This window comes from Grammomys surdaster, unplaced genomic scaffold, assembly GCF_004785775.1.
Source record: "Grammomys surdaster isolate TR1022 unplaced genomic scaffold, NIH_TR_1.0 958, whole genome shotgun sequence".
NCBI classification, from domain to species: domain Eukaryota; kingdom Metazoa; phylum Chordata; class Mammalia; order Rodentia; family Muridae; genus Grammomys; species Grammomys surdaster.
In genome coordinates this window covers 7,196,772-7,268,860 of record NW_021605377.1, presented here as the reverse complement: position 1 = coordinate 7,268,860, position 72,089 = coordinate 7,196,772, and the positions used below count along the sequence as shown (strand labels likewise).

At 41.5% G+C, this 72,089-nt stretch overlaps 1 long non-coding RNA gene and 1 pseudogene across 2 annotated transcripts; both read left to right on the top strand.

Moving 5' to 3' along the window:
• The first annotated feature begins 14,054 nt into the window (after positions 1 to 14,054).
• Positions 14,055 to 20,095, top strand: LOC114634411. 2 transcript variants are annotated; one of them, XR_003713323.1, is made up of 2 exons: positions 14,055 to 14,168; positions 19,993 to 20,095. It is a non-coding gene; the product is annotated as an uncharacterized LOC114634411 (long non-coding RNA). The 2 variants fall into 2 exon arrangements; XR_003713322.1 differs by having other exon boundaries at positions 14,069 to 14,164.
• A 17,354-nt stretch (positions 20,096 to 37,449) lies between these two features.
• Positions 37,450 to 37,760, top strand: LOC114634400 (annotated as a pseudogene).
• Positions 37,761 to 72,089: the final 34,329 nt, after the last annotated feature.

Genomic DNA, 72,089 nt, shown 5'->3' with positions numbered 1-72,089 from the left:
GTTCTCCACACTCATGGGCCTGCTGTTCTTGCCTGTGTGCAACAGTCTGTGACCTCAATTCTCTGAAGGCTCTAAGAAGAGCTGCCTGTTTAGTTTGTTCAATTTGTTGTTGTTGTTGTTGCTGTTGTTGTTGCCATCGTCTTTCTTGTTTTATTACATTGAATAGTGTGGATGACAGTCATGAGTTCAAAACTCTTTATATGTCATGGCTGAACCCAGAGCGCATTTCAGGTTTTGTGCATAATGTTTCCTTTATGTATGGAGAACAGGATCTCTTCATGGAGTCCCTGGTGGCCTCAAACTCACTGTCATCTTACCTTAGCATCCCACACGTTGGGATTATAGGAGCATGATGCCACATCCAGTCACAGGGGTTCTTTCCCTGAGTTCCACTGACCCTCGACTCTTCCCAGATGGTAGCCATGAATTAGCAGTCTGCACTAAATAGCCAGATAAGCCAGCAGGTCCCATCCTAGATTTGGGGATGATTCTCTATGTCTGAGGTGTCCTGATTCTAAGCTGAAGGCTATTCTGTCCTTTCAGAGGCCCTGTTGAGGGAGCACAAGCAATGCTGATTTTAAAAAAGAATACAGCATTATTTCAGGGTCACCACAACATACACAGGCAAGTTGCTTGCAACTAGCTCCTGGCAGAGATCACCCTGTTTTGCAGATATCTGAGTGCCCAATACCTTTGCTTCACATCCTTGAGGGTGGACATTCACAGATCAGTGGCTCTGAGTGAGACAAAGAAGAGCATGACACCCAAGCGACAGGAAGAGGATGCTGGGTTTTAGGTAAAGCAGTAAGAGGAAGCATCTTTCAAGCCCTGATAGACAACAGGGCTTCTGCAGAAGTGGTGGGGGTGGGGGTGGGGCAGAGGGCTGAGAAAAGGGCCTTTGGATCTTGCTCAGTCTTAGTTATACATCGAAAAGGACTCTAGGAAGACTGAGCCTGGCTCTTCTCAGACATTCTTGGAGACCTGGCAGAAATGCAGATTCAGTTTGAGTGCTTCTGACACTGGGGCCCAAATTCTGCATTTCTAACATTCCATGGGGAGGGGTGGTTAGCAATACCAGAACTTAGGCCATGCTGAGAGGCACAAGGGTCTAAGAGGACTCCCTCTGTGCTAACATAGACAACATAGCAGTAGCTGCTCACTTCGCTTCCTAAGCTCCTCACTGACATTCTTAGTTTGACACAGTCCCTTCTGGAAGAGTAAATGGACCCTGTGTTTCTGAGGCCGGAGCTTTCTTCTAAGCCCCTAGAAAGCCTGCCCTCCCCTAAGGCTCCTCTACCCCTGGAGGCCTCTGTGATTCATGACTCTTGTGGGCTTCTGTACCCTTTTCTTGTGCCTACCAAAGCATTCTCTTGATCTGTCTCCTGACTAGACTGTAGGTGTTAAGTACAGACCATCCATCTTATTACTCTTCACTTCACAGCGCTCAGATGGAGCTCGGGTCATTAGGAGACTGCACAGCGTATTCAAAACTACCTAGACACGAGTTTAAACCTCAGTCCCATCACTCAGCAGCTGTTAAAGTCCAGACAAAGGGCCGCTCTTTGAGTTTTAGCGGTGGTGATAGGTGCAAGGAATGTTTATACCCCCATGGGATTGTTGAGAGAAAAGGAGAAAATAAAGTTAGCCAAGTGTTACATCAAGTGTCTAACATAAAGTCAACACTCCATAAATTTAAACCCTCTCCCCTTGAGTCCATTTTTCCTTTGCCCTTATTAGGAGTTAATGGTATGTTCTCTTACTGACACCCTTTCCTTGAAAGAATACTATGTCAGATGCAACATTCTTGGAAGGTTTTCCTCTGTCTCCATAGTCCACTGTAGGCTGGAAACATTTCAAGCCTGTTCTACCAAATACCATAACTTAATAACAGTGTCTACTGCAAAACATCAATTTTACCTTTCACGATCGCATGTCTGGCTGACAGCTACAACTTGGTGCTACCTAGCATCGTGAGAGAGTATTGTACCACATACTTCTAGACTGTGAACGGATCAGAATACAAGGTATAGCTTCCCGCTTTCATATCATAGTTAAACTAAAAGAAGAATGTGGACTGATCCAGAGACTATCTGAGACCATCTGTACACAAGAAGGATTTTGCAGAAATTGGGAGAGGAGAACGTCTCATGGTGTCTCATTGTGTCAAATTTTCTGTCTGAGCCACTTAAATTCAATAGAAACGTGCAGCTAAAATGATTGTTGGGGGCTGGCTGAGTAGCTCTGTGGGAAGAATACATAATTAGCGTACATGAGGCGCTCAGCATACCCCACTCCAAAATGTCATTCTTCTTCATCTTAAAACAATACACTTCTGTCAGGACAAATTCAACTGGTTTACTCCATCACCACCGTTTCCTTATTGGTATTTTTGATGACGTACATGTACATTGTTCTCAGGAAAACCCAGTGAGTTTTCTTTAGATAAGATCTCAAATCCAATCTGCAAATCAGCTGGCCGCGGTGACACGAACCTGTAATCCCAGCACTTCTGAGAAGGCAGAACGGTGAGTTCTTTAGGAGTATACCCCCTGTAGCAGCAAAGTGTCTCACTCTCAGACACAGAGCCAGGAACTGTGATCAAATGATACGCAGGACTTGAGGCGAGAGTGAGCTCTGGAAGAGCCAAAAAGTCTTTCTTGCACGTTATCTTTCTTAAGGCCTCCAATGAGCTTCCACAAAAAGGAAAACATGGCACTTCGGAGTGAAGAGAGGAAGGGCCGGGGATTAGAGGGGATTTCACACATTGTCAAGCCCGTGGAAACACCACATGCGCGTGTGGATCAGAAAGAGTCTGGGAGACTCTTGGATGAAAGGAAAAGAGCGTGTCTAGAAGGGGTTGCTGCTGGATGGACAGGGCTGATTAAACAACCCCGGCGGCAGCCTCGCGTCACCCAGTCTCTGAAGAGCAGCAGGTGCTGGCTGGCTGACAGACAGACACCTTTCCCACACATGCTCAAGTGAGAAGTGGGGAGAGCTCTGGGCAGGACTATTTTGGGTTCCCTGGTGACCTGTGTTGCTATGACATCTGAGATTCGTGGTTAGGCCGGATGCCGGATGTCGCCCAGCAGCTGATCGAGAAACCTCTGAAAGTTCATTTCTCTTCTCGGAAATCATCTGCGCATCACAGATGAGGGAAAAGTGGTTAGGCTGCTCTGGTTTTTTTTTTGGGGGGGGGGAGGTTCCCCACCCCCCATCCCCCAGCCCAAGTGAACTGAAGGAATTAAGGGCCTTGGTCCTATAAGCAGTTTTTAAAGTCACAATGTTTAAATTCTGTGTGGTTTCTTTTCGAGCTCCTATAGGTGCTGCTAATTTACATGTCGCCCAGGAGTTTGTGTTGATCCTGTCGGCTGCTTATTAACCACCGGAGTAGCACACACTTGGTGAAGTACAAAATGTCAAGGTGAAAAGAACTGGTGAAAAGCTTACCCCAAACAGAGCGATGTGCTGGTCGTTTGAGACACTGGCAGTCTGGCAGCTAAACTAGCAGCCCATGGAGAACTAAGTACCAGCACTACATCTGAGAGTGAATGGCAATTCCTGTTCTTTAGTCAGGAATGCCTAGTGACTGCCTCTGTCATTTCGTGATGCTGGGAAAAGTTGCTTAGTTTCCTTGTGCCTAAATTTTCTTCTTTGATAATATGTAGTCAATAATACAGTATGTTATTCCAGCATGCCATTGTCCTTACTGACAAGTACCTGCCAATTTTTTTTTTCATGATCACTGCTGTTGGGGGGTAGGGGGCGAGGGAGATGAGTGTGTAAGAATCTAGGAAGTTATTATCAAAGATCAAATTTGAGAAAGGATATCAGGGAACTTGGTGGCTGCACCTAGAGCCAGTACTTCATAGTTATAAGGAAAGTGCCGGGACAGGAAGAGTTGACAGGAGAGAAGAGCCATTAAGATAGGACATCGTTGTTGATTTGAAAAGAGGATGCTTCAAAAATAAGAAGAGTCCCACATCCTAGGCTGGAGTGCTGATGCTTTTAGAGCTGTACCTCCATTCATTTGTAAGAAAAATTATGAGGTTTGTTGCTAAGCAACAAGCTTACTGGGTCCTATCAAGGTAGTGGGCTCAGCTTCCTTACTGGATTCTCTGAGAGAGAAGTTGCTTCCAGGTTCATGTAACTCACAGGCCTGGTCCAAAGTCAGCTCTGGGAGCTATGTAACTGAGGCTCCTGATGTCTTGCAAGCTACAAGTTAAGAGCCTTTCTCAGCAAAACTGGCTTACATTCCCCCCCCCCCCAAGTCTAACATGTGGTTCACCCCAACATCAACTGTGTTGGTCTCCTTTTATAATATGCCTCTCTGACTGTCCCAGAGCAAAAAGCTTCATTGCTGGGACTCCAGTCAGAGTCTCCCTCCCATGATGTGTATGTGCAAGCACATGTATGCACATGCGTGTGGAGGCCCAAAGTCAACCTCAGGTGTCCTTGAGACAAAGTCTCTCATTGGCCTCGAATTCATGAATAAGGCTGGGCTGGCTAGTCATAGAATCTCAGGGATTTACCTGTGTCTGCCTCCCCAGTCTCAGGGTTAAGCAAGGCCCACCATGATGCCCCAACCCTTAACACAGTTTCTAGAATATACTTGTATTTTCATGGCAATAACTGAGCTATCTCCCAGACTCTGACCTTTGCTTTAAAAGAGCTTGTATGATTGTGTCTCATCTGCCAGCACATTCAGAACACTACATCTTAAAGTTCATAACCCTAATTACACCTGCAATGTCTTTTGCCAGCTCATATAATATCTTCACAGGCTCCAGGGATTAGGATCTGGGGTCATTGTGAAGCATTCACCGGACTTGCCATAGTCACCCTGTGACTGACAGTCAGTACTAAAAGAAGAGCGAGCAGAGGTGCCGCAAGATGAAAGCAACGCCTCTCTCCTGAATCTTCACACTTTGCAACAAGAACTGACATCCAGAGCCAAGCAAGGTTTTGACAGACAAGTACTGGAGTAGCCAGGCTCAAGACCAGCAAATTTAAAAATATGAACAGATGAAAGAGGGGAGAAAAAGTATGGCTTCAAATCTCCCCAAGTCAATGGGTGTGGAAACTTGTGTCCCCTTCCAATCACTGACCGTCCAGGTAGCCACACCACCAAAGTAAGGTTCCGTAAAAGCCCATGCTCTGTATTTAACGAGATCACAATGTAGTATGTTAGCAGTGTAGAAGGTATCTGGGAGCTTGTGAATTCTCAGATCCGTTGGTATACCTTGAGTGTGATGTGCCCTTCCAAAGGTCATGAAGGTGATGGTGTTGGGAGGAAGGGGGTGTTGGGAGGAAGGGCCTACGGTGTGTGTGTGTGTGTGTGTGTGTGTGTGACTAGGTTATGAAGTTCCTCTTGATGGAAGGCTGAGAGCTTGATTAAAAGGATTGTGTGAAGATGTAGGTTTCTCTCCTCTAGCAGATGCAGCCTTAAGGCACCATCACCTGGGAGGTGAGAAGCAGACCTCATAAAAATAATTGAACTTATCAGCGCTCTCAGGTTAAAGAGACGGCTCAGCAGTTAAGAGAAAGTACTGCCCTTACAGGGGACACAAGTTTGGTTCCCAGTACCCATGTCGGACAGATTATTAACTCCTGGAACTCTATCCTCAAGGAATTTGACACCCCAAGGAATTTGAATCGGGCCTTTTCAGGCACTGCATGCAAGCACAGCGAGCGCACCCTCTGCCCCTCCCCCCCACACACACACACTTCAAAATACAAAACAAGATGTTAGACTTTGCAACCTCTAGGACTGTGAGCGCTAAATGTTTACTCTTTATAAATGATTCAGGCTCCGGTATTTTGTTATAGCAGCACAGAACAGTAAGACCTCTACCTCCACTATCTCAGATACACTAACTCAGGTCTGGGGGGAAGGTCCATAAATCAACTTCACTATAATGGCTGTGTCATAGCACACATGCAGTCAGTACTTTTGAAGAATGAGTGACAGCATTTACTAAACATGCCCAGTGGATCTAATCCAGAAACTCTGAGCACCACCCCCTGGGGAAAATGGCAGCCATCTGTCTGAAAACTGAGTTAGTTAGTAGGGACTCACTAGATAAGAGGCTTTGGTATTATGCTTCAAAGTATTCTAGGATAGAACTCAACACTCCTCTTTTATGTGCGTGCTATCTGTTTCTTCCTAAATAAACTGGCTGCAGCCTAAAGGTGAGAAAAGGAAGGCAGCTGGAACCAGAAAGGAAATAAGAGACATATCCAGGAATTTTAATCAGAATGAGGTCATAGTACAAAGCTGTTGTTTTTCTGCATTTTTTCTCTCTCTCTCTCTTTTAAGCAGAAAAAGTCAAAGCAGAGCAGTTGATCTTGGAGCTGTGCTTCTGTGTCTGATAGTTATGTGGGTCAAAGTGGGGGGAGCAGTCACCTGGGAAAAGACACCTGCCTGTCTCCTGGACACTCAGCACCTTCTTCCTGCCAGACATTCTCACCCCGGTACCAACTGGGAACTGATTACACACCATGCGGCAGCATTCCAGACAGGAGAAATTACTGAGGACCATCCAACCACACAGCCATCCCTTTCTTTTCACATCCATCGTCTCCCAGGTCCAGACCTGTCAAATGCCTTCCTCGACATTCATGCAAGAGTTCTGCCTTCAAAGAAGTGAAGAAACGGTATTGGGCTCACGTACCTTCAGTTCAAGTCTTACCAGTAGTTTCATAGGCTTGTGTTTAAGGACCAATTTTTTAATTTTCCTGTGCCTTGGCGTATCCATATGTGAACTGAAGATGCTAGCAATTCCTACTTTTTGGAGTTCCTGGGTGTGTTCAGTGAGATAATACATATCAAGAAGAGTTCTAGGAACCCATAGCTATAAATCAAGTAAACTAGCTAGTAGTCCTTGTGTCTGGCATATGTACTGCTCTGAGGTGTTTTGTTTTTTTTTTTTAATTTTTTAAATAAGGGCATGCTGTAGACAGAAGTTCTGGCTTGAAAACGTTTCTGTATCACACTCCTTAATATGGTTCAGTATTCCAATCTCCCACATGTGATCATGCATGACTATGATGGCCCCTCAGCCTTCTTCAACATGGACCTACATTATACTAGACATCTACAACACATGGCTATAATTCAAATAGGTATTAATACACAAGTTCGTTCTTACCCCCTGACCATTATGTCTCTGAGTCTCATGTTGCAAATTTCAATGATGTTTGTCCCTTGATGTCCAGGTTGGTCCTATACTCTGTGGTATTGAGAAATGGAAGGTATGAACGAAATGACTCAAAGGCATTTGTGTGGACAGAAGAGATGGCCTAGCTGTTAAGAGTATTGGCTCCACAGGTCGGAGAACCAGAGTCAGATCTCATTTCCATCACAAAGCCAGTCACAGACCCATGAAAGCCTTTGGGAGGCAGAACAGGAGAAACTCTGGGATTTGCTGCTGCCTGTCATTCTAGCCAAAGAATGGGATTTCCCCAGGTTCTGCACAGAGGCCTTGACTGACAGGCATAAGGCAGACAGTGTTAGAAGAAGCATCTAATGCTCTCCTCTGGCCTCTTTATGAGCACACAGGTACATGGACGTGCATGCAGGTGTGCTCATGCAGTACCACCCTCCACACACTTGCAATGTTTCTCTTCTAAACATCTGTAGCGTTCGAAATCTGATTTCAAAGCACATTATATGCAGATGGAGAATTTAATGATCAGATGCATTAGGTATCCTCTCCAAGTTCTCACGGCCAGCAAGGACTGGAATGGGGTTTAATTAAAGGCTTCGTCCTGCAGAGCTAATGCTGTTTTCAGTACATTGAGGCGCGAGAATCTGAACAAACATGCATTCCCATGCTTCAAATCTCTATAAAAAATGTTCTCTATTAAAAATCTTGAGCGCAGTAAGATCTCTGAAAGTCACCAAATTTCAGTCCATGTCTCACTGTTAAAGTTTCTTTGCTTTTAAAATCTAATATTTGGCTCTAAATATCAAAATCTTACAAATCACAGTCAATAGCACAGTCAGTGTCTAGCTGTTTCAAGTCTTTATTTCAAGAATAACTCACATTCAAATTAACTAGGCCAGGCTTGAGTAGTTCCTATTTTTAAAAAGTTATTCTTTTATTTTGTGTGTGTGTCAGTTTGCAGGTATGTCTATGCACCACATATGTGCCTAGTGCCTTTGGAGAACAGAAGCGAATCTCAGATCCCCTAGAACTGGAGTTCTGGTTCTGAGACACCATGGCTGCTGTGAATTGAAACCAGTTCTCTACAAGAACAACAAGCTCGCTGTCACTGCACCATCTCTCCTGGCTGGGTCTTCCTTGGTCTGTATAGTACTTGGAATTGAACCCAGATCCTTGTTCATTCTGGATCAGCCTGCTGCCCCTGAGCTACATCTGCAGTCCTGTGGAAAATACTTTTAGGAATCGAAGTTATATCTCCACATCTGCATTTCAAATTGCCACTTCCTATATTTGAAATGTATCTTGTCTATCTGAAATCTTCTATAGTTCGGGGATAGAGTTAGTACTTATCTGTTTTCTTCCAATTTGTCATTTTTTTTGTGAAAATAGAATTGTCTCTTTCTTAATAAACTATGAGTAATTTTCCAGACTAGAATCAGTTTACTAGTTAATTTTTTTTTCTCATTAGTAGAGTTAAGTTCACAATTTGCTTTCCATAAATGAGTAGGTTGACTGTGACGGCTACCTCTATTTTTCTCATTCACTCATTGAAAGAAATTACTGATAAAGTTTAGCATTGGCTGGGCAAGAACAATGAAAAAAATACATGTGTCTAAGAAAGTAGAAAAGTTAGTTTAATTCAAAATGCCATATATGTATTGAACACCAGTTATTTCTGCCAGGAATTAGAAAGTAGCATATGCCCTCTTCCTGGGTCTCAAATGTTTAGGATCTAGCTACGTGAGCTAATGTCTATGTAAAATGCAATCTGAGAACGTTGAGCTAGAATCTTTATGAGCCAACAGGTAACCCAAGGGGTCAGGAAAAAAGAAATTACTGTATGCTGCAGAGGGCTGCACCGTGAGATAGGGATTGACTTGTAACTAGAGAAAGCACGAAAGCTGCAGATGGAGAGAGAGATGGAGAGAGATGGAGAGAGAGAGAGAGACAGAGAGAGAGAGAAAGAGAGAGAGAGAGAGAGAGGAAGAGACACAGAGAGATAGAGGGAGGAGAGAGAGAAAGAGAGGGAGAGAGAGAGAGAGAGAGAGAGAGAGAGAGAGAGAGAGAGAGAGAGGTGTCAGTTGGCAGAAGCAAGAAAGGACAAATAGAGAGAAGCAGGAGATACTGTTCTTAGGAAGGCATAGTAATAAGAGCAGGCTGTTCTCACTAAACATACATTTTTAGGGGGCGGGAAGCAATAAATATTTCTATCACTATTTTGTCAAACCCTGTTTTTACAATGCCTGTTCCACTTCCGTCAGATAAAAGGGGGAATCTCTCACTCTGCCAAAACTTTACGACCTTCTCCTCAGCTGGTTTTCTTACCTCCTCTACACTGGAGCAACCTTTAGCAACAAATGCATCTCATTTTAAAATAAACTTCTTAGCAGCCAGGCCAGGGTGGGGGTGGGGTGGGGGTGGGTGGGGTGGTGGTGGTGGTGGTGGTGGTGGTGGTGATGTGTGCCTATAGTTCATGGCACTGAGCCGCCAGGGCCAGGAGGATTGTTTGAGTCCAGGAGTTCCAGGCTATCGAAGGCAGTGAGGTAGGAGCTCCTCTTCTTTCAGGAAAAGGAAAAAAAATAACAAAACACAAAAACAAAAAAAGGGGATGAGTGGATGCTGGAGGGAAGGAAAAAGAAGGGGGAGAAAAGAATCCCGAGGGTAAGATTCTAACAGATATATTCAGGCAACTTCATAATAATGGGCATTTTTTTAGGAACCTACAAACTGCAGTGGCCCCTCCCCACTCCCACAGGGTCCCAGATGCAGCCACCGTAGGTATGTAAGTGTGTAAAGGCCATAAAACTTTTGTTTCCTCAGGGGATCACTAGCAACGCCTTTGCACTGGCAATGGAAGGCTGACCTTGTGTCCTAGACAAATCTAAATGTTTATTTTTCTTAAGGTAAAGGTCTTCAGGGTTCAAAGACCATTGACACCACAGCAAACCAGTGAGCCTAGTCTGGCTGAAAAAAAAAAAAATGAGACCAGGGTCCTGCCAAATTCTGAAATGTTACCAAGACAGTCGTGGCAACGTCAGCGACGGCAAATGGCAGTGCATCCTTTAATTATTAGCAGGTGGTGTGTGTGAGTGCAAGTGTGCACAGGCAAACATTGGTACGCATGTGCCAGCTGCCCCTAGGCCACCTGATTTGAAAATCTGGAAGTGAGGATGCTGTAGGTGCACCTCGGCAGCATACCTGCTGGTAATTAAATAATCTGTGACATCTAAAGACTTTTTCATCCGAATCAGTAATTCTTAGTGGCTGACACCGCTACCACCTTAATATTTGAATTATAAGATGGGCAACTAAGAACCGTGGATGAGAGTGAGCTATTTTAACATGTCTGAATGGCTAGTACTAGAAGTTATTAATATATATTTTTTTAAATTTTTATTTAGATGTCTCTGATCTAGTTTTAACTTTTCTTTTTACTAATTCCTCATTTCTGGGTCGGGGCCATCCGATACTGAATTTGTTTTTAACCCTAGATACATTTTTAATGAATCACATTTGCCCTGCATCCCATCAACCTCTGTGGAACTAGAGACCAACTAGTTTACAAGAACGTGAGTTTCTAATCAAACTCTCACTTCTGTTGTCCTGTTGTTTTCCCTCCTAGGGATATTAAAAGATGACTGCTATGGAACAGATAAGTTATTACGGAATAAATTTTATTACAATCATTAGTGGGTAATAGAATGTGTTCAATTTCACCTGGTTGCCCTTTTTAGTGCATTATTTAATTTGGCCTTAAAACTTTTAAACCCCATTCTCCAGGTTTGGATCTTATAAATGATTCTATAGCACTGCCACAGCTTCCTCACAATTATTTATGATGTGTAACATAGCTATGACTTAATGTTTTTCTATGAACTATAATTCAAGCAAAGACTGCCTTAGGACAAAGGCAAACACACATCGAACAAGTGCTGTGTTAATTGCACTATGTCTCACCGTATCCTATCCCTAAGAGAAAGGTGCTCATTTTTCAGGACCAAGGGCCCAACAGTTTCCAAGTCAACACACTTCACACGTTTTCTTCCCACCTGGAAGTAGGTGGCGATTGTTAAATTTTCGTGAGCACGAAACATCTATGATCTGTCAGCTTCACGGCCCCATCAGAGACTTAAGAGTCTTCTCACACTGTACCCAATGGTAGCTCCAGGAACAATGTTCCTACAGTGATTTAGTTTCTAAAATAAAACTGAATTACAGGGAGCAGGAGGAAGCATTCCTCCAAGAATGGCTACCTAAATACAGAAGACAGCAGCACATCCTCTCATGAGCATGCTCCAGAAACTTGAAGAGGCACAGAAAATATCTGAGATTGAGCCACATCATGGTGCTTAATTTTCTGTGATGGGTCTAAGAGACTTTTAGAAAGCCAGAGCTGAAAAAAGCCAAGTTCCCTCACCAGTTGCAGACAACTGGTCAGGAAACATTTGCTCTCCATAATAATGAGTCAGTTTCCATAATACACCTCTCTGTCTATGGATGCTGGTGGTTCTCTTCCTCTGGAAAAGCTCAACTCTATACACACCAATGCACCTAGTCCACAATCCATAGGAATGATGGATTTGTGTAAATTGGGGGGGGTGGGTGTAAAATGTTGGTATTCCCGAAATTTCTAATGTGAGATAGGGTGACTAGCTACCCCAGTGTACCCAGGACTGAGGAGCTCCCAGTCTCCATACCAAGACTAGTTTAGGAAAATCTAGACGAGCTGCTTACCAGCAATGAGTCAGCCTCCTTGTATGGTTAATAAAAGCTTTCCCAGGCTCCCAGTAGTTGCTCCCCTGCCCACTGGAATGTCTTAGTCATATTGAAAAGAGCTAAATCAGAGCAAGGATGAGCTCACTGCAATCTTCAGCTCCCCTCTTTGACATCTGCTCTATCTTGTTGGGAACACTACTTGACCAAAGGATGCATAGGATTTCTCCTCCCTGGAAGTGTGCAAGGTAACTTAATGGTTCACACTAACCACTTCTCTTATGTTAAAGAGTACCCTGCGACCAGGGCTCAGGGTCCTTCTCTTGCAGCCGGAGGCAGGGTCAGCTGTTGCTTCTGTGCGTACTTCTGGACAAGACACACCTGCTCTAAGCTAACAAAGTACTACGTGAAATAAAGGAAATTTGAGGGTCATTCTAGGGAATAAATTTCTAGAGTAGAACAGACACAGCAGGAGCAAGGCGTTTGAGAACATGGGACTTTTGACCAAGCCAGAACAGTTTTCTATGCATTGTCTGCATACCTTATAGAAGGTGGCATCGTCAGCGGTATGCAGGGACACATATATAAATAAATGCCAAACTTCACAAAGATAAAGTACACTGTGTTTTTGTGCATATGCACACATGTGCGTGTGCATGTGCCTATGTGTGTGATCAAATTCAGGTTGTTAGGTTCGGCAACAAGCATCTTTACTGCCTGAACCAACTCACTGTCTCTGAATAATTTGTTTGTTTGTTTTAATTGTTTTTGGTTGGTTGGTTGGTTTTGGTTTTATTTTAAGCATTTGCTTAAATTCTTGTGAGAGCTTAGCTTTCTTCTCTTTCAAATAGGTTTCCATTATAAAAGAATCTTAAGAACAAAATTGGCAAGAAAGCCTGTACCCATGAATATTTAAAGGTCTCTGATGAAATCCACCTCACTGTTATGCATCCCGTTGCATGGCCCTTCATCTGTCAATTGCTTACCCATCAATGGTTCACTAAAGGTGCATGCTTCAGTGCAGTCATGTATGGAAGAGACCCACCACAATCAGCATGACACTATTTGCAGCTGTTTTATTCTTTGAGTAGCAAGTATTTTGTTATCTCCCTTCATAGGAAAGAGTGGTTGGAAAACACACATATATATACACACATACACACACTCAAACACACATACATCAACACATGAATACACATAGATATATGCACATACACACACACATAAACCCTTACACACACCATAGGAATACAAATGAGTGTGTGGCTCCTGGATAGGAGAGAATAGGGGAGCAGATAAAAGGAATAAAAATCACCCACCAGCAAATCAAAATCTATGAAAGATCAAAAATTTCCTTAAATACTAAAATCATACCCATTTAAAGAAAAACAACCAAATAATCAGATTCCTCTATTCTTGGCAGCTAAACATTCACCACCATGGCCCAACCACCTTAGATGGTGAACAGCAGAGACCACTAGAAAAGCACCTGAAATTTAAAACAAAAACCAATTTACATTTTATTTAAGCAAAGCAAACAGATGGGCCTGTTAATAGCATCCAAGTCAGTGTTACACAGGGAAAACAAATCTGGAACCCAAGTCAAATAAGTTGGAAATCAAAAGCAAACCAATTAAAAGAAGCAAACACGGGCAGCTGTGGCCAATGCCTTCCCTGCCCCGTGTACCTATGGAACTTTCTTCTCACACCAGGACAGTGGCTGAACCAGCACATCAGAGACTGTTGTTACCATCTAGGGGTCATCTTGGGATTTGCTATCTCTGCCTATTAAAGAATGAAGGGGCAGAAAAAGGTCCAGCAGGAAGCAGCAGAGAAATCTTGAACACAGCAAACAGAAAAGGAATCAGCAGTTGAAAAAAAAAACTTTATTGGGCAGGAAAAACATACATGCTGTAGACACACAGCAGAAAAAGAGCCCTCCCCAAAGCAGAGAGAGGACTGTCCAAAATTCTCATCTCCTCTCATTGGCTGGAAAGAGCAGAGAGGGGACTCTCCAGAAATCCCATCTCCTTTCATGGGTTGGGAAGAGTCTTCCTCCCTTTATTTACAATTGGTCAGTTCAAAAAAAGGCAGAATGGCTAGTTGGCCTTTAACTGCTATGTAAACAAGTCCTGACCTAGAACTTTGTGATCCGGTCCATCAGCAGGAGCCTGATGGCAGGAGAGAAAGTTCAAAAAGTCTTTGTTTCAAACAGACAGCCTTCTGTTTCAGGTCAGAAGAGCGAGGAAGAAGCTGCCATCTTGGAAATGTACCATCTTTATTATGTAGGTATGGCTCTTCTCCCCACTTACCTGTCTGCTAGAGAGTCTGTCTACAGGGTTACATCCCAGGTGGCACCAATTGGTGAACCTCACATTCCAGGATGCAGGTTCTTAGCCAGGCTCAAAGTTCCATTCAGGTGTACCACAGGAATCACAAAGAAAACAAGATCTCGACTTGCTTCTATTTTCTTGCATTTGGTTTAAATCATGGGAAACTGGAGGAGAGACAGGTAAAGCTGAGTGCATATGGATGAATTCAAATAATTGAGGCTTATGGGTTGGGATTATGATGTTAGACCTCAAACATGTGGAGATAAACACAAACGCAAGCATCCTGTTTGGTGAGTGAAACAAAGACAGATGGTCATCAACCCCACTGACATTCATATTTGTTTTGATGTCCCAAGCAGTCATTGCATTCTGAACTATCACATAAGACAGCTGCTGTGGCTCCCTTTTGCTTATGGTATTTTTCATTTGTAATCTAATATGCACATAAGGTGTATGTGTGTGATCATGTTCATATATATGTGTTGGGGCGTGTGGGTGGGTGGGTAGGAGAGTGAGGGCCTGTGAGGGCCACAGTTAGTGTAGAGGTCAGATGACAACCTTGGGTGTTGGTCTTGATCTCTCCCTTGTTTGAGATCAGTGACTTGTTCACCACTGATTATACAGATACATTATTGCACCTGGCCTGTGCATGAGTTCTGGGGATCTGAACTCTAATCCTTTTGCCTACCTAGCAAACATTTAATACACTGAGCCATGTCTTCAGGCACTGAATGTCTTCTATTTATGGCCTTTTGATATAATTTATTCATAGGATATAGTTGCAAAGTGAGGATTGTTATTATGAGTATTAGTCTCCCATACACTGCATCTTTGTCTTCACGTCTCCTGACAAGCTTTTGCTATATTTTCTTTCATTTCACTCTTCCCATAAAGCCTGCCCAAGTATCTTTGTTCTTCTCCATGGCACTGTTCTGATATATACAAATATTACTATAATGTTGTCTTTCTCCTGTTATAGTTTGGGAGTCTGAGAAAAACTGTCTCCATCCAAGACAAATGTTACTCTCTCTCTCGTCTGAGACAAAAATGTCTACTCTCTGGAACTAAGGCCCAAGGAACTCATTACCTCAGCATATTGGTTAAAGTTCAAATTCAAGCTAAAAGTGAACAAACAAATTCCCAATTGCTTATTTTGAGACAGGGACTCACTACTATATACCCTGGCTGACTTTGAACTCACTGTGTAGACCAGGTGGACCCTGAATTTTCAACAATCGATATTCCTGACTCTTCCTCCAAATGCTGGGATTACAAGTACATGCCACCATGCCTGACTCAAAACAGAACCTTTGAATGCTGACTGAAACAATTGGGAAGCTGTAAACCAAATGGATGAGCTGTCTATAAGTCTCTATTGTCAATCAGGGAACAATTCATTCGCTGATTGGTTAGTCTGTGTGTGAGTTGGTTAGTTATATATACCATATTGATTTGAGATTCCCAGAAATCTTGTAAAATATAAAGAAATTGGAGGTGGGTGTTGGAAGAAAACAACACCTGACTTGGTAAACTGATAAAAACTACAACAACAACAACAAGAAACCACCTGCTTCCATCCAGTGTGTGAGGGCAGGATTCAGTCTATTGAGAACCCTACTAGAATAGAAAGACAAAGAAAGGGCAAACTGGAACTAGAACATACAACTTCTGTGCGAAGAATGTGGTGTGTTCAGGGAACAGGGGAAATTTGATCAAAACACATTACACAGGTGTAAAATTTCAAACATGAAATTTCTAAAAAAAAGCAAAAGATGGCAGAGTCAAAGCTGACCCAGGAAGACCTGCCTATGTGTCCAGATCTGCAGGGAATAGTCCTTGATTAGCCTGACAAGCTCACTGCAATTATGAACACGCCTCCCTTATTCTCAGAAGTGTCTTAGTTTGGATAATAAATGGCAGGGCAACTTTAATCAAGAGACTCTGGAATCAAATGAAGTTCTCAGGTCAATGGAAGTTATTATGGACCTGCATGCTGACAGCTTGGGACTAACTTGAAAGACTGAGCAGCTGCTGCTAGTGGTGTAGGGGTGGACCTGTTCCCCAGTTGGTTCTTGATCCATCAATAAAGATGCTGGCGGCAAATGAGCTGGGTGAAATAGGCAGGACTTCTGCCCCACCCCCTTCCACCCCCCCAAGCAAGCTAGCAGCCACAGGAGAACTGGGGAAGAAGGAGGTAGTAGCTGCAGGAGATAAAGCCAACAAGCCATGTGAGTTTTCCATTACAGTGGCCAATGGCCACTCTATCTGATTATGCCAGGGGTGGCAGGGGAAGTTTAGGAGTACCCAGTCATTGAGTTAACAAAAACATTTTAAGATTAACTGGCCATGTGTGTACGTGTGTATGTGCGTGTGTGTGTCTCTGTTTGTGTGTGTGTTATTTTTTTATTCTTGGATTCAAGGGAATCTGGGTCGGGGCGGGTATCAAGGCCCATTCCCAGAGCTTAAAATGGGGTAGCAAATACAACACGCTACACTGTGGTATGTGTCTGAGTGAGCACCACAGGGCACTTGCTTTAGCAAGCAAGCAGTAAAAGGCCAGGAAACTGGCCACAGAACACAAAGGAACTGTGGGATATGTCGCAGGAGATATTTAATACAGCAGCATCCATTCTGGCTTGTAGTTACAGACTATAAGCTGCCATGTTCCCGACTAGCCTAGGCCTGAGGTCACAAGCAGTGGCATGTTCTCGCTACTGCTGTGGCTCAGGCTGCTGGCTCAGTCCACCGGCCCTGCCACTCACTAGATGCCAGTATGCGAAATGGCTCTGCCAATCTTCCACACTGTCTTCACAAGGCTGGGCTGAGCCCAAACCATCCTGCCATCCATGCAGGCCTGGTAGGAATGAAACTCTAATGCTCAAAGATTAACCAAAGGCTTTATATGTTTGGTAATGCTCAATTAACAAGATGCCCACACAGTCAGAGGTGTAACCCAATACCCAACCTAGATATATCAACTACCTTTGACTGTTAGACACACATGAACATCCGCAGCCATGTCCCCCTCGCTCTCATCCTCTATTCCCTAGCTCCTCCTCTTCCTCCTCTTCCTCTCCTTACACCTCCCCTTCCTCTCCTTACTCCTCCTACCTTAGCTCCTCCCAACTGGCCAGGAAGATATCAGCTACAGGGTATGTGCCAGCCTCTCAAGCTAGTCAGGCTGCTACACATCCCCACAGGGACATCTGTCCTCCATCATGGTATGCATAGTTGACATTGTTCATAGCAATATGCTAAAATCTTCTTGTCAGTTTCCTTAAAAAACCAAAACTATTTTTGTAAATAATCTAAGCGTCCATTGTATGACTGAAAGCTTCCTGAAGGCTGAGTTAAAATTTCTTGTCACCCTGAGTTATTCACTGAAGCAGTCTGGGTACATTACTGTGATGCTGTCTTTCCCAACTTTGACTATGGCTAAATCAGAGGTGCGGCTGCTCTCCAGCTAAAAGGCCAAAGACATAAAAAAAGAGATAAAGGGAAAAACTGTGCAATGTGACACTGTAGAATTGAAATGATTTTGTAACTAGATGAGAGAGAGAGATTAGAGGAAGGAAACAAAAAGAGATTCTAAGTCTTCTTTCAATATTCATGTTCCGTAGATGTTAAAAAAATTACATTTATTTTTTAATCCTAATTTAATTTGAACCTAATTAAAAATGACACATAAGGCCATAATAAAACAACCAAAAAAAATCACACATTAACCTGCTGTGACTTCTTCAGGTAAAGCGAAATGACGAAAATAGCAAAGAATAAAACTATTAGAAAAATATAGAATTGAGACAGGCTGTAGCATTCTAGGCCCTACTCCAGCCTTACTGAGTCAGATCTAATTTGAGAAGTCTTTGGGGACTTTTATTCATTCTAAAGTTCGAGAAGCCATGTTTTAGCATGTGAGTGCTTTCTGTGCCTAGTGTGCCCAGGTTCTCTTTAAGGAGAAAATTCAGAGTTTAGCTTTAGGTAGACCTGTATTTCAATGTCACTGTTAACTGGTTATATAACTAAGAATAAAAGACTCCATCTTTGTGAGTCCCCATGTTCTCACCTTTAGAACTGTGGATTTAAGGACCGTCTTCCAGGCTTGTTTGGGAATGTAGAATAATATACAATAAAGCTCACATTGTTCACTTATTAACAAATACCCCAATTCAGACAGTTCTGCTATCAAACTTGGTGGCTTTGTCTATTTTCTAAACTTAGTAAAGTATGTAATTGAATATTATCTGGAGATGACACTCTAAAATATATTTTCTCATGTTAACAAGGCAATTTAGAAAATTGCCTTATCAGCTGTTCTTTTACATTTCTGTGTTTTCTCACACTGAGTTGGTAGGTGAGAAAAGTGCCACCCACACAAAGGCAGATCCTTTGAGCATCAGTAAACGACAGCTCCTGCTTGAATCTAACTAACATAAACGGCTAGGCTGCTAGTGGCCTGCAGTATGATATAGCAGAAATATAACATTATTACAATCTACAACCAATAATAGCTACCTTATAGAACTGTTATGAGGATGAATGATAGACATTCTCTCTACATCACCAAGAGGGAAAAGAAGTTCAGAAAGAGTAAGATGCTTTGTCAATAGTTCCATGTAGTACAGAAGCACAAATCTTTCAGTCTTTTCATTTGATAACATTGCCCTTAAAAGGTGGCCTCGGAGAATTGCTTCCTGATATTTCTATTTGTCTCATCTCCCTCTAGGCAGGATTAGGTTATGTGGCCCTCGGTGGATTCTCTCTCAAGCTACATGGTGACCTCGGAGTCACTATGCAAAAAGTCAAAAGCCTACAGAGCAAGTTGGCCTTACCCCTAGGATCCGGCTTAGGTTGGCATCTTTTCCTCCTTGTAACGTTGTCCCAACCCATACAGTCTTGGGAATCTCAAGCCTTTGGCTGCTTTCACCTTTCTCACCATGCTTTTCTGCTTAGACTCACTTCCTGCCTAACAGTCCTGTGGTCCTCTCTTTCTGTTTAATCAGAACTTACTGAGCTGTAAGCAATATAAGCTCAGACCAAATAACAAAGAATTGTGGGTTCAGAGAATTGAGAAGGCTATGGCCAAAACCGTCATCAAACCAACTGGATCCACAGACCCAGTACCATGACATTACAGACCCAGTACCATTACAGAACTAGCAGTCCCTTGAACATGCCTTCCATGCCACTGGATTTAGACACAAATCACATATTGATATTCTAGGAATGAGATAGTCTAGGTTCTCTCCTAGTTGTATCAAAGTGCTAGCTCTGTATCTCACAAGACTGACTAGGGCCAGAGGGCCATCCTGAGGCAAAAGAATGAAAAGGTCCAGATTGACCAGCTCTGAATATTCAGTCACCCCAGGCATCCAAGGAAGGATCCAGGACCAACTCCATCTAGAAGGTTGCCGAGAAGGGATGGTTCTTCCAGGGAAGATCAAGACACCATCAACAAGACTAGAATAGCATCTAGACAGACACATAAAGGGCTGATTTACAGTTAGAGATGTGGTACCCTGATTTCCACCTTAGCATCAGACTTCTAGCCTGTTAGAATTGAAACGCCTTAACAGTGAAGTTTGCCCTTAACCTATGGGAGTCTTGGAGGCAGCTCTATAGGCATCTATTGTGATGCTGTCACTGTAGGGCACACATGAAGGACTTTGAAAGACAGAGCTGGGCAGGAACTCTGTAATCATTGAAGTTTGAAAGAAATTGAAAATGTTCTATGGAATCTATAAAATATTATACTGTGGCTTTGTAATTTTTTCCAACAGGGCTTGCAAGAAGAGTGTTGAACTTCTCCGAGTAAAGAATTGCTATCAAAAGAACAGGCTATCACACAGGACTAAAGATAGAGAAATAAAGGATACACTTTGAGACTGGGAGTCTATTTTCTGTTGCTGGAACAAAGTCCCAGAGACCAGGTAATTTATAGAATAGAGATTCATTTAGCTCACAGTTTCAAAAGCCAGGAAGTGTGGTACTGGCATTCATTCATCACATGGAAACAATTCTGTAATGCCACCAATGGTAGGACAGAGCCAGTATGCCAATGAACTCTGCGTTGTTTTGTTGTTTAATAAACCCATTTCCATAGTAACCCCTTAATCCATGAATTATGCAGACATTTTATTCCAGCAACATGGTTACTTTGGCTGGAATACAGATATGTCTTTAATCCTTAGAGATAGGCTAGCAGATCTCTTAGTGCAAGGCCAGCATGGTACAAAGCAAATTTTCAGGTACAAAAAGCCTTAGGTTCAGGAGTGGTTGTATACACCTTAAATCCCAGCACTCAAGAATTAGTTAAGAGGGAGTGCAAGGGAATTGAGTTTCTGGCAGTTCAATTGGTACCAGTTCAGTTCGTGAAGTTCAGAGGCAGTTTTTACAGGAGCAGTTTTACAGATACAGGTTGCAGAGAGAATAAGCTAGATACAGGTGAAGACAGAATGAGCCAGAGAATAAGAAGGAGCCAGAAGATTAAAACAGATCGATAGAGATAGTTTGAGGCTAAGCAGAACAATTCAGTGAGAAGCTGAGAGAAGCCAGATTTAATCAGTCAGCTTGAAGAGGAGTTTGAGCCAGAACAGCTAAATTAAACCAGCCAGCCAGAATTCAGAAAGAACTAGAAAAGATGAGGCTATTTGGCAGTAAGCCTCTGAGATGACAATTACACCAGGCAAATAAAAGTTGCAATTACAATGAATCAATCCATTCATAATAACCCAGCCCTTAAAATCGAAGCACCCATTTAAAGGACTCATGCCCAAATTTCATCAGCATATGAATTTAGGAACTGAGATTCCAATATGAAATTTGAAGAATATATTTCAACCATGGGAGGGGCCTCCTTGTCTACGTTTATAAATGACCAGTTTTAAATTGAATCCATATATATATAAATATATATATATATATATATATATATATATTTCATTTATATTGGACAGTAAAATGTTTGTCTAAGTATCCTATGAGTGAAAGCCATAGAGGGGGTGGGAGTGAGAGAAAGCCTCTCAAATCTCACCAGAGAGTATTTTACCAAATGCTTGGAAAAGTAAAAATATCAGATATTGTGTCAGCACACAGGAATTCTAGCAATAGCTATGAAATAAAAATAACTCATCCATATATAGTTGTAGCTTTTCCCCCTGGATGTGAAAATTATTATTTACATTTCAATTCTTCACTATATCAATTTCTCTAGTCAATAAATCAATTTATATCAAGAACAAAGCTTTGAAAGAATATTAGGGGAAGAAGAGTCAATAGTGTGGCCAAAGTGATTTTAAAAGTGACACATCTGGGGTTTTAGGGCTAAGAGAAAACAAACATTTTTTTGAGATAGTATTTCTCTGTATAGCTTGGGCTGTCCTGGAACTCTCTCTCTGTAAACAAGGCTGGCTTTGAACTCACAGAGTTCTGCCTCCTGGGTGTTGGGATTAACGATGTGTGATACTGCCACCCTGCTAGGATTAAAAATTTTAAACACATTCCAAAAGGCCTCCCTGGTACATCCTGTTTATCAGTGTCCTATAGTCCTGAGTATTGTCAGGGCACAGGCTTTCTTTATAAGTCAGCCTGATATAGATCTTATTGTGACCCTAACTGCCTTTAAATGTACCATGCTCCTGAGTTCTGAGATCCATGTGTACCAACAGGCCTGACTGCACTCTCTTTCTTTCTTCCTTCCTTCCTTCCTTCCTTCCTTCCTTCCTTCCTTCCTTTCTTCCTTTCTTTCTCTCTTTCTTTCTCTCTCTTTCTCTCTCCCTTCCCTCCCTCCCTCTCTCTCTTCCTTCCTTCCTTCCCTCCCTCCCTCCCTCTTTCCTTCCTTCCTTCCTTCCTTCCTTCCTTTCATTTTTTTTTAATTTTTAAGGGTAGATTTTTTTAAAAAAGACCAATAGAAATTCCTGTAAGTTTCTCTACATTCAAAGTTCTGACATCATCGCTTCCTGTGACCCTAAACACAAACAGTGTCCTTGTGTAGAAACCACTAGTGACTCCTCCTTTAGTGGCTAGCTCACTGTTGGTCTATTCTTTATATACACTTATTTTTAATTTAATTTTTAAAGATTTTTCTTTTTTTATTTTATGTATATGAATGTTTTTCTTGAGTGTGTGTAGGTATACATACATGCATGCCTGGTGTCCACAGAGGTCAGAAATGAATAGTTGATGGCCGTGAGGTCCCCTTTAGAATGCAGTATTAGATGCTGTGTCATAGAGCATAAAGGTTAATGAAGTAGACTTTGTGGGTTTCAGTGCTGAATTAACCAAAAGCTGGGCAAATTATCTTTTGAAATTCTGATTTTTCATCTGAAAAAAAAATGAAAAACATGACATTAAGTACCTCGCCGGGTTTCTAAGATGCAAAGCAAGACTAACCACCACCACCAACAGCAAAAGCTGTCCATGAATCTGTTAAAATTGGGCCCAACACAGAATAAGAACTTGATAAATATTCATCAACATTGTGTCAGCATTTATTCTAGGTTTTAAGGCAATAGTTGAAAATTGCAACTTTCTGTTGTTGGCAACCTAATATACATTCAATACTTTTCCTGCTTAAACATTCCAAATGCCCGTACTTAAACATATCCCTTGCATGAGTTAAGTTACAGGAAAATCAAATTGATGTGAGACATTTTAGACTAGCAGAAATTAAAACAATATTCCCCATAAAAAGACAGAATCTTTCATACCAATTTGGGGTGTGTATGTGTGTGTGTGTGTGTATGTGTGTTGTGTTTGTATACAACACATTCCGGTTGGCAACTGCAATGATTAATAAGACTAAGTTTTCTAAAGAAAATGACATCATTACAAAGCTCCTCTTTCTGTTTAACTTTTATGAGAGACAAAAAGGAAGAATGAGAGAAGACACCATGGACCGATGAGACCGAGGGATGAAATTCATTCATGATGATTGATTCCAAGAGCAGTGCCTCCTGGGTAATTCTCAACCTGTTACTGTGGCTCTCCAGAGCGATAGCTAATGGAAATGAGGCAACAAGGCTGCTAAAAGTGGATTATCATGAGCCAAACACACTCACTCAATAATGCCTGAGAAATCCATCCAAAATGTTTCTGAAAAATTGAATAAGAAGAGATGGCCTTTTGTTTTCTTTTCCTTATCCCAGTTAACAACCTAAGAAACACTTCTTCCTTGACTCCCAGTCAGCAAACTCATAACAATATTCATCCAGGAAAGAGAAATGATTACACTCCTGTGGCTGAAGTAGGAACCCACCTGAGCTGTTGGGACTCAGAGTCTGAAAAAATTCTTTGAATGGTCTTGGCAAATATCTCTGAAATTATGTGGGAAAGATTTTTTTTTTATCTTGGAAAAAAAGCTAGATAATGTTTCCTGGGTGAGTGCACAGGGAGCTAAAATGTATTCATTTCTGAAATCTTTCTAGTGGATATCTATGACATTCTAAGGCTTTGTTAGAAAAATCAAAACAGTGTCGTGTACTGTGAAAAAGACTTTAAGAGGCCATCTTTCATAACTCTGTACAAATAGCTCTTAGAATGCTCACCATACATGGCTGCTATTTGTTGTGTTGGGAATCAAACTCAGGGCCTTGTGCATGCTGCCGAGGCCTCTACCACTGTACTACATGACCAGAGCCACTAGGGCTGTTAGTCTTTGCTTTCTGTATGACCACATCATGACTACTATAAAAACACTGGTTTACAAAGAATTAGCTCTGCCATTCCACCTGGAAATGGTCACATGGGCCATTGATGTATTAGTGATTACCTCGATGCTGTGACAAAACAGCCTGACAGAAGCAATTTAAAGAAGAAAGGGTTTATTCTGGCTCCTGGTTTGCAGGTGCAGCCCATGGCTCTGAGGAAGTCATGCTAGCAGTCACACGAAGCTCCTGATCATGTGTATCCTCAGTCAGAGAGAGGGAGAGGGGGAGGGGAAGGGGAGGGGGAGAGGGAGAGGGAGAGGGAGAGGGAGAGGGAGAGGGAGAGGGAGAGGGAGAGGGAGAGGGAGAGGGAGAGGGAAAGAGGGAGAGGGAGAGGGAAAGAGGGAGAGGTAGAATACTTTGCCTAGTGTTCCAGTCCATAAAATGGTTCTGTGCACCATGGCCAGGCTTCCTACCTCAGTTAATCTACCCCAGAAGATTACGCATAGGGATGTTCAGAAGCTTGACTCCTAGGTGACTCTAGATACTGTTCAGTTGGCAACTGATGCTAAACATCACAACTGATTTATAGGTTTAGCTAATGGTGCTGTGAACAGGACTGAAGGAGGAGCAGAAGGAGAAAGGGAAGCCACGTGTTTTCTTTAGAAGTATGTCCAGGTACTGCCATGCAGGAAGAGCGGAGCACAAGACTTTGCGTGAGCAGAAGTCAGACTATTCTGTGCTGGCAGAATCACTGAGAGAAGTCAAAGAAAGTGACCCAAAGGAACTGTTCCTGTTTTCTGCTCAAGCAGAAGGAGGGAGAAGCAGCTGAGGAAATGGAAGTCCCCTTGGATGTCACTAATAGGGTCAAGGGGAAAGGAAGCAGAACAGATTCATGGCTTTTAAAGCAGAAGAGAAGACGTGACTAATAATCTACAAATCGTTGAGTCACCGGGGCTTGCTGTTAGGAGGCATTTGGAGGCATATTCCATTTGAAGTGAGAAGGCTCCTAATTCAGTGAAGTGTTTTACAAAACATTCAGTCTGAGTTGACTCAAAAACTTGAGAAATTTGTTCCTCTACTCAACCTCCATCTTTCTCACTTCTTACTTCATAAAGGAATGTAATAAATGATGTTGGTTTTAGTCCCAAGGCAAGAAACCTGCTGAGGACCAGCTGTTTCACCTGCCCACGCTGTGTTGTGGGACTGTGTATTTGGTAGAGCCACTACAGAAGGCAACTTTTACAATCATCTGTATGAGTGTCTCTTTATCCTAGATTCCCCTCTTGCTCTGTTTCCATTGTTGGTGGTGTGACCACAGCCTCTCCTTCCAAAAGCTGCTTCCATGGAAACTTTTGAAAACACCTACTCTTCAGTTGATTGTCTTCCTACTCCAGAGCAGAGGGTCCTGCTGGGAAGCAACTGTGTCCTCAAAACTTCTGACCTCAAGAGAGCCAGAAACTTAGGAAAGGATAGTCAGAGCTACCACGTGATGGTCACAGAGGATGTAACAGGTACATCCCTTTTTATCTCAGACTCAAGATTGGTGATACCAGTAGGGTCTGTCCCTCTTGCAGAGGAGCCGGCCATGTGACTAAAATGATGAAGGTGTCATTGGTTGGTGGCCAGTAAATTAGTGTAGACAGCAAAAGCCTCAAGGAGCAACCTGCAATGCTGCTAAACAGTTTTGGATAAAGAATAACACAAGGAAAATCAGAAACATATCAATGTACACTAGACAAACACTGCCACTGAAGCCCAGTGGACAAGAGCGTAGGCTCCAGGTCTGGGCTGTGGAGTTCAAACCCCTGCTTACTGCTGCCCTGCAATACAGCCTTCAGTGGTTCTCTAAACTCTCTGTGCTTCACCATTCTCATCTGTAGAAGACTGATAGTGATAGTTGAGTCTACCTCGTAGGTTATTCAGAATGTGGATGTTATGTTTCCTAAGTCTTTGAAATTCTACCCCAAAACTTTGGGGCTAGAGACAGAACATATCAGTTAAGAGGATTTGCTGCTCTCTCAGAGGACTAGAGTTCTAATGGCTTCTTTTGGCTTTCTTGGACTTGGACACACGCACCCGCACACACACACACACAGACACACACGAGAGAGAGAGAGAGAGAGAGAGAGAGAGAGAGAGAGAGAGAGAGAGAGAGAGAACTAAAACTATAATAAATCTTTTTTAAAATCTTAATGATCTTTTTCCTAACCAAATTTTCTGTTTGTGTTCACTAGAAACATCCAAGCCCTAGAATATTAACTGGCCTCCACAAAAACAAAACAAAAAACTTTTTTTTCTTTTGCTGATCTGTGTCTAGATCAATACCTTATATAGAGTATACCCCCGAAACCCTCTTGAGAAGAAAGTAACTACTGTTTTGCTTCTTACACAAACAGAGATCCTGACACAAATGCCTCCAAAGACTTACTTTTCTTTAGAAAGCTGGGAATTGGAATGGTGCAATGCCAGAAGAAATGTCCTTACAATCTAAGTAGACTGTCTGTCTGTCTGCCTCTTTCTCTTTTTGTCTCTGTCTCTCTGTCTCTATCACTTTGTGAAGTTTGTATATGAGCGTGTGTGTGTGAGTGTATGTGTTTGAATGAGTGTGTGTCACTGTGTGTATATGAGTGTTTTGTGTGTTTGTGTGTGAGTGTATGTGTGTGAGTGAGTATGTGTGTGTGAATGAGTGTGTGTGAGTGTGTGTGTGTGTGTGTCTATTAAATGACTGTCCTTTTCCAATTGAAAGCCATAGTGGGAATGTCAAATTCAGCATTGTAGGGCTGCGTCTGCTCATTATCTTCAACAGTTTTATATCTCCCAGACCTTCAGTTAGGTCAGGATGGCATTTTACTGCCCTTTATGTGTGTGACAAGTAAATCAGAGAAAGGAAAGGAAACTCAAATGAAGGAATCATAGTGTACGCAGCAGTCTGAGAGTGGTGTTCAGCTATGCCAAGCCTTCTGCCTCACCAGGATGCTGCCAGCCTTGCCTTTGCTCATCCTGAGCCCATGTGTGAGTGACAGGCCTGAGATTCTGTTCTCTGAGTTGAGCCTCCTCCATATTTCCGGTCGTCCCTCACACTTAGCCAGATATGAATCGATTCCTTCAAAGCTGATGTACATCAACTGGGGCCCAGTGGAGAATGGATGCTCCCCAAATCTCCCTCTGAGAACTCAGTTTTCCATTAACTACCAGGAACCCAGGAAGTAACTGTTGAGCTCTCCAAAGAGCTGAAAACAGTCAGTCATTCACCAACTTAAATAAGCTTAAAAAAAAAAAAACCTCAAAGTCCCACATACTAAATCTCTTGTGAGGGTCTGATAGAATGACTAATTTGCTGACAGTTGCTTGTAATATCTGCAGACTTGGAAAAAAAAATACTTCTAATGAGATCGGATCGCTCGACCTCTGGGATTCTAAATTTACTCCTACTCTCAAAGAAAAATATGCAGTTATAGTAGGGGAAATAGGATTAGTTCTTTAGCTCAATAAGCAACCAGAAGTTCTTTCTTTAAATCTTGACATTTAATCGATCAGAATTTGGTTTGAGGGAAATGCCTTCCTCTGAAGACATGCCTTGCCTATACGGTTGGTTTTCAAAAACCTGGGCTGTAGAAGGAAATTCACAACTTGGGTTTTTAATCCAACACTTCTTCATGATAAAAATCCTGAAGAATCTAGGGATACAGGAACATATTTCAACATAATAAAGGCAATCTATATATGATAAGCCGACAGACAATATCATGCTAAGTGGAGAAAAACCCAAAGCAATTCCACCAACATCAGAGAAATGACAAGAATGTCCACTCTCTCCATTTTTGTTCAATACAGTCCTTGAAATCTTTGTTAGAGCAAAAAGAAACTGAGGGAGATCAAGACTATAAAAATAGGAAAGGGAGAACTCAAAGCATTTTTATTTTCAGAAGACATGATTCTATACATAAAAGTCACTAAAGACTCACCCAGGAAACTTCTATAGCTGATCAACACTTTTAGCGGGTGTCACAAGATACAAAGTCAACACATACCAATCACTGTTCTTTCTGCTTTACCAACAACAAACATACTGAGAATAAATGAAGGGAAATAATCATAATCAAAATAGCCTAAAAGAAACAAATCTTGAAATAAATTTAACCAAGTAAAAGATTTGCATAATAAAAACTTTAACCCATTGAAAAGAGAAATTGAAAAAGATACCAGAAAATGCAAAGATTTCCCATGCTCAGGGATTGGTAGGATTCATGTTGCAGAATGACCATCATACCAAATTCCAACTACAGATTCAATACAGTAGTCATCAGTAACTTAAATTTCATATGGAAACAGATTGGCCAGACTTTTACATGGCTAACTCCCACCTGTGTCTTCTACCAACTACATGGTTTTACCATATTCTCTTTATATTACTTAACAATGAAAAATGTTTTATAAAATTATAAGAAACTAATTTCACCACTGCTTATACATGCATACATACATGAATAAACATGTATATATACGTATACATGCACACATATGTACAGAATACACATATGTGCAAACCATACACATGCAAACAGATACATATATAGGTATATGCACACACATTCATACATATACACACCATTACATATACATATATACATAATATACATAATATACATATACCATGTACACACATGCACAAGAGAATATACACAAGACAACATACTTGTGTCCCACATACACACATTTAAGTAAGCAAATACACATGTGCATTTTATGCACATAGTATGTTCATTCATCAGTCTACATGAATATGCATACACATGAAAACATGCACACCCCAAACATGTCTACTTGTACAGATGTGTACAAATATACACACATATACACAAACACATGCATCCAAATACACACATGTGAGTGCACACTCATACACATACACAGATATATAGAGAGACATGGCTACACATATACATGTATGCAAACATATACATACATATGCAATTACACAAATACATACCTGTGTATATTTATGAACAAGCCCTCATATCCATGCACATACAGATAAACACATACAGATCGACACATTTACTTACATATACATATAGCAAACATTCATACACACAAGCACGCACACACATTCACACAAATACAGTCATACCTGCTCTTTTACACATTCAAATACAAGCACACAAATATCCACACATACATCTACTCATAACCACAAACATGCAAACCATATATACAAAGCTACACACACTAAATAAACACCCATACACACAAGAATACATAAAGTTACACATGTACATATATAGACATACACACAAACACACAAGCACATAGACCTAAAGTACATATACTCACACAAGTACACATAGATGCACACATACATATATCCACTCAGGCATATGTATCTCACCCTCCTTCCTCTTCTTTTTCTCCCCCTTTCTCTACACTTCTCTTTCTTTGTCCTCTTCTGCCTCTATTTTCTGTTTTTGCTTCTTTGTTTTGGAAGATCTAGGCTGTTTGAGGTACATAAACCATGATTAGGCATAGATTGATATTTGAAAAGCAGTGTTTGCCAGAACATTCCACCTTTAAGCAAGTTTCCTTTTTCTTGGTGTACAGAGCTGGGTTATAATTCCCTGTGACCAAGGATATGCCTTCATATCTGCACATCCCTGTGTCCATCCCAGCCCTTGGAACTTGGTGGCTGCTTTTTGGATGCTCGTTAAGAGAACAAACAAACTGATGCATCCTGATCTTTCATGCACCAGAGCTCTCAGACCCTTCCTTCTCGATACATCTTCATCTTCAAACACCCACTGGTCACCTCACTGTCTAAGAGTTCTTTTATTTCCTGGTTCTATTGTGTTCCTGGAAATCTTTTCTGACTCACCTCTATTCCCAAAAATGACTTCAGATTTCTTGTAGCAAACTGAATTTGAAACGGACGCTGTCTAGTAGGAATGTGTCCTTGCAAAAACCAAACGGGATTGGGCTGATTGAGGAGTTAAGTTGTGACATAATAAAAACATGAGCAAACGACGGCAAGGAGGAGTGAGAACTGACTGTTAGACCAAACTTTCTGCCTGTTCCTATTCTTTCTCAGTTCATTCATCAGGCTGACCTGGAAGGCTTTGGCTGAGCAAGCCAGATGTCTACACTAAGGCCACCTTGAGGTGACTGACAATGGAAAGGTTCATGTACATCACATACCTACAGTTGGGTGGCATGACTCTCAAAGGGAATCTGGGCAGTTCTTCACATGCACCACACTGAACATTTCTGCTCACATGCCTTGCTCCTTGGGGGCTCAGTTCTCGACAGCAACATGATCGCGGGTATGGATTTAGCCAATCTTGATCTTAACTCACAGCCCAAAGGTAGGCCAGGGATGAAGATTATTTTTACTGAAAAGTTTCTCAGACTAGCCAGTTACAAAGTCAATATTTATGAACATGTATGAATATTCTAGGACACTAAGAATAACAGTTATAGGCTTATGAAATCAAAATTGGCTGGACCCATGTAGCCCAAAGTTTACCCCAATGACCCTATTAATACACCCAACATCTCTGTCCTAAGGTCTATAAACTGGTCTTCAGTAGTCTTATGAAAAATAGGGAAGGGTTCTTTTTCACTGCATTCTTATTGGTTTTTTTACATGCCAGCTTCCCCCAAATGGATGGAGCCATTTGTATGAGAAAACTCCAAATGTGCTGAAGTACTATCACACATACCACACATACCACAGACAATTCATCACTATTCAAACATACCTATTCCTAGCTTTCTGTTCCTAACCGTGCCAACTCCTCTGCATCCAAAAGATGCCTTTTTCCTATACTTTGATGTCACGTCACCCTCGTTAAGAAGCTTCTCTTCTAAGGCATAGCTCTTTCTCATGGCCTTTCCCATGCCTTCTCCACTAGACTGAACTAATGTCTGCCACTGTTCCTGGCATGGTAAGATTTTGCTGTCAATGACTGCATCATAAGTTTCTGGCTCTTAGCATTTAGTATAGACTGTGTGCATTGCCCTCTGCCCTGTCTTTGCTTTGACAGGCTCCTCCATCCAAAGGATGTGCTTTAAATGGCCTGTTTTGTAGGTGATTGATTTACACTTGAAAGTTTAATGATTTTTTTTAAAGATTATCTTCTAAAATGCTTATATTATGCATTATGACTAACTTGGGAGTTGGGGAATAATATGTCCAAGTTAGTGCAAGGTTTGGTGTCGTTGTTTGAATACACTTGGCCCAGAGAATGGCACTATTAGGAGGTGAGGGGTGAGCTTTGAGAAGTCAGTCTTCTGTTTGCCTTCAGAACAAGATGTAGAACTCTCTGCTTGGCCAATGTCATGCCTGTCTGGATGCTACCATGCTTCCTGCCATGATGATAATGGACTGAACTTCAGAACCAGTAAGCCAACTCCAATTAAATGTTGTTGGAGTAGGTGTGCCCTTGTTGGAGGAAGTATGTCACTATGGGGATGAGCTTTGAGAAACTTCTCCTAGGTACCTGGAATGCAGTCTTCTCCTGTGTGCCTTCAGTTCCATGCATCTGGAACACTGCCATGCTCCTGCCTTGATGATTATGGACTAAACTTCTGAACCAGTAAGACAGCCCCAATCAAATGCTGTCCTTTATAAGGGTTGCCTTGGACATGGTGTCTTTTTATAGCATTGGAAACCCTGACTAAGACATTTGGCAATTTTCAGAAACTTAAATGAGTACCAGTGACCAAATAGGAATAGGTTGTGTCATGGGAGGCTTTGATGGTCAGTTTGAGGGAGTTTAGAATTGCTAAGAGAACATGCCTCTAGAGATGTCTTTGAGGGCATTTCCAAAGAAAATTAAGTGAGGAAGGAAGAACTGCCAGCAAAGTAGGCACCTTCTAATAGGTAGCCCAAATATAAAGATGCCACAGGGACAGCTTCAGCATAGAAAGACATATAAAGAGCCAGTGAGCACCTGACTCCCTTTTTCTCCTCTCTCAACAAGCACATCTATTGCTGTTGCCATACCCACTGACATCAGACTCCAGGTCCTTCAGCATTCCAGTGTTAACTGCACACCAGCAACTCTCTAGCTTTCACCATTGGACTGGGGCAGCTGTGGTACCCAGCTTCATGGACTCAGCAGCTTCAAGATGCTATGCTTCTCTGGTGAGCAGATGGCCATTGTTCAGTTACCCAAATCCTATCATATAAACCAACTTAATAAATTAATTCTACACACACACACACACACACACACACACACACACACACACTTTATAGATTCCTTTCCTCTAAGGAACCTGCCTAATTCATGCTAGCAAACACTTAAAGCTACTTTGTCTTCTTTATCTCAGGCTTCTTCCATACTAAGTTACCACAAATGCTGAAGCTAAAACAACCTACAGTTATTTCTCTCAGTTTTGGAGCTAGGCTTTCATGTCCAGCCACTGTCTTTCTGTAGCCTTATGTGGGGGAAGGGGCATAGAAAAAGGAAGAGGAGGACCTGGTCACTCTCTGCCTCTAAGGATAATAATCTTACCATAAAAGTCTTATTCTCATAACCTCATGTAAACTTAATTATCTCCAAACTGCAAGCGCCATCACTCTGAGGACTGTGGCTTCAATATAATCTTGAAAAGACACAAACTTGGTCCATTCTATAGGACTCCAGGGAGTGTTTTGGCTGCCCTTCATCCCACACAGCTGCAACATGAGTGGGCAGGGCTCTTGCCAACTCTGATTCATTTCCCATCTCTGACCCTATCTCTCAAGTGCACTGATATCAAGTCATTATCCAATTTAAACTTGCTAGGTTCCCAGAAAAAGATCTGCTTTCATTAAGCATTGGAAGCCATTACTTAAAATATATATATATATATATATATATCTCAAACCATTGGTGGCAAACAGACATGGACTAGGCAGGCTTGCTTGAACCCTGTGGTAAAACCCAAGGTCAGTATTTACATATATTCCCTTAATGATGATGTGCTTGGTTTGGCTTTCCTCATCCTTCAATCAGCTGAGACCAAATCACTGTTGGCACTCCTTTATCTTCTCATCAATCCAGCTTGGTGGATTTTATATTCCTTATTATTTGGAATCTATTAAACTGAACAATAAGTGATATTTCAAGGAAATGTCACTAGGGAAGGGATTTGTCAGGAGGGTGCTTCTTATCCCGTTTCTGAGATCTGCTCAGCTCCCTTCATGGATTACTGAGAACATTTCACTGTCAAAATGACCTCATTTGCAGGGGGGACTTTCCCTCGGCCTCCTTGTCTTTAGTTTCTGTTTTTAGTGGCTCTGAGTTCAGAGGGAACAGTGTCTTTCATTCTGTATTCACAGTACTGGTTCCCATGGGTTCTTCAAGATGCTATGTTCAAATCCTGACCCAATGGGAAGAGAAGATGAGTGTTCCAGAGTATTATTCTGTCCTGTAGTACAAATACATTGTCTCGCTATGTGTTTCATTCACATATACCAAGACTCCCATCTCCCCAGTACATGCAACTTAGCTAGTCACACCCCTTAAAGATCTGTTCACATTCGTACATAAGCAAGTGGTATTCATCTTGCAGGGGACACTTGTCTAGGTAAATGAGATAATATTTATGTATTGTGTAGTATGTTTCAGACTAAGACTGATAGTTCAGTCAGTGATATCCACTGTTACTGCATCTTAAATCATGTCTGACTTCTACATTTCTGGTTGGAAAGTGGACTCAAAGCCTTCTTGACATAGGGATAGGAAGCATTTCACTATTTCCAAAGGCATTAGGGGGATAGCTCCTTGAGGCTTTCAAGAGTAGAGTATCCCATTTGGACAAACTTGCCATTAACGGGCTCTCTAGTTCCTAGAAGAACTTTTTCTTCAACCACTAGAGATATAATAAAGAATTCCTAGAAATCTGGAAGGCAAGTCCCTATTGCTGAAGACACCACGTACTTCAAGCACATGGTGCAGAAGCCATGAGTTGGATCTGACCTAAAAGCTTCCATCCTGAGAAGAAATCACTGCCACAAAGCCCCTATGTCAAGAAGGGTTTGAGTCCATTTTCCAACCAGAAATGTAGAAGTCAGACATGATTTGAGATGTAGTAACAGTAAATGTCACCAACACAACTATTAGTCTTAGTTTCATGGTACCGAAGGACCCCATGCAAGCTATGGTAGCAACCAACAGTCCTTCCAATCTATGACAACTGTGAACCACAATTATTAGCATGACACAATAAAATGGTGTGTGTACCTTCAAGGTTACCAACAGATCTCTAATTGGACTTAAGGCCTGCTCAACAAACGGTAAATCGTGCCTGGCTCTGGAAACTTAGTCAACTCCCCAGGGCTAGTGAACTCATGGGTCTTGGAGGAGAACTTACAGCTACCACTTTACTAAACAAGCATATTCCCTAACTAAATTCTAAATCTTTGTGCTTATGCCCACAGAGAGGGTAGACCTCACTCCTTATCAAGGGAACTTCTCTTTGCAACAGACAAAGAACATTAAAGAAAACCACAACAGATTAAAATACAGAATTGTGGGACCCTAGCCCAATGACACATCCACGACACAAGTCCTACACGGAAGGCTTAGGGATCATTTCAGAAGCGGGAGTGGGAAAGATTCAAAAGCCAGAGGAACAGGAAGTTTGCAGAGTAGTTTTTGTCTCTTGGAGATAGCAGAAGCCACACCCATAAAAATGTCACCTACATGGCAGGCTGAACATGAGCTGAAAAACGATGACACCAATAGACCTGTGACATGAAAAGAGCTCAAAAGGCCCCCACCTTGGACAGAGAACTACAGGAAACTACGAAATGCAAAGAGTAAGAAAAATAGTCTTCCCCAGGGGAAAAAAGATATTAATTCATTATCCAGTACTAAATAGTCAGTCCTAAAACATATACATATGAGTGACATGATATAAATGTAAAATAACGTTATATTTACGTATTTAGGAATATATATCCCCATGTATATACAGATATATATGTAACAATAAGAAAAAGAGGTCATGAATTTGAACAAGAGCAAGTTGGGGGTACATGGGGAGGTTTGAAGGGAAGAAAAAAGAGGGAGCAATGATATAAACATAAAAAGAAAAAGATTTTAAAAAGGATTCTTGTAAGTCCATCTTCACAATAGTAGTTCTGTGACCAGACATTGGGTTATTTACTAACACCTCTAAACCTCAATTTTCTTAGTTATGAAAAAGGCACATGACCTACATTGAACAGTGGTGGTAAATGCTAAAAAAGATAAAATGAGATGACTGATTATGATTAGTTTAACACAGGGGAATATAGAAGACTGTACTAAGCATTCGATTTTTTCACTGTTATTAACTCTATGTGTTCCCTTCAAATTCATGTGTCAAAGCCTTCAAATCCAAATGTAATAGCAGTTGAAGGTAGAATATGTTGGAAATATTTAGGTTTAAATGAGGTTAGTAGGGAAGGGAGTCAATGGGACTAATAGTAATGCCCATATTCTGCAAACGAAGGAAGCACCTCCCCTCCACCTGTTCCTCTCCCCTCCTTCTCTGTCCGCTTCTCCCTCATCTTTCACTCTGTACCTATGAAGAAAAGGTGAGCACAAAACTAGACAGAGAGCTCCCACCAAGAAACCAGCCATGCTAGCACGTTGCTCTAGAACTATAATATACAGGGATTTGTGATTTAAACCACCCAGTCCAAGGCATTTTTGTTATAGTAATCTGAACCAATAAGCAGTCCTCCCCTTACCAAGTTCTCAGGGTACACGTTCTTTGTTTGGGTGTGGGGAGCAGGGTACGGGGGGGTTCATGCAATACTAATAGGCAATTCCTCTCCAAGAAAAGACCACAAGATAATAATGAACTGATGTCATCTACAGGAAGCCTTTGGACTAGAAAAGAAAATAGCATCCAACAGTCCAAGAGGAAGATGACACTCTTTCTTAACAGTCGTTAGCAAAGATCTGATTCCCATAGGTAAGATGAGTAAGGGTTAGGGGGAAACTAGATCAGGTGCACTTATATAGTGAGCTATTTTATGGGAGGAAATGGGTGAAGAAAAGAAGTCATTGTAGTAATCTCATATCATAGATATAAAGGAGAGAGAGACAGAAAGAGTGTGAAACCTGACTGACTCTCTCTCTGTATGTGTATGCATATGCGCATGCATATGTGTATGTGTATATGTATAATGTGTGTGTTATAAGTGACTAGATCATAAGTGACACCATTGATGGCTTGATGCTTGATGGACTTATAACCTGAACGCACCACTTTGAGATGGAGACTCAAGATGTGGGGTGTACCTGGAGGAGGTGGGTCTGTGGGATAAGGCATTGAAAGACACATCTTGTCTCTGGTCCCTTTCATCTCTCTGCCTTCTGTCAACATGAAGAGAGTAGCTTTACTTCCATACATGTTCTTTCTCACCATGACCCATGAACGGTGGAGCCAAGCGACTTTGGACTAAAACATCCTAGACTGTGAGCCCCAAATAAAACTGTTTTAACCTGTGTATCACACATAGTTCGTCCTAGTGATACACATTAGCAATGTAGAGAGTGCCTATACTATGCCATGTACATAGAGCTGTCCCTTCCAGGCTATTCATTAGAACCAGATGGAGACTTTTCATAGTGCAGGTGTCCATGGCCAGAAGAAGATTTGCCTTGACAATAATGTCACTCAGGCTTTAGGGTCTTATTTGAATGGGTTTCTTGCAGTGCAAAGAGATATAACCATTATGTAGTGTTTTGTCTTAGTCAGTGTTCCATTGCTGGAAGAGACACCATGACCATGGCACCTCTGATAAATTCAAGCAAGCCAACTTGCTTGCTTATACACTGGTTAGGACTAGACAGAGTTACTTATGACAAGGTCTGACTGTAGATGTGACATACCTCTTGCTCACTTTCATAGACCAATCTGGATAACCAAATGTACCAAGGTCAGGCTCAGCTGACTGCTCTCACCTCCTCTAGTGCCCTTCTTATGAGACATGAAAATGAGGTGAGGGTTGCATAACCAAATTCTTGAATCACATCAGTTATAAACATCACAGTCACCTTCTCTTGTGTGAGTCAAAAAATGCTAGTCTGGACTTGCTATCGGAAGACAGACTGAGAGAGAAGAGTTGTACATTTTTTCCCACCCATCAAAAATCCAGAAATGATAGAACATCTACAGAAGGTTGGATAGTTACGTCTCCACGTGGCACAGGCTGTTCATGAGCTGCTTTTGAAGTTCTGGCTTCTTGATAAAGGGCTAAAGACATAGGAAAGTAAAATTCCTTATAGTATGCATAGGAAAGTAAAATTCCTTATAGTATGCTTTTTGCATAGGTATGTTAAGCTCAACATACAAGAGACCAGATCATAGAGACAGTCTAAAAAGGTTCTACTGGTTTTCCCAATCATGGGTAAGGAAGACAAATAATTAGTGGTGTACACTCCTTGACCCTAGAAGTGTTCCTTTGCCAAACAAGAGTCAAGATTTGAACTCAGGCTTTTCAGTCTTCGTGTGCTGGGTAGCAAGGTCGTGAAGAAAGGGGAGTGAGGTAGTACGGCCATTTCTTCCGCCTTCCGTCTCTGCGTCCTTCGCAGAACTTCCAGCAGCGGCATGTTGGGCCAGAGTATCCGGAGGTTCACCACCTCCGTGTTCCGTCGCAGCCATTACGAGGAGGGTCCGGGGAAGAATTTGCCATTTTCGGTGGAAAACAAATGGCGATTACGGGTTATGATGACCGTGTACTTTGGATCTGGATTTGCTGCTCCTTTCTTTATAGTAAGGCACCAGCTACTTAAAAAATAAGGATATTTAATTCATCCCTTTAACAGAATGAAGAAAGTTTAAGAGATATGATCTGAAAATTGGATTAAACTCTTGAACTCTTATATTAGAAAAAATTGTAAATAAACTAATGATATAAATAATAATAATAAAAAAAGATTTGAACTCAGATCAGACTGAACCCTGAGTTCAAGGAACTCAAGAAATGTCTCATTTGCCTACTTACTCCTGGCATGCCATATATTCAGCAGGGATGACTGTAGTCGCCACAGACAGAAACTATGTACAGGGATAGAGAACGGCCACCAGGATAGACGTGTTTGGCATCAAGGCTCCTGGCACAGCCACCACAAGCTGACCAGTCACAGCAGAGTAACAGTATGGGAACCTTTGTTCGAGTGAACTACCATCTACAAGTATCAATACAGCTGATTCGAAGCACACGTTCAACTCCCTTGGAAGCGGAAACTGGGAAGAAGGAATTCCACTTCACCAGGCTACCAAGTAGGAAAGATTCAGAAATCACTCAGTGTGTATCATGATCACCAAAGCAAAGATTCAGAGCAGATAGAGCCCAGTTGTGCAACAAGATACCCAGGCTGGATGCCCATGCAGCCCACTCTCCTGCGGGCTAGTTGACCTTCAGGCTCTGACTACAGATCTTACGGGGATTCTAGGTGTCCTCTGGGCTCTGGTACCTTTCATATCCCCTTTGAGCCAATGTCCCACATTTAGGGCCATTTCTTTCTCCCTACCTCCAGTTGTAGAATATGTTAGAATTTGTCCTTCTTTCAAAGTTCCTACTGGAGTAAATTTCATACATCTATTCCTCCCACCCCACCCTAGGACATCCTCTTAATTAATTCAAAATTTCTCAACTTTTTCTTATAGGCCATAATTTATTCGGTTTCATAGACATTTCTTTTGGACTCTATCTTTTCTCTCCAAACACCAGAGAGCTACACTGATTCTGATATTTTTCCATAATTTCTAACCCCGAACGACTCTGTGACTACAAAGGAGCTTTTAAACATCGTTGAGTTGAGTGGGGAGTGAGGATGTATAGGTGTTATTCACTCAGTCATTCATTCATTATTCATAAGCTACTTACTGAATGCCTTCTACTGCTTGGTTATTTTAAATCTACACAAAGTAATTCCAGTTCCAAAGAAACTCAATCTCAGGGAAAAGAAACATAAAGCTTTTGGAACTCCATGCTGTCGGGTTTACAGTAGGCAGTGGCTCTCAGCATTAGCTGCACAGTAGAGCCTGACAAGCACTCTAAGCAGAGACACCCACCCTAACTAAGAATACAGGGAATAAAAATCTCTGAGCAGGGCCTGTGTCCTGCATGGGTAGTTTTGTTAAACTGGTATCTACAAGGTTTAAGGGTCCCGTGGATAGAGGGACTTTCTCGGGTCCTAAAGAAGAAGTTCCTATCCTGATTAATAAGGTCTTGGGGTTTCCATTGCTGTAATGAACACCAAGACCAAAAAGCAATTGGATGGGGGAGGATGATATTCAGCTTATATTTCTAGATCATATAGTCCATCACTAGAGGGAGTCAGGACAGGAACTCAAGCAGGGTCCAGAACCTGGAGTCAGGAGCTGATGCAGAGGTCATGGACGGGTGCTGCTTACTGGCTTACTCCCCATGGCTTGCTCAGCTTGCTTTCTTATAGAACCCAAGACCACCAGCCCAGGTATGGCACCACCCACAATAGGCCTTTCCCCATTGATCACTAACTGAGAAAATGTCTTACAGCTAGATCTCATGGAGGCATTTCCTCAACTGAGGCTCCTACCTCTTCGATGACTCTAACTCGTGTCAGGCTGACACATAAAACCAGCCAGTACAGTATCTAAGGATCCCAAAGAAAGATGATCTATGAGCCAAATCTTAACAGACGGTTTTCTCAGTGAAGGGGTGGGAAACATATCCCAAGCAGGAAGGCCTGAGGTGAGTTCATAGACCATCGTGAGGTTCTGGGTCAGGTTTCGAGCTTTAGAGCATGTGGACTTCATGTACCTAGTGGACAGCAGTCATAGAGGAATTGGTACCCAGGAAATTACATGATTTATCTTATGCACATCTAAAGAACTAAGACATTATTTAGGGGGCGGATTTGACTTCCATCACAGCCTGCCTTTGTAAGAACTGTCTCCTTTTTTACTAAAATCTTTAAAATTGCCAGCACTCCCTTGGTTTCAGACATTACAAAGAGGAAACTGTGCCCATGAGTGATTTTCTTCCTCAGCCTTGCCTGAGCCACAGAGTACGTTTTCTCACTCAGGTAAAGAGGGGCCTATTGTTATTCTCAATGACGGTAAAGAAGGGGCTTAGCTCTACACAGCTTGCTGATGGTGTTAAGTCAAATACTGGGATGTTTTCATTGTTGGAAGTATTTTTTTTCCTTGTACCATGTTGTCATCCTTGCAAGGGAAAACACAGGAGTCAGAATTGCTGCAGATAAAATAGAATTTATTCATGAGAAGGAGCTTGAGCACTGAAGAAGTTAAGAAGGGAGGTACTTAAATATTCCTACCCCCAGCCCCAGCCCTGCCTTTCCAAACACCAAGCAACTCTGGAGTTGCTTTGGTTTATGTGACTGCTGCCACTATTGGTTGGGTCTTGTGTTTCTCTTGGTTCAGATATGAACTTTTCTTTGAAAGTACACTTCCAATAGAATCACAGTTCTACAGGGGAAAATCCAACCAGGAGGACAGAGGGAAATTAAAAAACGAACCCACTAACTTTAATGCACATTGTTAACTCTGAAGGTCTGGATTCAGAATATGAGATCTATGTTTCCCCTCCCCTGTCAGAAAAACATTCTTTAGAATTATAAAAGTTCCTCGGGAAGGACATAAAAGATATTAGGACTTGTACAAGTAATAACAACTAAAGTGATGTTTTCAGGCTGAAACACTGTGGCCCTGATAGACTGAGAAACTCCCCACGTCTCCCTCCAAAGACTTACTTGGTAGAGAAGCAAAGGCCAGATTCTTCATCTCCCAGCCTCGGGTTTGATTTACTTTCCATGACATTAGGTTATAGCAACTGAAATTTGAGGAAAAAAAAAAGCCATTCATCATTTCTATTTATAGTTATGGCTGGGGAAGCTATTGAAGGACATGTAAAAATCTGTAAAATATATATGTATGCATGTACACATGGACACATCCAGGGAAATGATTACACACATACACACACACACACACACACACACATGCGCTCACACACAGCATATCTTTCATGGTTTAAGAAAGAAAGCACAAGTTCCTGGCGATCCCATTTTCGACATGGTCTTTTGTTCGTTTCTTGAACAGCTGCTGCAGTGTGAGTCGGTGACACACACAGATCAAATTGCATTTAGGTGTGTCTAAATGACTGGGTGTTCTTGTTCTGGGTTCCCAAGGCTAATTATTATCTTTAACACCGTTTGATATGCTAAGTGAGGCTGCAGTAAGAGTCCTCACGTGTTTATTAGTCATTGCCATCACCACCCCTGGGTACTTTTACATCTTTTTTTGCTGCTTCCAAAGTGTCAGTAAATGATTCTATCTAAGCATCTGAAGATTGTCACAAGCAGCTTCCTACGTGGTTTTTCCTAGGAAATAAACCCCTAACTGGAACAATGATGGCAAAACCGTAACATCAGTACATACAATGCCCTGTCCTTCCTTCCTGTCACGTGCCCGGTGTGTAACCATAAGTGAATTACCCAATTTCCCTGTGCCTCAGTTGCCCTATCTGTAATATGGAGCAATTAGGATTGAGATCTCACATGGGCACTTTTGGATTATAAAGCAGGCTTCTCCAAGAAAGGGGGGGAAGGAAGAAGAGAAGGAAGGAGGTCTTGTGATGTGTTTCAACGTGGCTACCTGCAGTCGTTTTTCCATTCCTACGTAGTTTATTGATTGCCTAAAACTAAACCGATTATCTGTGTCGAGAATCTTTTGAAGCAATTCATGAAATGAGCAACTCGTTTCAATTTCATAATGACTCTAGGTCTTACCTGATGTCGCCATGCCTGTCTTACAGACTAACAAACAGACACAGAGATACAAAGCCATTCGATTCGAGTCTGGCAACTGTGAGATGGAGAGCCAGGGCTCACATACGACAACTAGTGCTGGGTTCTAGAATCCACTCTGCTATGTCCTGCAGAGGGGCCATGAGCCTGACAGAAGCAAAGGCAGCCAGAATCCTAAGGCTCTGTTCTCCAAGAGCACACTGACGATCCCTGAATGACTAGCAAGCCTTCTACCTGGGCTAACATGGAACAGAGAGGTCTGAACAATTTGTAGGAACATCAGGAAGTGCAAACCACCCCCCCTCCAACCTTCTGTGAGAATTCCTATCACACCCCACTAAGGTGGAGGTGGGGCTGGAGGCAAGGAAGAGAAATCCTCAGACCACACATGTCTGTCTGCTCCTGATACAGTTCTCCAGAAACAGTCCAAAGGAACACCCTGGGCATGTTCAAGACTTGATTTATTTAGTAGCAAACAGTGTAACTGCCAACTACAACCTTCAAACTAGCTTGACACAGTGCTCCACCCATCATTCAGAACTTGCCATTCCCACAAGCAGTGTGACCATGTACGATCATGTGTAGATTTCTCTGCTTGCTAAAACCTGCAGGCTTTCCTTTGTTCTCTGGACATGCAAGCAGCCATCTTTATATCCGTGTTCTGGACTGTAATTCTGCCGTCTGCTCCCAAATAAAATTCCCTTATTGATTGGTTTTTGACAATTCCTGCAGTTTTTTTGTCGTTCCTCCTCCTCCTCAACCCCCATTTCCTTCCCTTAAGGCAGCTCTAGGCAATAAACAGGAACTGCCTGGTCTTGATCACGAGGTTCTCTTGCCTCAGCCTCCAAGTTCAGGATGACTACAGTGCCTAGGGGCATCTCCACAGTTTCAAGCTGCCCTCTATAGGCCACAGGAATACCCTAAAAGGAGAACGATCAGCGACCATGTTTCTGGTTCTCCCCCATGGCACTTGCAAGACAAACACAGTGATCCCAAGCCCGTGGCCACCTTAGAATACTATTCTGTCACTTGCATAAATGTCTTTTTGGTGTGTTGTCAGGCAAATACCTGACACTTGGCACTCTGGAAATTCCTAAAACACCACACATTGCAGAGTCAATGATTTGACCATCTGTGAGCCTGCTTCCAACCAAAACCTGCAGGACTAGAAGCAAATCACCCTCTTTCACTCCACAGAGCCATCTTTCCCAAGGGTGGGACCTTGTGTTCCTTGTGTCCAGTCCAGTCTCTCATCTGTGTATTGTGACTTCTGCTTTTGCAAAACAGGACGTTGCTTAACTGGGTCCTTACAAGAGGAAACACAGCCCAGCAAGCAGAACAATGATTTGAAAGTCCTGGGTTCTATTTTCAGCTCCGCTGTTGTTGACTGGCTGTGCAGTCAGCCCTACAAAGGTCAAAAGCAAGATGGCCTTGTGCTGTAGGCTTTTTCTGTATGCACAGCTCTGGATGGAAAACAAATCAGGGAGCTGGCATTCAGCCTTAAGGAACTAGAGTCTTAGAAGAATAGATGTATAGTCAGGCTTTGCCTTCATTTTTAAATAAAAAGAACAGAATAAACCCTCTAGGAGGTGGAAGGGAGTGACGGGCTGGTAGAGAACAGGAAGAGGAACCTGATAACCTTTTCAATAAGAGAGAGGTGAAAGGATGGGTTGAATCCTTCAGATCAAATAAAGGCTCCTTGGCACATGCTGGATTCTCCTGTGAGGGATAAGGAAGAGACAAAGGAATCTGAGCTTTGACAGACTTCTGTGAACTGAGAGACAAAAACAGGTACCTGAGTGCCACCTGGTAGGGAACAGGCTGAGGACTGGAGGGGCTTAAGGGAAACCGGAAAGCTTATGGCCCCTTCTAAAGAAATCTGCACCAGCTCCTTGTTCCTCAGCTAAGCCAGCGACAGGGTCCTGAAGTGTTACTGTTTCAAGAGACGCTGACCATTGCCCTTTTTATCAGGACCTCCCTTGTCTTTGAATGAAGATCTCACTTTTAAAGTGATAGCGGACAGTCAAAAATTGGTGTATAACTTGAGCAGCGTCCTTTCCATGTCTCTTTAACTTGTTTATGGATGGGATTTCCTAAGAGTTATTGTTTTGTAATAATGGAGCTACTGCTTCTAAACCAAAGGGTATGAGCAGTCTAGAATGCCTGAGAGCTTAAAACGCACCAGCGCACAGGGCTGGGGAGATGGCTTAGCTGGTGAAGTGCTTGTTACACAGGCAACAAGGACTTAAGTTTGGATGCCCAGCACCCATGTGAGAAGTAACAAGACAGTTGTCTTAGAGTTACTATTGCTGTCGTGCAACACCACCACCGAAAGCACCTTGGGGAGGAAAGGGTTCATTTGCCTTACATATCCTGAATCAGACTCCATTGAAGCCAAAGCAGAAACTTCAACTGGGCAGGAACCTGGAGGCAGGAGTTGATTCAGAGGCTACAGAGGGGTGCTGCTTACTGCCTTGCTTCCAATGGCTTGCTCAGTCTTCTTTCTTGTAGAACCCAGAACCACCAGCCCAGGGTGATAATCAACCACAACTGGGCCCTTCCACATTCAATCACTAATTAAGAAAATGCTCTACAAGCCTACCTGATCTTAAAGGTGGCATTCTCTCAGATGACTCTAGCTTATATAAAGATTACATAAAACTAGGCAGGACAGCAATCCAGAAGGATATCCTAGCACAGGGGAGACACAGACAGGAGATTCCCTGATACTTGTTGGATAGCCACTCTTGGTGAATCCTGAAGCTGTGGGTTCATTGAGAGACCCTGTTTCAAAATCAGTGTGTCAATGTGACTTAGGACACGAGACGTTGAAATGCATGGGTAGTACATTCCCAAGCATGCCTTCCTACACATATGTGCATACACACACACACACGAATGGATACACACAAGACTTACATGTGAGTCTAAACACAATGATTCTGATTGAATTAGAGAAGCCTGTAGCCAGAGCACTGAGGAAGTGAAACAAACACTTCTTGGTTTTTCTAACACACAATCATGATCCACAGATGCTTCATTAACCATCTCTAGAACGTTTTAAGAACTTTTGGCGTTCTAATTTTTAAGTTGATAAAATGTACAGCCGATGTATGACAATGAATCAGAGAACAAACATTTGATATGGGCTGTTTTCTTTTTTTCCTCAACTGAGACTCAGTTGTTCAGCATCTTGCTTGCTGGGGACCTCCATGCCTTTCAGGTTCATTAAGAGCCAAGCTGACGGCAGACACTCACTAGGCAAAATGGGTATTGTTACAAATGTCAAACACAACAAAAAACCGAAGAAATGTGAACTTAAGCACATTTAAATATTTATGGGGAGAATTAATTTGTTGTCTGGTGGTCATACACTGGACCACCGAGCAAAGTACTCCTTTTATACATGAAACTCAATCTCTGTCCACATTCTAAAGGCCATAAAACTCACCACACGAAACTAGTAAATGAAGCATAAAAGTCATACTTGCAGAGATTTTGTTCTCTTTTGTTTTGTAGGCTGTGTGCATCATAAGTAACCCAATAAGTATCAGTGTTAGGTCCTCTTCTGGTTCTTATTAATCACTGGTTCCTCTTGCCATCTGTTCTATCTCTCATAATAAAATTCTAGTGTGGAGTCAGAATATTAAATCGTGGACAAAAAAAATGTTGCAATGGGGACATTTCTTAGGTCTAGATGCATTGGAAGAGCCCCCATTAAAGCTGGTGCCAAGGACTCCATCGTTGTATTTTCAAGGTTTATTTTAATTTTGTGTGCATTGATGTTTTTTGCCTGCATATATGTCTGTGTTGGACCTCCTGGAACTGAAGTTACAGGCAAGTATGAGCTGCCATGTGGGTGCTCGGAACTGAACCTGAGTACTCTGGAATAGTAGCTAGTGCTCTTAACTGCTGAGCAATCTCTCCATCCCTGAGTCCCTCATTCTAAAGCAAACTGATAGCTCACCAGTAGACGGACCTACTAGGATGGTGGTTCTCAATCTGTGAGTAGAGACCCCTGGAGGAAGCACATATCAGACATTTATATTACTATTCATAACAGTAGTAAAATTACAGTCATGAAGTAGCAACAAAAATAATTTTATGGCTGGAGGTCACTACAACACGAGGAACTGGATTAAAGGGTCACAGCTTTGGGAAGGTTGAGAACCACTATGCTAGAAGAACATGAGAATGATTCAACCAATGTTATCATATTGGCAACTTCCACCTAGCAATAGTGACTTTGAAGCTGGAACGAGCTGTTCTTTGGAATGCATTATAAATTCACTGAATGTTCTTGAGTGTCCTCCTCCTCAAGCCCCACCCAAACAGGTACCTTTCTTTTTTAACATAACTATTGAAAACACGTTCGGAAAAATAAAACCTCCTGGAGAGCTCGGTATGTGTTTTCTGTACTGTAAGTGCTGTGGCTCCTAATGTTGATTCATATCAAAGACACAGAATCAATGAGTAGAGGCTCTCTTCTCATGTCAGGGACAGGGCTATGTTGTCAGTAAGCAATACTTCCAAAATTTGGTGGAGAAAAAATGAGGACTTTTCTCAGGAAAGGTAGATGGGGTCATTTTGGAAGCTATTTCCTGTAAGGGTACCATAATACCTTACAGAAGCAGTTCTCACCTGTGGGTTGAGACCTCTTTGACAAACCTCTATCTCCAAAAATATTTACGTTACGATCCATAACAGTAGAAGGTTATAGTTATGAAGTAGCAACAAAAATAATAATTTACGGTTGGAGATCACCACAACACAAGAAACTGTATTAAAGGGTCACAGCATTAGGAAGGTTGAGAACCACTTCTTTAGGGAATAAACCACCAGAAACCAAGAGTATAACAAAGCCCAAAGCACCTACCCCGAAAAGGCATAGCTGGAGTAAAAGAAAAAGTTACCCAAGGATGACTTGTGATGTGGGGAAAGAGAGAGATTGTTTAGAATAAACAACCATAGCAAAACTCAAAATACCCATGAAAGGAAAAGCGTGTGTGTGTGTGTGTGTGTGTGTGTGTGTGTGTGTGAGAGAGAGAGAGAGAGAGAGAGAGAGAGAGAGAGAGACAGAGAGACAGAGAGACAGAGAGACAGAGAGACAGAGAGACAGAAACAGAGAGACTCAGGAGATGCCGCATCTAATCAGATTGAAAGTTTTTATTGTACCTCCCTGCCTTCCTCTGGTGCCCCACGAACTTCAAAGAGGTCAGAAATCACAGCTGGGAAAGGAAGAGCTAGAGAGGAGAAAGGAAAGAAAGTAGTTTGGTCCTTGGCAAGGTTTTCACTCCTGGGTGGTTATGGAATTCTAACAATAGCTGGCCGAAGGTCACATGGCTCAGCCCTCACACTAGGGAGCTCTCAACCTTGGAAACAGGTGTTCTTCGGTTTTTTTGTTTTTATTATTATCTGTTAGTATTCAGAAATGGCACTAGAGACCAAAAGTTTGGGGTTGTTCTGTTTTGGTTTGTTTGTTTGTGTGTGTTTGTTTGTTGTATTAGTGGGTCCTAGGAGTTCAGTTTAAGTTTGGTGGTGAGAAACGTCACCCAAGAGCTCATGTGTTTAAATATGTGGTCTCCAGTTGGCATTGCTATTTTAGGAAGTTATAGAACTTGTAGGACAGGAGCCCTATTAGAGGAAGTCCATCAATGGGGTTGGGCTTTGAGAGTTCATAGCCTTACCTCACTTCCAGTTCACACTCTTTGCTTCCTGTAAATGGTTGAGCTGTGATCTTTAAGCTTCCTGTTCTAGCCACCATGTCTATTCCTATGCAAACATAAGCTATAATAAGCTCTTCTTTTAGTAAGTTGCTTCGGGTTATATTTTGTCACAGCAAAAGAAAACTAATGAATGGTAAATAGCTCAAATAGCAAATCTGTAGGGACAAAAGCAAGCTGCTTTCTAGTTGTAACCTACACAGACTAACTTAGACAGCAAATCAATTTTTCTTGACTAGTGTGCTGGCTACTCTGTCAACTTGACACAAGTTAGAGTTATCTGAAAGGAGTGAACCTCAATGGAGAAAATGGCTCCATAGGATCCAAATTTTCTCAATTAGTGATTGATGGGGGAACAGCCTAGCCCATGGTGGGTGGTGCTATCCATGGTCTGGTGGTCCTGGGTTCTTTAAGAAAACAGTCTGAGCAAGCAACAGGGAGCAAGCCAGTAAGCAGTGAGAGGCAAAACCTTTTAAGTTCAGACTCCATTTTAGAGAACCTAACCTAAGTTTAAACTCAGGTAAACTAGCAGACTGGTATATAGCATTAGTTTCCAAGTTGCCTCCCAACAAAACTCAAGCCTATCTTGAGTCTCTAGGCTAATCCCCAACAAGATTAGTGTCTCCAGGTTACACCCTCAACAAGACCAGCATTTCCAGGTTATTCCTCCAACAGATCTGCACCCACAGGCTACAAGCCCACCCCCTGCCTAACGACCACCAATGCAGAGGGGAACAAAAATTAAGTTTTTGATATGATTCCTAACACCAGCCAATTATGTTAAAAGCCACAGTAGCTTTCCAATTAAATGCTTGCACACTTACTCCCTGCTTTGCCCTATAGATACTTGGGGCATCCCCACCACCAAAACAGTACTGCATGATGGTGGTGTGTTGGAGGGGCCAGAGATAGCTCAAATAGAATAAAGACCCTGTTATGAGTTGCATCAGATTGACTCCTGTCTGGTTTTTGGGGGGGGTCACTAACATTTTCTTGGCAGTACAGCAGTACCCACTCATAACCTCTGCATCATCTCTTGCCTCAAGGTTCCAGTCCTGTTTGAGTTTCTGTTCTGATTTCCATGATGATAAACAGTAATAATGGAAGCATAAGCTGAATAAACCCTTTCTTCCCCAACTTGCTTTTTTGTCATGGTGTTTCATCACATTAGAAACTCTAAGATAGACAACATGATTCTGTAGTGTGGGCACAATTTTACAAGAGTGCACTGTGGCATCATGGTCGTCTTTTAAAATCCTGGTCACTGGAATGTGTTCTGGGTGCTCACAGATATCATGGGTTATGTCAGTGTAATGCAGGACAGAAAATACTCCCTATAAAACAGCTTCATGGGCTAAGATAGTGTAGAAGAAATGTATTTAATAAAAAAAAATTTTTTTCTGTAGGCCTTCTCAAAGCCTTCAATAAAATAATCTAGATTGTGAATCCATAAGAGGTGGTATCTGGCATATTTTCAAACTAATTTGTCCACAGAATATTATTTTCCCTCAAAACTGTAGGTTTTCACTGAACTCACAACTGCTAACATCTACCATGTACAGGCATGGAAGGTATATATTAGATATTAATTGCAACTATTGAATTAGCTCTTTCCTGGAAAGAACCTGTAGGCTCACGAGTTGCTTATTGCGGTCCTGTGTTTTTAGTTTGGAATTTTCTTCAGAGATATTTATTCTATGCCATTTCCCAAACCATTTGTCTCACAGACAAACAGGAAAAAAAAATGGTCTGAGGAAGATGTTGACTTTATTTAATAGAGATGTGTATGGGTTTGTTTGGTTGGTTTGGTTTGTTTACATTCCTAACTATTGTATTTAAAAAATACTCCTGTCGCTTGTTCTCTTTATTCTTCATCCATTGTAAATGAGTGTGGAGCCCATGATAAAGGTCTGAAGTTACTCGTCTCTGTTCTCCTGTCCCTTGGATCTGATACCTCTTCCTACACCAGACATCAAATCACTACACTTTTTTCTCTCTTCCCACTCAGAGAAGATCTGGTATCAGCTGAGTGAATTTGTTTAGAGTTCCTGGCAAATATTTTAACAAAGATCTTTCTATGTTGTTGCTTAATGATGAGAAGCTTTAGAACATTTATCCTCTTCATGAGTCTAACATACATGCACTCTAACATACACACATGTGTGCACACTCCCTCCTTCAAAACAGGACAAGAGAGTGTCTCTTTCTTGAGAGTGAAGGAAGAGAGCTATGATATTTGATAGGAATTCCTCAACCTCAAGGAATACAACTTCGAGGCTATTCTCATCTGAGAGTCCTGTATGTAGTCACTTTCCTCTAGATCCAATAAGCAGATCCATATTCAATCATCCTGAGGTAAGCAGTAAAACATGCCCGAACCCACAGAACGCTGGTTAAAACAGTGATGTGCCATAATAAAGTCTGGCTTCCTACATCATGAAGATGAGCAAGAATTTTTGAGCATGATTGAGTAGTCATGAAAATATCAGATGTCAAAAGAAGCCTGAACATAGGTACATAAACATTATCCGCTCCTATGCTGGTCACCATAGGGTCAGTAAGGACCTTCCATTTCATCGGGACACTGAAGTTGTCCATTTTTTTGTGACCCGCAATGTAGTCCCTTACTCTGCTCCCTCTGTAAACAGTTGACTTAATTATTCCAAGTTTCCCTCCAGTTACTTGATTTTTCTATCCCATTGGTGTGGGTCTTAGGCATGCCCATGTACAAAGCCTAAAAACATAAGCTTGATTATGACAAAGCAGTTAAGTTCTTAACTATTGAATTATTAAAATTGACCTAAGAGAGTGGTGGCACATGTCTTCAACGCCAGCACTTGGGAGGCAGAGGCAGAGGGATGTCTGTGAATTTAAGGCCATTCTGGGCTATACTGCAAATGCCAGGCCAGCCAGAGGACATAGCGAGATCCTCAAAAAAAGGAGTTGATCTATAAAAAGCACTTGAATAAGATGTTAGTCAGCCTTTCCTCACTCTAACCAAAGTCTGAGGTCGTTGGCTTCTGAAAGAGTGGCTTTATTCCATTTTGGAGATTCAAGTTCATGACCAATTTTCTGTGTTGCTCTGGGGCCTGAGGTGAGACAGCCAGTCACAGTGGACATGTGACAGGAAAACCACTAACCCCAGTGTTGCCAGCAGCTGTTGCTACCCTGCCTATGCCCCAGGAATGGGCTGCACTACCAGCTCCCTCCCAGCTTCCCTTGAATCCATGGATAAAAGACACACACACACTGGTTGCTCATTTTCAACTTGCCTTTGGACACAATTGTTGGTCGCTACTATCTCCCACCTGGAAAAGCAGGTCTTTATCAATATTCTTATCTCTGCCCCTCCCTTCTGCCCTAAACTTAGTTACTCAGTTACATCTTTGACGTCAGCCTGTGGGAAGGGCCCAGGAGGCCTCTCCTTTTTGAGATCTCACATTTGAGAAATGGTCAACATTTCTCCTTCAGTAGCCTGAAGAACTCGCCTCTCCTCCCTTCCATCTGTCTCTCTTCTTCCAGGGACCCGGAAGTCCCATCTATTTCTTCCGCTTGCAATTGGCCCATGGCTTCTTTACTGACAGATCAAGAACCAATTGGGGAACAGGACAGCATCAGAAGCACCCCCTCATCCCCAGTGCACGAAATCAAAAGGGAGAAGAGAATAAGACTGATTTCCCTTCTTCTCTCTGCAGCCACATCCACACTGACTACCCACGGCCTAACGCATCTCTTTTTCTCTAATTTTTGATCTTCAGCCCAGGCTGGCTTAGAACTTATGGTAGAGACCTCAACCCTGAAATCATCCTTCCTCAGCCTCCCAAGGGCTATGATTCTAGGCATGTACCATCATCCCAGATTGCGGACCTAGTTCTTAAATGTTCCATTACTTTCCAACACCAGCCTGAGAGTAATCAAGACCCTTAATCGTTGGATTCTGAGAACATTTACGGTACAAGGTATTAGAAGCAGCCTCAGATCCTTGACTCAGTCAATGTATTTTTCAAATATTTTGCGCTCATATGAGACAGGATATTTAGGCCACCACCATCTAAGGGAATAGTAATAGTATTTCATTATACTTTTACTCTTGTCTTATACAATTTATATTCCACATAAAATAAATAACTTTTAAAAATCAGGGTACTTATTTTTTGGGCAAAATGTAGTAATGCCCCTAATGTCATAATTAGAAAAATGAAAGAAAAATAAACACGTGCACACATGTACACAAATGCATGCACACGTTGCACACACACACATATAAAATTTCACATTTTGAACCAAACAGAGTACAGTCCTGTGATTCCCTACAATAAAGGAAAATCATGGGGTGACACAAAGGATGTGACCATCCTAGCTATCCCGTTTTGCCTGGCACTTAGAGGGGTCCTAGAACACAAGTCTTTCAGTGCTAAGTACTGGATACATTCTTCACCTCAAAGCCTTGTGCTTATGACAGTAGGCTGCTTGGGGGAAGCTGATAGGGAATCATACAAGGTTTGCCTATCCAAGTGAGTTGAAGAAATGGTGACAGATTTTTAGAGAAGCCAGGAAACTAGTATTGTAGAAGTGAGTACCAGAATATAAAGAAAGCTGAAGAAAGAAAGAAAAGAGCTCTTCAGATACACAAAAGGGTCCCCTTAAGGCCCAGGTTGAGGTCTGAAGTGGACGTTCATAACAGGCAGCTTTCTGAGCTCGACGAGTGAGAGGATAAAAAAGATGAGTTACAAAACCCTTGGGGTACACACAGAGCTGGTGTTCATTTATGATCCCAAGGCCAAGAAGGGAAATATTTCATAGCTCAATAGACATGAGGTCAAATCCTCAAAGGGCCACTATTTTAGTAATGGGAGTAAGATATCTCTAGATTAATAACTTCTGATACGATCCAGCTGCCTCCAAGCAACCCAGCTGTGTGCCCAAACTGAACAACACCATGATTGCTAAGGTTACTTCAAGAAATACAACAAGGTCAAGAACGTAGGAAGAAGTCAATTAACAGAAAAGAGAAAAGGCCAAGATGTTCAAGGTAGCAGACATGGACTCTAAAACACTTATTGTATATATTACTTGTATGTTCAGATACGGTATGCAAAAATTAGGCATGATAAAGAGGAAGCATAAAAATACAAGAATACTAAAAAATGTCTGTAGGCCAAAAATATGCTGAATATAAAATGCTCCTCAGAGGTGTGTACCTGACTAGACACCATAAAGAACACATCAGCTAACTTGAATATAAAGCTTGAGATTCCAAAAAGACCAAAGATATAAGCATCTCTGAGATATGGGACAGTAACACTGATGATAACACTAACATCCATGTAACAGGAGTTTCTGGAGGAGTTAGGAACAACAAAAAACTTGAAAGAGTGAAGGCCAAAACTTTATAAAAATTGATGAAAACTAGAAAGCCAAATGTGCTTGGTTGGGTTTTAATTAACTTGACATGAACCAAGATGTCACTAAGAAGAATGAATCATAATTGAGAAACGGCCTCCCTAAGATTGGTCTGTAGGCAAATCTATGGCTGCATTTTCTTGACTGTTGATTGATTTGGGAGGGTTCAGTGGGGATGGTGCCACCATCCCTTGATGGGTGGCTTTAGATCCTGTAAGAAAGCAGGCTAAGCAAACCATGGAAGCAAGCCAGTAAGAAGCATGCCTCCTTGGTGTCTGCCTCAGTTCATGGTTCCAGATCCCTGCCCTCTTGACTTCCTGCCCTGACTTCCGTCAGTGATGGACTGTTACTTGGACATATAAAATCCTTTCCTCCCCAAGTTGCTTTTGGTCATGGTGTTTCATCCCAGCAAGAGAAACCCTAAGACACTGAAGAACCAAAAAAATTCAAAGAATCTAAGAATAGTAAACCTCAGCAGAGAAGCCAAGAAAAATGGTAAAGTTGGGGATAAGATAGCAATGGAGAGAAAATCTTATAAACAACCGTAGGGGTTGTGTGGATATCACAGATGGAAACAAAAATAAGAGCCTGCCTGTCTTTCTTATAAAAAAGAAATAACTATTCAATCCAAATGACAATAGAAAGATATGTTTAAATTATTAAAAATTAAAAAAAACCCAAAAACTTCAATGGAGATTTCTTTATATGGTGAAAGTATCTTATTAGAAACAAGTTAAAGGAAGATTTCGTACAGACAAAAGGAGAGATGACTCATTATCCAAAAATGGGAACTTGAACAAATATTGAAAAAAAAATATTTGTGTCCAGAAAATGTGTTTTCATCATAGTGGCAATGTCACGGTGGTGGGAAGCCTCCATCCATGGCTACATGAATATGGGGCAGAGGTTCTTTCTTTGCCATAGAAGAGTACGAAGATGTGTGTGTGGGCAGGAACCAGGCCTGCTTCCTGTGGCTTATGGTCCAAGTCAGGCTTCATTTCCTAGATCCTCCACACCCTTCAGAATATACTACAGCTATCCAAATACAAATTTGGGGGGGGGGATGGCATTTCAGGTTTAAACTAACTACTAGTGTATATATGAAAGACATTAATGTATTTCGTCACAGGTAGAAAATTGTCTATTGTCTAAAACATACCACTTTATAGATTTCTAAAATTAGTAACACAAATATTTCAATAGTCATACCACATCAGCCCTGATCAGAGGAAGGCTGACAGATGAGGGAGATGAGAGAGGTTAATGGAGAGAAGCATTGACTAAACCTAACTTTATATTGTTAAACAATAAATATGTTCGTTTTTTAAAAAAATAAAACAAAGCTGAGCCCATTGCATTAATACATGACATTTTATAGTTCTACCACTTATAGTAGGGAAGGTAGGTACCCCATTTTTGTAATTGATCGTGAAAGGAGAGAATCAGCAAGTCTGTAGAGGATTTGAATGATGTTATCAACCACTTTTACCTACAGCCAACAATGGGTGATCATCCTTGGCAAGGGCACAGAGTGATTCAACAGGACAGATAATATTTTGTGTAAGTTGACACACCAAGTATGGTCTCTAAATATTAGAGAAGTAAACTCAAATTAAGCAGCAGACATGTATAGTTAAAACAGCAATCCCCTGTAAATACCTGGAAATTACCCTATAGGGAAAAAAGGAAGTCTCAAAGACTCTGAGGAGGTATGAGTATAATGGGAATAAGCACACAACATATCAAAAATAACAGACTGTCACTGGAGCAGGGCTCAGAAGGCTAGTGACTTTAAACAAGTGTTTCCATTACAAAGGAGAGAAAATCTCAAGTCGATTGTTCTCAGTTTCACTAGGAAATCAGAAGAAGAAGAAAGAGTAGACCCAAAGTAAGTGGAAGAAATAAACAATAATACATATATGTTAATAAAAGCTACCTTCATTGAGCATTTATTGAGGTCTGGGCATTGTCTGAACTACTTTATGCCCACTTTTTAAATGACCACAATTGGATGCTAGTTAAAATTATTCTGATTACTTTCCTTATTTCTGATAAGAAACTGGATCTGATTGAATTTCAGTGATATCTCCAACTTCATACTCAGCTAAGAGCTGTAACTGTAATTTTGAACTCAGACCTCTACACAAACATATTCAGTAAACTATAGGTCTGTAGATTTTTATACAGCAAATTTATATTATTAAATATTTTTATTATCTGCCTATCTTATACATATACACACATTATATATACAATATATAATATATGCAATGTGCATATACATGTATATGTATATGCAATATAATATATTATATATATTATAATATATATTATGTTATAATATATATATATAATATATATATGCAATGTGCATATTACATGTATAAATTCACATACACTTCCAGTTCTTTTTTTAACCAGGAGGCTATCCTGCTAATTTTCTGGAGACTGGTTTAGAGGTCAGTCCTTCATACTATCATCTTTGAAAATTGTCCTTCCAGTGAAATGATCTGCCATGAAGGACACCCGTGGAAGCAGATGTGACTAGAGCCATGAAAAATTTCCATTTGTTCCTAGGAGTCTTTCCAGCTATGTGTCCTTGGGTCATGGAATCATGGATGAGCAGCTGAGTCTCACTGTGTGTTCCATGGCCATTAGAATTCATTAATGTTAATACTTCTTCAAAGGGAGAAATCCAGCTTTCCTAAAATATCAGGACATCAAACCTACGTTTTTAACACAATAAATCAAAAGCACCCCCTCTCCTAGCACAAAGTCAGAAAGATCCTGTGTCTGTGACTGCTCTACAATTATTGTGTCACATCAGACAAGTTACCTTTCCAGGTCTGCAAACTCTCAGCTGAAAATGGGAGTGGGAAAGCTGTCCCAGTGTTCTCTTCTTCAGTCTGCTCTGCCCTTTCTCTCCTACACTGTTGACAGTTGTGACTGCTTTAACAAGATGAGCCTACTATATTCAAGTCCCAGGGTGTATAAAGGTTAAAGTGAAACCATATTAGTGACCTGCTCCAAACATTTCAATGGCTTCCCATTTGTCCAAATTAAAACTTTTTTCCTGTCAGCAGCCATGCAAAATTAATCCCCCCTGTTCTTTTTTTCTCAAACTAGCATTCCTCTAACTTGAACTTTTTTCTTTGGTTCTGTCAGTTTGCTAAAGATGCCTCACAAAGTAGCATAGACTTGGTGGCTTGAACATATGCATTCCTTTCTCTGTCTACGCAATACTTTTGTGTTGTGACATTTTCAAACATAGCAATCACGGAGCCTATAAATTCTTCTCCTCACTGTCTAATCTTGCAGTTCTAGAAGGCTAAGATCAATGTGTCATCAGGCTCAGTTTCTACCGAGACCTCTCTCTATGGCTTCTAGGTGGCCACCTTCCTGCAGGATTATCATGTGATCTGTCCTTTATACATGCACCTCCAAGGTGACTCCCTCTGTCTCCAAAACTACTGCTGCTGCTGCTGCTGCTGCTACTACTACTACTACTACACTTCCTTCTCTTCTTCCTCCTCCACCTCCTCTTCCTTCTCTTCTTCCTACTTCTCTTCTTCCTCCTCCTGGTCCTTTTTCTTCTGCCTGTACATTGTAAGAACATTATTCAGACTGGATTAAAGCCATATTAATGTCTTTGCTATGTGCACTCAAAAGAATAAACATCCTACTGTTGAACATAACTTTTTTTAAACCACTACTCTAAAGATCCTATCTCCAAGTGTATTATAGTGTGCTAGATCACATGGCTTCAAACCTGGGGTGGATGACACAATTCAGTCCACAACGCCTTCTACACTCTGCCCCAGCCAAACCAGCTTTCTGTATATTCTTGGTCTTGTCTCATGCCCTTTGCCCTGGATATCCTTCTTTCTTGAAACACTGCAAAGTACAATAGCATCTACTGTATGCTAGTAACTTTAAGGCCATTCCCATGCTTCTTTTTCAACATGTTTTCTTAGTTTTCTGGGTCTTTAATCAGAGACCACGTTTACTGTTCAGCTTCCCTTGTTTTCCCAACCTAGTTCTTGTCTTTACTTCTCAAGAGACTCCTACTGGCAGTGCTGGTTCATCCATCCCAGAAAAATGCACTGGATGCCAGGTAACCTACCAAATTCTCTTCAAATCTAGAGATGTGCAAGAAACCATCAAGATCAGGATCCTTTAGATTTAATAAGTATCATTGTGGTGCACACCAAGTCGGCCCACAGCAGGCTAGAGAAAGGACATTTGGGAGGCAGAGTTCAAGACAGGGTTTTTCCTATATAGCCCTAGCTGCCTTGAAACTCACTCTGTAGACCAGGCTAGCCTCAAACACACAGAGATCTGTCTGGTCTCTGCCATCTTAGTGCTGGGATTAAAGGTGTGCACTACCACCACCTACAAGGAAGGACAGTGTAATGACTATATACCAGGAAGGTTTCTAGAAAGAGTTGGTAGTAGAGCAACGGTTTAGAGGATGAAAATGGACACCCTTATAGTTAAGAAAATGAATTTTTCTAGACTGCGTTAATATCATGCATGAAAATATCAAAGCACAAAGCAATATGACATGGACAGAAAATAGACAACCAATATGAAATAATGGGGCTTTGTGGGTATAAGGCTAGGACATTTAAAACTGTATATCAATATATCATATTTTGAAAATCCTAGAAAGTGTGTCCAACCAAAGACCCAGGTTATATCCATCCTGAGGTAGTGAGGAAGACAGCCCAATACAAAATTGTAAACTTACTTAAAACATGGGATTTTTTTCTTGATTTTTTTTTTTAAAAAATCTCTATCTGTGCTGTTCTCGAGCATAAACGTTTTAGATGGCAACATTATATCACAGTGTCAAAATATTGGACTCATCTGGAATCTAGAAAGCAATGCAAAGTTCTTAACAAAGGGATAAATTGATGATATTTCTAATTTAAAAAGTCCTTATTGAAGAGGACAAGTTCTAAGACAGCTCTTGACAGAAGAGATGAGTTAGGATATCACAGTAATTCTGTTAGGAAGAAACATGGCGGCCCAGAATCAAGACAGAGGCAACACAATAAGAATGTAAGCTATAGCTAGATGGTATACAAAAGAAAATCTACAGAGTTGGTGTCTGGTTCAGAGCAGGGAGATGAACAAGAAAAATCTAAATCTAAAATAACTTCCACGTTTCAGAGGTTGTCACTAAAAAAGATGACATTCTCATTAATTATGAGGAAAAGAAATGTTTGTAGATATATTGAGTATAGACACACATAAGATATATTTTTAAAAATCTACTAAGCAGTGTGTTAATCTCTGTAAACATCAAATAAGGATTCGCACTTGAGGACAAGAAAAGTCTCAGGTGGTTGACACCTGCTATTACCTTTTCCTCCGTGACAGAGTTCAAGCTACACATTGTAATCTCAATCAATGCAAAGGATACTTTTATATGAGATTGCTTTCATGTGATATTAGGTATTACTAAAGAGAAATAAACATCAATGACCCCCAACCCTTTTTCAACATTTCCTAAAGAAGAGATGTATTTTGGATTCTCCAAATGTGGGTGGATGACTCAGTGGAACATGGGATAAACATTGACCATGCTACAGTAACAGCATAAAAATTTCGTGATCCCATATTGTAAAAGCACATATACATGCTTAAGGCCAATGTAAAATGCTTTCCAGATACCCATGTGTGTTCATCCAACTACACAAACCAGACAAAGGATATATTTTCTTTTTCTGTTTACAGATGAGGACACTGACTGTCAAAGAGATTAAGTGATATATGCATGGTCATACTTGGCCTTTAGTATTCGAGGCAAAGCCTACTGGTTTGTAATCCTGCTTTTCCAATACATCAAAAAGGTGATCCCAGAAAACCATGCTAATGATGGATATGTGATCTGTTCCCTACAATGATTTGACAGCGACAGAAATTTAATCATTTAACCATTTTGGGCTTTTCCACTTACCAATGAAAGTGCAAGTAGAAACTATTGAACTTGATACTTTCACATTTCTCTATTGGTACTGTTTAATGGTTATGGACATTAGAGACATATGTGTCAATCATACAATACTTCAAAATGTAGCCCTTTAAAGTAGAGTAACTCACAAAAGGGCCCCAGTTATCTTCTTGGCTCTAAAGGGTTATTAAACCTGGACCTCTATTTTCTACCTGACTTATTAAGAAAAACCGAATTTTGTATGAATCGTGATCATTAATATTTCATCAATTCTGTTGGGAATTCTCTAAATGTCAATTTCCTGAGCAGAGATTTTGAGATAACATGCAGATCATGTCACTAAGAAGTAGAGGCACTAGTGGCACAGGAAATTGTAGGGAGTGGTTCTGATGTTAAGGTCCTGTTCCCCAATTGGTTCTTGATTGATCAATAAAGATGCCAGGAGCCAATTTCTGGGTAGAAGGAAAGATGCAGGACTTCTGGGTCCCTACAGGCAGGCTAAGAGATCCAAGAATAGGAAGGGAAATTTTGCCATGCTTCAGAAGGAGTAAAGATGACCAGCCATGTGAGATCTCAGGTAGAGCAGCCATAGGCCTCTTCACCAGGCAGGAGATTAGAAACACAGTGAAGCAGAGGGCAGTTTTGTGTTGTTGAACAAGGAGAAGGAAACTGGGACACTAAGCTAAGGGCAGATTAAGAGGTGCTGAGCTAAGAGTATTGAGAAGAGCATGCTAGCTGCGGGAGATTAGAAGCACCCAGCAATTGAGCCAATAAGGCAGATTGAAATTGAGCTACATGTGTGTCTGTGTTTTTCATCCAGGGATCCAATATTCTCTGAGCAGGGGCTGGAACTTAAAGAGGGTAACAAAAACTACATGCTACATGGGGCCATCTGCAAAATGCTACATTTTAAAAGCTGGAATTGTCATGTTATTTAAGTCAGTTTACAGTATTAAAAATTGCCATCCCATGTAGATCTTTAGAAGTCTTTATTATATGTGCATGTTTCTATATTATATTTTTTTATTCTTGTGGTGTCTCAGGAATGTAGTATGAAGGGTTCGTAGACCAGGTTTTTGATTTTTACATAATCTGCAGGAAAGTCATCTTTTGTAAATGGAAGAAATAACATTAGCATCTCTGCGGAGGTGGCAGTGTATATAGAGAGAAGCTGAAATGTTTTCAGCTGTATCTACGGAATACTTTAAGTTAAAAAGAATAAAATAACCTCTCTTTTTATGGTTTGGTAGCAATGTTAGGTAATATTATGGCTATATTATGCAGTATATGTATTACTATTAAAAGCCATGCCACACCATACCTGCCTTTCCATTAGATATATCAAGAATAAATGAGAAGCAATAATCCAGAAAAATGACATCAGAAGTTGATCCACTGAAACCTTCTTGTGTTAATCTCCACTTTAATAAGAGAAACTGGGGTCTTGGGATATGGCTTACTGCTTAAACCACTTGTCACACAAGCACAAGGAGTGGGGTTTGAAGTCTCAGAACCCACATAAAAGCTGCGTGGGCATGGCATCCCATCTGTAACTCCAGCCTCAGAAGGTAGAGAAAGGCATACCTACAGCAAACTGGCTAGCATGACTAGTCATACCAGCCCCCTCTGGTTTTGATTAAGCAAGGAAGGATGATTCCTAATGTCGGCCTCAGGCCTCTGCATGCATTCACAATCATAAACATGTGCTCATACACATACAGGCACATTACAAACACGTGATAAATGGGTGGAAGATGAAAATAAAGTGAAATTGCCCCTTCCTTCTTTTTTTTCTTCCTTCTTTCCTTTCTTCCTTCCTTCCTTCCTCCCTCCCTCCCTTCCTTCCTCCCTTCCTCCCTGCTTTTTCTCTTCTCTGTCTCTCTGTCTCTGTCTCTGTCTCTTTCTCTGTCTCTGTCTCTGTGTGTGTGTGTGTGTGTGTGTGTGTGTGTGTGTGTCTGTGTCTGTGTCTGTGTCTGTGTCTGTGTGTCTGTGTGTATGTATGCAGGTGTGCTCAGTCATGTGAATGTATGTATGGAAGCCAGAGTTTGACATCTGTATATTTTCATTCTATAAATATATAAAACTTAATATATGCCTTCTCTTTTGACACAGCCTAGGAGACTATGTTCACTGTAACCTCAGCTCCTTCCACTTTCCTCAGTAACTCTATACTTTTCCAGTTCCCAGGACAGCTCAATTTTCGTTCATTCCTCAGGGCCTTTATAGATAGCTCCTTTCTCCCAATCTGCAATATCACAATGGTCCCCTTGATTGATCCCTTCCTTTCTTCTATACTACTTCACGTGTCCGCTGTTATCTCTCTTCTCCAGCTCCACCAATGCCACTACCATATCTGCAATGGACGCAGTGTGGCTCACACATCACAGGCTCTCAGCACATAGTTGGCAAATGACAGGAATTTCTATTCAGATTTTCAGGTGCTATCTTTATTCTCACATACCTTTATCTACCCAAATGGCGTCATTTCTATAAATAAGGAAACCATTACTGTTGTAGTTTGAATGGCCAGTGTCCCTCACAGGCCCATGGGTTTGATCACTTGGCCCCAGCTGGTGGCTATGTTTAAGAAGGTTTAAAACTTTAGGAAATAGAGCCTTACCAGAGGAAGCCGGTCAGTGGTAGCAGGCTTTGAGGGTTTATAGCCCAGCTCCATTTTCTGTTCACTCTGTGAATCCTGACTATGGGTGTGATGTGACCTCCTGCTCCTGCTGCCATGCATTCCCCAATAAGATGGGGATGTACTCCTTCTAACTCAAAGTCAGAATAGGCCCTTCCTTTTGTCAGTTGCGTCTTATCACAAATTTGATCACACCAAAGAGAAAAGTAAGTAACGTATTACCCGACATAGACAGACAGCGTGATTATAGGTAGGGAAATGATAACTGAACATCTTAAAGTTCAGAATCCATTCAGCTAATATTCACGTTCTACCAGGCTCCTGAGTCTATTATGTATACCATATCATTGAGAAGCAAATCATTGCCTCTTAATAACTTGGCAAATATGTTATTGAAATGAAGCGTGAGGGTTGCAGATAAAGCAGATAAATAAAGCTCAACTTATGAACAAATGCACAGGTGCTTGGTTTGATCCCAGATCCCACGGGGAGAAAAAAAGATGAGCTCTGAAATGGTCGGTATGATGTGAATTAAAATAATAATTATGAGATTTATTGCATTTCAGAAATCACTTGTTCTTTTGGTACAGTGAAATATAATACCTAGACAATGTCATGGCAAATAAATTCCACAATGTAAACTTTAAGTAATTAACTCGAAGAACATCCAGTTTCATACTGTTTCTGTAGATTGGCTTTCTCTCATAACAAAAGATGTGTACATTTTTTTTCCTTTTTCTAAAGACTCAGTTCTTGAACTTTGGAAATAATTGAAGTGTTCACTAGTTTCCAAACCCTCAGTAGCTTCAGTTTTTCTTAATATACTTCTAATCAAAATAGAATTATACCATTTTCCCCTTCTATTTCCTCCTTCCAGCCCCTCTCAGAAACCCTCCCTCCAAACTCTCCAGTGCCTCTTGACTCTTAAATTAACAGCATTATTATTATTATTATTATTATTATTATTATTTAATGTATGTGTATATTTATTCACAATATATAAGATAGAACATGGAAGTCTGCTACGAAACAGTATCCTTCAGACATGGCTTTAGTTGCTTCAGTTGCTTAAACATTCAAAACAATCTGTCTTTCTAAAAATGAGCATATTTTAATGACTGATAAGACATAATAATTTTTGAAACAAGGTCTTACTATGTAGCCTTGGCTGTCGTGGAACTCACTATATAAACTAGGCTGACCTCCAACACACAAAGATCTGTCTGCCTCTGCTTCCAGGGTGTGGGATGTAACGTGTGCTTTACCATGCCTGGCTTAAGACATAGGAAACTTTTGACAGTGACTTAGAGCAGAACCAATGTGATAACTAGGAGACAAAAGCCACATGGTCAGTCTGATTTCCCACAAGCTCGTCAGCACGAGTTCATATTTACCCTTTTCTTCAGGGTAAAAATACTTAAGTGATCATAGTTATGGATTGGATCTCTCAGTGATTCACATGCTAATGACGTGGTCGCCAGACTGTGGAAGAAGAAAAAACTTTAGGACACATGCTAGAGAATACTTTAGACAGTGCAGGTCATATACTCTTTGCCATGAATTACACAAGTCTGATATTTGAAAGGAAAAGTAACTGTATGAAACATATAGATGAACAAAGGCATATACATACATACATACATACATACATACATATATATATATATATATACATACATACATATATATATATATATGCAGGTAGCTGTAGCAAAGGGTCAGGACGGGATGACTCTTGAACAATAAAAATTTATATCTCATGATTCTCAAAGCTGGAAGGCCTACATCTGACTCTATATTTGTTGTCTGGTGAGGGTCTCTTCTGAGTTCCAGTCTCTTCTCTTGTATCCTCTTGTCAAAGAAAGAAAATCAGAAACCTCTCAGGGATCCATTTATAAAGGCACTAATCCTATTCATGAGGACCCTCATGACACAATTACCTCCCAATTGTTCAGCTCCTAATACCATCACAAAGGAGTTAGTACTGCAACATATAAAGTTTAAGAGACACGTAAGCATTTAGCCCATTGCAGTATGTTACAATCAATCAGGTCATAGACTTGATGTGGTCTACAGATGGAAGAGTCTCATTATCATTACTAAAAAACCACTCCGTAGACCTACAGTGGGAAGTTAGCCACCACTGATTCAATCAGTGAATATCTGTCAATCACTTCCTAAAGGTGAAGGTTTCCAGACAGTGTCATAACTAATCCTCACGCCTCATCTGTATTTGGCAGGTATGAAAATTGAGACTGTATGCTTATTCATTTGTGTAGCCAGACCATGAACTTATTCTCTTCTTTTGGCTTGAGCCTTCACTCACACAAGCCTGAGTCCAAAAGAAAAACCAACCAACAAACAACTGCATTTTAATGTTGGGGTTTTGTTGTTGATGGTTTGTTTATTTTGTAACTGTACACAACAGAAAATAGCTAGATCACTATGTCCTGGTTAATTTTTGCTAACTTGACAAGAGCAAGAGTGATCTTGGAATTGGAAACCTTGACTGAGAAGATGCCGCCTTCATCAGATTGACCTATAGGCAAGTCTATGGGGCACTTTCTTGATTAATAATTGATGTGGGAAGACCCAGCTCATGGTGGGTGGTACCACCCCTAGGCAGGTGGTCCTCAGTTGTAGAAGAAAGCATGTAATAACAACTAGAGTAAAAAAAAAAAGGCTATGAATTTGAAAGAGAGCCAAGAGAGATATATGGGAGGATTTGGAAGGAGGAAATGGAAGGGAGAAATATTGTAATTATATTACAATCTCAGAAAATTCAATATAAAAGCAAGCCAAGTAGGTGATAAAGCAATATTCCTTCATAGCCTCTGCTTCGGTTCCTGACTATAGGTTCCTGTTTCTGTTCCTGCCCTCTCTCTCTCTTTGTTCCTTCTCTTTATGATAGACATGTAAGACAAATGAACCCTTTTGTCTTAGTTACTGTTCCTTTGCTGTGAAGAGACAATATGACCAAGGCAGTTCTTGTAAAAGACAGCATTTAACTGGGGTCTTGCTTACAGTTTCAGAAAGTCATCAGTGCATTATCATCATGGTGGAAAGCAGTCAGGTCGAGCATTGGAGCAGTAGTTGTGGGCTTTACATCCTGATCCACTTGCAGTAGGCAGAAAGAGAGAAAGAGATACACACTAGGCCTGGCATGAGCTTTTGAAAGCCTATTCCCAGTGACACACTTCCTCCAACATGGCCATACCTCCTAGTCCTTCCCAACTAGGGACCGACATTCAAATATATAAACCTATGGGGGCCATCCACTTTCATTCAAACCACCATACTGTTCCTCTCCAAAGTTGCATGCTTCAGGGACTCCACCTACATCCCAAAGAGGCCATAATTGTTAAGAAATAAATAACAGATTGGAGAGATGACTCAAAGGGTAAAATGGTTGCCACAGAAGTATGAGTATCTGAGTTTGGTTACCTGGAACCTCAAAAAAATCAGACCTGGTGGCCTGTCGTACCAGTTTTCCAATGGTGAGATTGAAGATGGAGGTAGGCAATTCCTGAAGCTTGCAGATCCCCTAGCCTGGCTTATGTAGCATCACAAGCAACTGCTTCAAGTAAGGTAGAAAGGAAGGATTGACACCCAAGGTTGTCCTCTACCCTCCGCATGCAGACTGTGGCCCATGAACAGACACATGAAAACACACATAAAACACACACATGTGTATACATCCCACACACATACAGAAGAGGGTTTTTCTTTTAAAGAATTAGACAATAACAACAACAATAAAAAATGTTTAGGACAATCTCTGTACTTCCTGAAAGCTTTAGCATCAAATGCAGTTCAGTCGACAAGGTTCCAAGAAATTCCTTGAGAAGTTCTAATCCACGGATCCAATCTATGCTTTGTACTTAGGCCAAGTTCCACTTCTACTATAAGTTTAATAAAATAGACTCATATAATAACAGTACAGTTTGTTTTCTTTTTTCGCCCTTGGATATCACTATTGTTTTGGTATCTGTTAAAAAGAATCTGACATCGAGACATAAATGCCCAGGAATGAATTATGGCAAATATCTAACAATTACCTTACTTCTAATTGATTAAGCAAAATGGGTGATCCTGCAGCTGATTAAACCCTTCTCACCTGGGAAGAGCGGCATCGATTTCCTTTGCTGTTACATGGAGGATTTGGAGCAGTCTAATGGTGTTTCAAATATTTTAATGAATGGAGCAGTGTTGTGTTTCCCATGAATAGTAAACAGAAAGACAAGCTAAGTATAAAAACAGATCCTTTTTGGTAAACCATTCTTCAACCCTTACTGCCTTAAGAAGCAGCAAGCAAAGTGTGGGTAAAGGATACATTCTGTTTGTACATGAGGAATAATGAGAGAAGATGTAGCACGTTATTAACAGAGGGGTATTCTGCACCTGCTCTGGAAGATAAATACACATTTAATCTTGGAGCCAGTCCATAAATCAAATCCCTCCAAAACAGGCAAAGGCCAACCAATGCTGGCTGCAGCCGATTTTGAGAAAGAAAGGGCAAAGAAGGGTCCACTACTAGCACAAAACTGTAACCACTTTGTGATGCAACCATTCCGTCTCTACCTGAACGTGAGGTCAAGGTGATTCACAAGCAAGAACTTGCTTGACTTATCGAAAGTGATCCAGTGCATTCTGTCCTCTGCATCCAGAGATAACCAAGGACGTTTACTTCAGATCCTGTCTGATCCAACATTTGAGTAGAAAATGAATCGAAATAAGAGATGGCCAGCTAGTCTGTGCATATACAAACAGAGCAACAGGATGCTTCCAGATCTAAGCCCTTCATCCAAGCCATTCATCCGCAACTGCTTTGGGCTGTTGTTGTTCTCTTTATTAGTAACTTGATTGTTTTTTTCTGTGTTCCAGACCCCTGTGTAGTGGAATTTAATCTACTGGGTAGAAGTAAGTGAGTTAAACTATACTCATTTGCAAACAGCAGGAAGAATTCTTGAATGTTGTAAGCAACAAAGAATTCCACTCTAGTGTAGAAACTGGCAAGGTGAATTGTAACAGAAGTCTGTGAAAATTTAAAGGTGTTTTTCTTAGAGTACTCACTGGAAACCTCTACTATTTATGTGACTTAAGGTAGCCTTAATCCTGTAGATTCTATTGCATACCCCACTCTTAAGCATGGAGGAAGAAGATATGAAATGCTTGCTTTCTTGTTTTGTTGTCTTGGTTTTGCGTTGTTTTATGAAAGAATTAAAAGGAAAAGAGCTGGGTGAAAGTGGAGGCCTTGGTTTGGGTTCTAGCATTTCCCAGTGTGACCTCGGACGATAGTCTTCACCATTCCTGGCTCTCATCCAGGATAGACAGAGGAGACTGAACTAAAACAGACCTACATAGTATGTTATACATACTTAGTTATACAGGAGAAGTGGAAGAAGGTCTAGTTCTTTTCCTGGAGGTTTGGAGAGTACTATGCAAACCAGGAGCCTATTCATGGGTGACTATGAGGAGGGGGTGGATGTTTTAAAAGGTTTGAGTTGGGCTTGGTGGTGCATACCAAGGCAGAAGCAGTAGGATCTCTGAGTTCAAAGTCTACAGAGTGAGTTTCGGGACAGCTAGGACTACATAGAATAACCCTGGCTCAGAACAAAACAACAACAACAACAAAAACAACAAACAATTGAAGTAGTTGCTGGTCATTGAAAATAAGATGGTTTTAGGAAATAGAGCCACCCATCTTTTTGTGAAGAACTGGATAATCCACTCACCCCATCTCCATGCTCTGTGAATCTATCTGCACAGGACACACGCCTTCTCCACCATTTAAACCCCTGATTTAATTAGCCCCTTTAAACATGGGTCTGAGACGGCTTCACCTCCTTTCCAACTGACCCTATACCCTACTCTGTTTTCCTTTTCCTCCTCAAGGATATCACTACTTACCAAGGTACACATTCTGTTCTGTTTCTCCTTCCCTGTCTTTACACATGCGTGGAGAACAGAGAGGTCTTGACTGTTCTCTGCATGGCTAAAACAGTAGCCAAGAATGGGTAAGCACTTAATAAATATTGATTGAGCCAGCGACTCCTTACCTGACAAAGACAGCAATATACTAGACAATTATACTAGACAGTATACTAGGCAATTGTGGAAATCCCCTTGCTACATCTAGCTTTTTCCAGGCTCCATTCCCCCTACTGTTCCCAGAACTAATTTTACTCCCTATCTAACTTGGTTTCCCTATACTCAGCCCACTTGTTCATCTGTATCCCTGCCTTTCTCTGCGGGTATTTTTATTTATCACACAATACCCCCGGTCTAAGATAGAGGGAAACAAACAAAACAAAGCCTGCAGCTGCTAGAAATAATTTGAAACTGCGAGTTAAGAAGAGCTTTCATCTCTTTCAGTCCTTAAAACCGGTGGATCCAGGCCTCATCACCACACAGACCTGAATATATAAGAAAGAGGAACAAGTGTTCAAATTCCCCTTGTCCCACAAATAGTTTTGGTTTTTTTTTTTTTTTTTTTTTGAGCCAGTCTCTGGGCCAGCTGACCAAGTGAGGCAGGCCCTTCCCAATGTACCTTACCACCTGCCAGACTGAGCCAGCCAACAATCACAGCATAGGCACTAGCCCTCCCAAACACCCTCCAATCCCGTTCCTGCTGATGGAGATCCAGTCCACTCCTGAATGATTGGATTTGCAAAGACAGCTGTTGGGCTCTGCAAACATTTGAGGGGAGGGGCAATGTGAGATTAGTTGGTACACTCTCCTCCTGATTTTACTGAAAGAAACAGCTGCAATCTTCACAATTCAGACAAGTAAACAAAAGCTGACAGTGCCAGGCACCATTCTGCAGCAAGCATTCAAAGACGTCTCCCCATGGGGTCTACAGCCAAGTGTCAAATCTCGCTGCTTCACAGTGGAGAGGGAAGGCCATGCACTGCCCTGAATGTGCAAGTCGGAATAAAGCAAGCATCGCTCCAGTCTCTCCTCCTTCCATTTCTGGTTGTCATTCATGAGTATTGTCAAGTTCCAGAAACCTGTGTGTACCAGCAAAAAAATTGTTGTTTTGCTATCCGAGAGGCTAACCAGCCTGGCTCCTGTGTTGACCCAGATACCAGATTCCTGCACGGGAAGGGGCAGCCCTGTTCCCAGGCTGCTCCTCTGTTTCATCTGCCAATCTAATTGCCTATACAGAAAATAATGTTTATTTGTTATTTTTCCCACCCATCCCTTCATCCCTTTCATTGTCGGGGCCATCTGTCCACTAGAAACATTATCTTTGGTTGCTCAGTTGTGAATCCAGGTGATAATCAGGATGAACGGTCTGTCCCTTTATGTTTTCTTTGAAGAGTTTACGACCAGGGGATGGGAGAAGACACAAACAACTTTGTGTTTGTTTTGAGGTCTCTATTTGAAATACTTGTTCAGCAAGCAATGAAACCGGCCAGCCGGGTGGCTAGCTGTTTGCCTAAAACCTGTTAGGCAGGAGGCTATTTCCTAAATAGGCTTTAGTTAAGAGAGATTTTTATTTTTTTTTACTTTTTAGATTTATTTATTTTACTTGATGTGTGGGGGTATTTTGCTTGCATGGGGTCATGTTTTTGAGTGTGCTTGTTGACTCTTGGGGGGGGGTTGAGGGAGGGGTGGTTAAAAGAGGGTGTTGGAGCCCTTTGATGAACCACCATGTAGGTGCTGGAACTAGAACCCAGGCTCTCTGAGAGAACATCAAATCCTCTTAACCATTGAGCCATCTCTCCAGGTCCAAATACGTTTTTGGTTTGGTTTGAAATCAAATAAGAGGCTAGAAAGATAATCCAGCAGTTAAGAGTAATTCCTACCAGAGGAGCTGAGTTTGATTTCTAGTACTCATATCAGATAGTTCACAACCACCTGTAACTCCAGAGGACCCAGTGCTCTCTTCTGGCCTCGAAGGGCGTCTGCACTTATGTGCACATACACACGCACATGTGCACAGGCACACACACATACACATAATTAAAAAATAACGTAGTTTTTAAAGTAAACAAAACTCTTGATAGTTCATGTATTTTCAATCTTTTATGTTGACTTTAAAATTCAAATGGTATGTTTTCCTGCCTGTCATTTAGGGGAATTTAGCTGACAAGTACTTGCATCTTTTTTTTTTAAAAGAAGTCCTGTCTGATACCCACACATTGTTTGTTTGTTTGTTTGTTTGTTTGTTTTAAAAAAAGAAGTTCTCTGTCGGATGTCCACACATTGGACAGAGGTCGAAGATCCCTATGGGAGAGTGACAACCCCACAGGAAGACCAACAGTGCCAACTAATCTGGCCCCCTGGGAGCTCCCAGAGACTGAGCCACCAACCAAAGAGCATACACAGGCTGGTTCAAAGGTCCCCAGCACATATGTAGCAGAAGGCTGCTCTGTCTGAGGATGCACCTAGTCCTGCAGAGACTTGATTCTCCAGAGAAGGTGGATAAGAGAGGAGGATTGCCCTCTCAGAGTCTAAGGGAAGGGACAGGGGAGGAGGAACTCTTTGAGGGGAGATCAGGAAGGGAGAAGCATTTGGGATGTAAACAAACAAACAAACAAACAAACAAATTCCTCTGCCTCAGTTCATATGGCTTAAGAGAAGTGGGCCTGGCCCATGTGGTGGTAAATTCTTTTGTCAACATGACACAAATTAATCCGTGACGAAGAAAGTCCAACTGAGGAGTTGCCTCCATCAGATTAGCCTGTAGGCAAGTCTGTGAGGGGCAATTTTCTCGATTAGTGATTGATATGGCTCATCCCACTATGGGTGGCGTCATCCCTGAGCAAATGGTCTTGGGTTGTATATGAAAGCAGGCTGAGCAAGCCACAGGGAGCAAGCAAGTCAGTAAGCATCTCTCCTTTATGGTCTCCTCTTCAGTTCCTGCCTCTAGATTCCTGCCCTGCTTGAGTCCTTCCCTGCCTTGGTTTCCTCCAACAATGGACTGTAATCTGGACGTATAAGAGAAAATAAATCGTTTCTGGCCATGGTGCTTTCTGGAGAACAGCTTATGATGACTGGCTATCTGATACTTGGAAATGCTGTCAGCAAAGGAGAAAATAAACAGAGACAATCTCTCATGGGCTCATCTCACTGACCGTCTTCAAAACTGAGTGGCCAGGTTCAGGAAACCTCTCTCTCTGACGGACCATCTCAAGACAAATAGGAATGGTTGAAATCCTTCAGTAAGATGAGAAGGAAAGGTATTTTGCTGATGTCTCAATGTCTGTGATCTTTGGAACTCAGTCAGCGACATCCCTGAAGGGGACTGGAGAATGGAAGGAAGTCAGCAAGAGCTACCTCAGCACTAGATCATCTCAGGAGGAGTTCATAGCCACTCCATCAAAAGCTGTTCATCACAGAACAGTTTCACCCAAGGGAAGAGGGATCCACGGGAGGATTCTACAGCATCATTATTCTGAGGCCAAGGGCATCTACAAAGCCAACGCCCCCAGCCATTGCTATGTCTATCTGTTAGCGTGATGGCAGGTAGCCACTTGCTGAGGGCACACCCCCTCTGACAAGCTGCCCCTGCAGGTGGCAGTAAAGAACACAAGCTAGAAGTCAAGTGTATTTTTCTCAGATTAGGAATTGGAGACATAAAGAAAGAAGATAATTTGCCTTATTCCACACAATTTAATAAGATTTTTTCCCCCAGACAGGCATGGGGGCACACACTTAGAATCTCAGCACTGGGGGAGGTTGAGTTAGTAGGATCATGAGTTAGAGTCTAACCTGGGCTACATAGTATGACCTTGTCTCAAAGGAAAAAAAAATGTGTGTGTGTGTGTGTGTGTGTGTGTGTGTGTACAAATGTATAAATGTCATGAAATGGCGGTCTTCCTAGTGGAGTGATATTGATGCCATGTGCCAAATACTTCTGTATTTTAATATATTCAAGAGTTAAACGAACTCCTTGTACCCTAGATTAACATTAATAGCTGTTTTGTGAGAACTAGCTTCACTTTATGTATGAAATACTTGGGATAATCATTACCTTATTCCACGTGCTAATTGATACAGAAAAGTCTCTATGTTTGGAGGGTATCTAAATTTATATTTAACTTATTCCTGCATCTTATCCGGAAAATGAGAGCCAGATTCCTCTGCATGTGTGCTGTTTGCTTTAAGATGTCAGACAAAGATAAGAGCAATTCACTGATTGGTTACTGTGTCTTCCCATGGAATACATAAAACATCTTGTGCCCTGTGTTATTTTCCTAATCTGTTCATCTCATCCTCATGGACATCATTCTTCATCTGAGCAGTGAGCATCTGTCCTACGAGGACTGTTCTTCCTGGAATTCAAGATGACACAAGCTATGGACAGTAACCTACCACTGTGCCTTCCGCCAAAGTAGAGGAGCCCGACCCCAAATGAGGGCAAAGATGCCAAACTTTCATCCTGTTTTTAAGTATTTACAGGCCCAACTCAAGAGTCAATGCTTCTTAGCAAATGCAGTTTCTGAATGCCTGCCCCTCCACATCTCATACACCCCACAATTTAGGACAGATTCTAATAAAACCTAAGAAAAGGAAAACATGCCAAATGTCCCCTTGTTTGTGGATGAAACGGACAGGAAGTTATCTTAACAGGGTTCTTAATCTCAATTCAACTAAGGGATCCCTTAAAGGCAGAGACTCTAAGAATAGCAGACTCCTTAGGGGAAACTCCTGGAGAGATTCTGAGCGTCTTCACAGACCTCCTGTATTCCTGATTCTCT